Here is a 72,089-nt window from a genome sequence, read left to right on the forward strand (position 1 = left end):
GTCGTGTCCAACTCTGTGCGACCCCATAGACAGCAGCCCACCAGGCTCCCCCGTCCATGGGATTCTCCAGGCAAGAATACTGGAGTGGGGTGCCAATTCCTTCTCCAATGTATGAAAGTGAAATGTGAAAGCGAAGTTGCTCAGTCGTGTCTGACTCTTAGTGACCCCATGGACTGCAGTCCACCAGGCTCCTCCGTCCATGGGATTTTCCAGGCAAGACTACTGGAATGGGGTGCCATTGCCTTCTCCGAGAAAGTGTTCTAGTTTCATTCTTTTACAAGTGGTTGACCAATTTTTCCAGCACCACTTGTTATAGAGATTGTCTTTTCTCCATTGTATATTCTTGCCTCCTTTGTCAAAGATAAGGTGTCCATAGGTGCGTGGGTTTATCTCTGGGCTTTCTATTTGTTCCATTGACCTATATTTCTCTCTTTGTGCCAGTACCATACTGTCTTGATGACTGTGGCTTTGTATTAGAGCCTGGTTGATTCCTCCAGTTCCATTCTTCTTTCTCAAGATTGCTTTGGCTATTAGAGGTTTCTTGTATTTCCATACACATTGTGAAATTATTTGTTCTAGTTCTCTGAAAAATACCGTTGGTAGGTTGATAGGGATTGCATTGAATCTATAGATTTCTTTGGGTAGTATACTCATTTTCACTATATTGATTCTTCTGATCCATGAATACGGTATATTTCTCCATCTATTTGTGTCCTCTTTGATTTCTTTCACCAGTGTTTTATAGTTTTCTATATATACGTCTTTTGTTTCTTTAGGTAGATATATTCCCAAGTATTTTATTCTTTTTGTTGCAATGGTGAATGGAATTGTTTCCTTAATTTCTCTTTCTGTTTTCTCATTGTTAGTGTGTAGGAATGCAAGTGATTTGTGTGTGTTTTTATATCTTGAAACTTTACTATATTCATTGATTATCTCTAGTAATTTTCTGGTGGAGTCTTTAGGGTTTTCTATGCAGAGGCTTATGTCATCTGCAAACAGTGAGAGTTTTACTTCTTCTTTTCCAATCTGGATTCCTTTTATTTCTTTTTCTGTTCCGATTGCTGTGGCCAAAACTTCCAAAACTATGTTGAATAGTAGTGGTGAGAGTGGGCACCTTTGTCTTGTCCCTGACTTTAGGGGAAATGCTTTCAATTTTTCACCATTGAGGATAATGTTTGCTGTGGGTTTGTCATATATAGCTTTTATTATCGGAGAAGGCAATGGCAACCCATTACAGTACTCTTTCCTGGAAAATCCCGTGGATGGAGGAGCCTGGTGGGCTGCAGTCCATGGGGTCTCTAAGAGTCGGACACAACTGAGCAACTTCACTTTCACTTTTCACTTTCACGCATTGGAGAAGGAAATGGCAACCCACTCCATTGTTCTTGCCTGGAGAATATGTTGAGGTATGTTCCTTCTATTCCTGCTTTCTGGAGGGTTTTTTTTTTTTTTTTTTTATCATAAATGGATGTTGAATTTTGTCAAAGGCTTTCTCTGCATCTATTGAGATAATCATATGGCTTTTATTTTTCAATTTGTTGATGTGGTGTATTACGTTGATTGATTTGTGGATACTGAAGAATCTTGCATCCCTGGGATAAAGCCCACTTGGTCATGATGTATGATCTTTTTAATATGTTGTTGGATTCTGTTTGCTAGAATTTTGTCAAGGATTTTTGCATTTATGTTCATCAGTGATATTGGCCTGTAGTTTTCTTTTTTTGTGGCATCTTTGTCAGGTTTTGGTATTAGGGTGATGGTGGCCTCATAGAATGAGTTTAGTTTACCTTCCTCTGCAATTTTCTGGAAGAATTTGAGTAGGATAGGTGTTAGCTCTTCTCTAAACTTTTGGTAGAATTCAGCTGTGAAGCCGTCTGGTCCTGGGCTTTTGTTTCCTGGAAGATTTCTGATTACAGTTTCAATTTCTGTGCTTGTGATGGGTCTGTTAAGACTTTCTATTTCTTCCTTGTTCAGTTTTGGAAAGTTGTACTTTTCTAAGAAGTTGTCCATTTCTTCCAAGTTGTCCATTTTATTTGCATATAGTTGCTGATAATAGTCTCTTATGATCCTTTGTATTTCTGTGTTGTCTGTTGTGATCTCTCCATTTTCATTTCTAATTTTGTTGATTTGATTTTTATCCCTTTGTTTCTTGATGAGTCTGGCTAATGGTTTGTCAATTTTATTTATTCTCTCAAAGAACCAGCTTTTGGCTTGGTTGATTTTTGGTATGGTCTCTTTTGTTTCTTTTGTATTTATTTATGCCCTAATTTTTAAGATTTCTTTCCTTCTAGTAACCCTGGGGTTCTTCATTTCTTCCTTTTCTAGTTGCTTTAGGTGTAGAGTTAGGTTATTTATTTGACTTTTCTCTTGTTTCTTGAAGTAAGCCTGTATTGCTATGAACCTTCCCGTTAGCACTGCTTTTACAGTGTCCCATAGGTTTTGGTTGTTGTGTTTTCATTTTCATTCGTTTCTATGCATATTTTTATTTCTTTTTTTATTTTTTATGTGATTTGTCAGTTATTCAGCAGATTGTTGTTCAGCCTCCATATGTTGGAATTTTTAATAGTTTTTCTCCTGTAATTGACATCTAATCTTACTGCATTGTGATCAGAAAAGATGCTTGGAATGATTTCAATTTTTTGAATTTACCAAGGCTAGGTTTGTGGCCCAGGATGTGATCTATCCTGGAGAAGGTTCCGTGTGCACTTGAGAAAAAGCTGAAATTCATTGTTTTGGGATGAAATGTCCTATAGATCTCAATTAGGTCTAACTGGTCTATTGTATCATTTAAAGTTTGTGTTTCCTTGTTAATTTTCTGTTTAGTTGATCTACCCATAGGTGTGAGTGGGGTATTAAAGTCTCCCACTATTATTGTGTTATTGTTAATTTCCCCTTTCATACTTGTTAGCATTTGTCTTACATATTTTGGTGCTCCTATGTTGGGTGCATATATATTTATAATTGTTTTATCTTCTTGGATTGATCCTTTGATCATTATGTAGTATCCATCTTTGTCTCTTTTCACAGCCTTTGTTTTAAAGTCTATTTTATCTGATATGAGTATTGCTACTCCTGCTTTCTTTTGGTCTCCATTTGCATGGAATATCTTTTTCCAGCCCTTCACTTTCAGTCTGTATGTGTCCCTTGTTTCAAGGTGGGTCTCTTGTAGACAATATATATAGGAGTCTTATTTTTGTATCCATTCAGCCAGTCTTTGTCTTTTGGTTGGGGCCTTCAACCCATTTACATTTAAGGTAATTATTGATAAGTATGATCCCGTTGCCATTTACTTTATTGTTTTGGGTTTGAGTTTATACACCCTTTCTGTGTTTCCTATCTAGAGAAGATCCTTTAGGATTTGTTGGAGAGCTGATTTGGTGGTGCTGAATTCTCTCAGCTTTTGCTTGTCTGTAAAGCTTTTGATTTCTCCTTCATATTTGAATGGGATCCTTGCTGGGTACAGTAATCTGGGCTGTAGGTTATTTTCTTTCATCCTGCCATTCCCTTCTGGCCTGAAGAGTTTCTATTGAAAGATCAGCTGTTATCCTTATGGGAATCCCCTTGTGTGTTATTTGTTGTTTTTCCCTTGCTACTTTTAATATTTGTTCTTTGTGTTTGATCTTTGTTAATTTGATAAATATGTGTCTTGGGGCGTTTCACCTTGGGTTTATCCTGTTTGGGACTCTCTGGGTTTCTTGGACTTGGGTGATTATTTCCTTCCCCATTTTAGGGAAGTTTTCAACTATTCAACTATTATCTCCTCAGGTATTTTCTCATGGTCTTTCTTTTTGTCTTCTTCTTTGGGACTCCTATGATTCGAATGTTGGGGTGCTTAATATTGTCCCAGAGGTTCTGAGGTTGTCCTAATTTCCTTTAATTCTTTTTTTCTTTTTTCCTGTTTCATTTATTTCTACTATTCTATCTTATACCTCACTTATCCTATCTTCTGCCTCCCTTATTCTACTGTTGGTTCCCTCCAGAGTGTTTTTGATCTCATTTATTGCATTACTCATTATATGTTGACTCTTTTTTATTTCTTCTAGGTCCTTGTTAAACCTTTCTTGCATCTTCTTGATCCTTGTCTCCAGGCTATTTATCTGTAACTCCAATTTGTTTTCAAGATTTTGGATCATTTTCATTATTATTATTTGGAATTCTTTATCAGGTAAATTCCCTATATCTTCCTCTTTTGTTTGGTTTGGTGGGCATTATCCTGTTCCTTTACCTGCTGTGTATTTCTCTGCCTTTTCATCTTGTTTATATTGCTATGTTTGGGGTGGTCTTTCTGTATTTTGGAAGTTTGTGGTTCTTCTTTATTGTGGAGGTTCCTCACTTTGGGTGGGGTTGGACAGTTGGTTTGTCAAGGTTTCCTGGTTAGGGAAGCTTGTGTTGGTGTTCTGGTGGGTGGAGCTGGATTTCTCTCTGGAGTGCAATGAAGTGTCCAGTAATGAGTTTTGAGATGTCAGTGGGTTTGGTGTGACTTTGTGCAGCCTGTATATTGAAGCTCAGGGCTATGTTCCTGTGTTGCTGGAGAATTTGTATGGTATGTCTTGCTCTGGAATTTGTTGGCCCTTGGGTGGTGCTTGGTTTCAGTGTAGGTATGGAGGCATTTGATGAGCTCCTATCAATTAATGTTCCCTGGATTCAGTTCTCTGGTGTTCTCAGGATTTGGACTTAAGCCTCCTGCCTCTGGTTTTCAGTCTTATTCTTACAGCAGCCTCAAGATTTCTCCATCTCTACAGCACCGATGATAAAACATCTAGGTTAGTGATTAAAAGTTTCTCCACAGTGAGGGACACTCGGAGAGGTACACAGAGTTACATGGAGAAGAGAAGAGGGAGGAGGGAGATAGAGGTGAGCAGGAGAAGAAGAGGGGGAATCAAAAGGGGAAAGAGCAAGCTAGCCAGTAATCACTTCCCTATGTGCTCTCCACAGTCTGGATCCCTCAGAGATGTCCATGGAGTTACACAGAGAAGAGAAGAGGGAGGAAGGAGACAGAGGTGGCCAGGAGGATAAAAGGGGGAAACAAAAGGAGAGAGATAGATCCAGCCAGTAATCAGTTCCCTAAGTGTTCTCCATAGCCCGGAACACATAAAGAGATTGACAGAGTTGGGTAGAGAAGAAAAGGGGAGGAGGGAGATAGAGGAGACCTGGTGGAGAAAAAGGAGAGTCAAAAAGGGGAGAGAGCAATCAGGCCAGTGATCTTGCTCCCAAGTAAAAATGGGTACTGAAGACGGGGTTCTTAAAGGTACAAAGTTGGTAACAAATACCAAAAAGAAAGATTAAAAATCTAGAGTAGACGTTAGATTCTCAAAAATACAATATTAAAAAAAGAAAAAGAAAACAAAGTCACAAAATTATAATATATAATATGAATTTTGCTTTAAAAATAGGGTCTTTTTTTGCAAGGTAATAGCGGGTTATAAAAATGAAAATTAAAGGAGTAATAAGGGACTTAAAAATTTAAAAAAAATTTTTAATTTAAAAAATGATAACAGTAAAAATATATCTAGGACTTTCTCTGGAGCTGTTGCGGACAGTGTGGGGTCAGTTCATTTTCCGATAGTTCCTTGGTCCAGGTTATACTTCTCAAGGTCTATAGGCCCCTTCCTATGTAGTTGGTGCTAACTACAGGGTTTTAATCTATTGTACCTGTCACTTCCAAAGTGGTTCCCTCTGTTTATTTTAGCTTCTTCTGTTTGCTGGTCTCTTCAGTGTCTAATTTCTGCCCTGACACAAGGGGGGCAGTGGTGGTCACTTTTTTTTTAGGCTCACTTGTTCAGTCGTGCTGTGGGGAGGGAGGAAAACTGCATACATATATCACTGGCATGTGTGGGGAGCGCTCACAGTGTTTCAGCCACACTGGGTTTGCCTCCCCCCTCGCCCTCCTCTGCCCCCCCCCCCCCCCCCTCCCCCCTGGCTCATGGCATGTGTGCTTTCCCAGTCTACACTGCTCAGGCTCTAGGTTGCTCTGCCGGGAACTGTCTGATGCAGGCCCTGTGTTGCATGCACTCCCCAGGTTTAAGCCGCTCAGGTTCAGGTTCTCGGGTACTCCACAAAGGCGCAGACTTGGTTGGGCCTGTGTTTTGTGCCTGCCCCAGGTCCGAGCAGCTCAGGTGACCAGGTGCTTTGCAAGCACAGTTGCCCCCAGTTGAAGGCTGCAACTTATCACCTCCCCCATCCCAGCGGCTCAGTTTTCTGGGTGTACAGTGGGCGGGCCTTCTCATGTGTGCCATGTGTCTCTTCTGGGGAGCTGATCTCTGGCTGCGACCCTCCCAGCAGATGTTGACCATCCAGAACCCCAAGACGTCTTGGTTAGCAACGAAGTCTGCTTGCAGTTTGGTATAGAATGCCTCTCTAGGCCTGTGATTGCCTCCTTCCGGCTCTGGCTGCCCTCGCCTGCCTGTCTCCAGTGGGAGATAGGCCGGTCCGCAGCCAGCTAGCTCTGCTTAGTCCTTTGTTCTGTGAGTGAGCCTGGCAGTGTCTTAGGTTAGGACTTTTTGCAGGATAGCTATCCCACAGTCTGGGTTGCTACCACAAGCTAGTTTCCTCAGATTGCCCTCGGGGCATTCAGGCTGAATCCTTACCCTAAGCCATGCAGCCTGCACCTCCCTGTCCAGTCCCTGCTTGCTAGTGGGCGATGCAAGCGTCTGGGCTGCTGCTCTGCTGGGAGTTGCTGTTAGGCACGTAATCTGTGGGTTTTAATTATTTACTTATTTTTCCTCCCGGTTATTTTGCCCTCTGAGATTCCAAGGCTCACCACAGACCGGCTGGAAAGAGTGTTTCCTGGTGTTTGGAAACTTCTCTCTTTTTAAAGACTCCCTTCCCAAGACAGATCTCTGTCCCTACCTCTTTTGTCTCTTTTTATCTTTTATATTTTGTCGTACCTCCTTTCAAAGACAATGGGCTGCCTTTCTGGGTGCCTGATGTCCTCTGCCAGCATTCAGAAGTTGTTCCGTAAAATTTGCTCAGTATTCAAATGTTCTTTCGATGAATTTATGGGGGAGAAAGTGGTGTCCCCGTCCTATTCCTCCACCATGTTCCAAATATTTTTTATTGAACTGCATTTGACATATAACATTATTACTTCATACATTTATATACTCTACTATAATTGACATTGTAACAACAATTAAGATCTCTATGTTGTTACATATTTATTATTTCTTTCTAGTGATTAGAATTATTAAGTTCTAGTCTCTTAGCAAGTTTGAAAGTGAAAGTGTTAGTCTCTCAGTCATGTCTAACTCTTTGTGACCCTTTGGACTCCTCTGTCCGTGGAATTGTCCAGGCAAGAATACTGAAGTGGGTACCCATTTCCTTCTCCAGGGGGTCTTTCTGACCCAGGGATTGAACCTGGGTCTCCTGCATTGCAGGCAGATTCTTTACTGTCTGAGCCACCAGGAAAGCCAGGCAAGTTTAATGCTTACAATACAATATTGTTGTTTGTATTCACTATATTGTGCATTAGACGTCTAAGGCTTGTTTGCTACTTGTTGCAATTGTACCCTTAAACAACATTTGTCCTAATATAAATATTTCTGAGGGCATTCTTCACCATAGATGAGAGACTGTCTTGCTAATAAGGGAAAAATAATAATAGCAAGTATGTGTGCATGCTCAGTCATGTCTGACTCTTTGCAACCCCATGGGCTGTAGCTCTCCAGACTCCTCTGTCTATGGAATTTTCCAAGCAAGAATTTTGGAGTGGGTTGCCATTTCCTCCTCCAGGGGATCTTCCTGACCCAGGGATCGAACTCCTGTCTTCTCCATCTCCTGCCTTCACAGGGGGACTCTACCATGGAGCCATCTGGTAAGCACAATAGCAAGTATATCCATTTGTAATGTATTAATAAGTTATTTTACATACATTATTTAATCCTCACAATATTGTGAAATAGTTATGGGAAACATAATTACCTCAATTTTATGCATGAGAGGAAAGAAAGAAGAAGAGGAATCAGTAGGGATTACAAAGAATATCCACCATCCATTTATACATCACTAGTGAATAACCACATGTGCCTATCTCTGGGAGTATATAGCAACAGACCAAATCTTTACAAAACCTATAACTTTATGAAAGTGACTGACAATTGATTTAATAACAATAAAATAATGTAAGTGCTGTGATATGGATCTCTGAGATCAAAGAACAGGTAGCCCTACTTTAAAAGTTGCAAAAGACCTCCTTAAATAATTTGCATTTTAGCAGATGTATAAGGGATGAGGAGTTAGCTTGATGAAAGGGAAGTAGGGTTGAGTACTCTTGTGGGACAGAATATCACGTCCCAAGAAACAGAATTAAGTGAAGACAAATTGCACTTATCAAGGAACCAAGAAAAAAAATTTTTGGCATGATTGTGTAAAATGTAAGCTGGGAAAGAGATAAGGCTAGAGAGTTAGACAAAGGACCAAAGTCATATCAGACCTTGTAGTTTATTTTAAGGACAATGATAAGACAAAAATTAGGGCAGCATGAAAAACTAGGATAGTAAAATATTTTGAAGGGATAATTTTAGGAATATAGTCAATCACAATAGCCCTACAAAGGAGTCAAAGAGTAAGAGGTCATTTGAGATATTATAGATGATGGAAACATTTCAGTTTGATGGTAGAGGTGTAACAAAAGCCCTATGTATGATTAAATGACAAGTAAATAGAGGCAAAGTGTATGTATATGGTTTGAAAAGTTAACCCTCTCTTACTAGAGTTGATAGAAGGGTCAAAGGAAGTTTTTTCAAGATAGAAAACTTTAAATATGTTTGAAGACATAGGGGAAAGACTGTATATAAAGGTAGAACTTAAAGATATGATGAACTCATTAAAGATTAAGGAGTAGTAATATACAGCATGGTGACTACAGTTAATAATATTGTATTCCATATTTGAAAGTTGCTAAGAGAGTGGACCTTCAAAGTTCTCATCACAGAAAACTGTTATGTTAAGTAGACTTCTTGTGGTAATCATTTTGTACTATATACAAATATCAAATCATTATGCTGTAGGCCTGAAATGAATATAATGTTATATGTATATTATATCTTAATTTTTAAAAATTAAGGAAGTAAGATATACAAGAAGAGTTATAATGAAATGCTTAGCTAAGCAAGAAGGCTCAGAAAAAAGATCTGTGTGCATATTTTTACAGCCCAAGTACCAAAGCCAATCCTACTCTTTGCCCTTCCCTGGCTAGTTAACCTAATAATAACATTCCTGGAAAGTTTTGTCTTTTTATCACTTGGTCTATCTGTAGTGGGACACTTTTCTGTTGGAAATTCACTTACTTGCATCTTTGAGATGATGTTAAGATAATATAAGAATTGCCAAGTCACATATCCTTAGCACATGAAAAGATAACATCAAAAATGAATTTTGGCTAATGGCTAATTTTCCATTCTCCTGATAAGAGGAAGTGCTCATATGCAATAAATGGGTATGGAAAGGTCTCCAGAATTTGAAGTGAGATGAGTCAGATCATTTTCATCATCACTGCAGCAACCAAAATGGAAAATTGTCAGATCATCATCTTCTACTAGGACATCATCAACCTTTCATCAAAAAGTAGAGGCTTCTTACAAGCACTGGCAAGAAAATGAAGCCACTTAATACTCCTTTCCCATGCCATCAACCTAACAAAAATGGGGTGATGGGGCTTTTCTTAGACACTTCAAGGGATTTGCTGTTCAGTTGCTAAGTTGAGTCTAACTCTTTGCAATCCCATGAACTGCAGCAAGCCAGGCTTCCCTGTCCTTCACTATCTCCCAGAGTTAGGTTAAACTCATGTCCATTGAATTCGTGATGCCATCCAACCATCTCATCCTCTGTTGTCCCCTTCTCCTCTAGCCCTCAATCAATCCTCCCTAGCATCAGGATCTTTTCCAAAGAGTTGCCTCTTTGTATCTGGCACAAAAGTATTGGAGCTTCAATATCAGTCCTTCCAGTGAATATTAAGGATTTATTTCCTTTAGGATTGACTGGTTGGATCTTCTTCTGTCCAAAGGACTCTCAAGAGTCTTCTCCAACATCACAGTTTGAAAAGTATCAATTCTTCAGTGTTCAACCTTCTTTATGGTCCAATTCTCACATCCATAACATGACTACTGTAAAATCCATAGCTTTAACTATATGGACCTTTGTTGGCAAAGTGATGTCTGCTTTTTAATATACTGTCTAGGTTTGTCATAGTTTTTCTTCCAAGGAGCAAGCATCTTTTAATTTCATGGCTGCAGTCACTGTCAGCAGTGATTTTGGAGCCCAAGAAAAGAAAATCTGTCACTGCTTTCCACTTTTCCCTCTTCTATTGCCATGAAATGATGGGACCAGATGCCATGGTCTTAGTTTTTAGAATGTTGAGTTTTAAGCCAGTGTGTTCACTCTCCTCTTTCACTTTCATCAAGAGGCTCTTTAGTTCCTCTTCACTTTCTTCCATTAAGTTAGTATCATCTGCATATCTGAGGTTTATATTTCTCCCAGCAATCTTGATTCCAGATTGTGATTCATCCAGCCTGGCATTTCACATGATGTACTCTGCATGTAAGTTAAATAAGCAGGATGACAATATACAGCCTTGTTGTACTCCTTTCCCAATTTTGAACAAGTCTGTAGTTCCATGTCTAACTGTTGCTTCTTGCCCTGAATACAGGCTTCTCAAGAAGCAGGTAAGAAGGTCTGGTATTCCCATCTCTTTAAGAAGTTTTCACAGTTTGTTGTGATCCACATAGTCAAAGGCTTTAGCATAGTCAATAAAGCAGAAGTGGATTTTTTTTTTTAATTCCCTTGCTTTTTTATGATCCAACTAGTGGTGGTTTAGTTGCTAAGTTGTGTTGGACTCTTGAGACCCCATGGACTGTAGCCTGCCATGTTCCTCTGTCCATGGGATTCTCCAGGCAAAAATACTGGAATGGGTTGCCATTTCCTTCTCCAGGGGATCTTCCCGACCCAGGATCAGACCTGAGTCTCCTGCATTGCAGGCAGATTCTTTACCAACTGAGCTACAAGGGAAGCCCATGATCCAACAAATGTTGGTGATTTGATCTCTGGTTCCTCTGCCTTTTTATATCCAGCTGAACCTATGGAAGTTCTCTGTTTATGTACTGCTGAAGACTACCTTGAATGATTTTGAGCATATCTTGCTAGCATGTGAAATGAGTGCAAATGTACAATAAGTTGAACATTCTTTGGCATTGCCTTTCTTTGGGATTAGAATGAAAACGGACCTTTTCCAGTCCTGTGGTCATTGCTGAGTTTTCCAAATTTGCTGGCATATTGAGTGCAGCACTTTCACACCAGCATCTTTTAGGATTTGAAATAGTCCAGCTGGAATTCCATTACCTCCCAAATCTTTGTTCATAGTAATGCTTCCTAAGGCCCACTTGAACTCACACTCCAGGATGTTTGGCTCTAGGTGAATGGCCACACCATCATTGTTATCCAGGTTATTAAGATCTTTTTTGTCCAGTTCTTCTGTGTATTCTTGCTACCACTTCTTTATCTCTTCTGCTTCTTTTAAGTCCTTGCTATTTCTGTCCTTTATGGTGCCCATCTTTGCATGAAATATTCCCTTGGTATTTGATTTTCTTGAAGTGATTTCTAGTTTTTCCCATTCTATTGTTTTCCTCCATTTCTTTGTATTGTTCACTTAAGAAATCTTTCTATTTCTCCTTGCTTATCTCCTAAACTGCATTTAATTTGGTATATATTTCCCTTTCTTCTTTGCATTTTGCTTCTATTTGTAAGGCTCCTCCAACAACCTCTTTGCCTGCTTACATTTCTTTTTTGGGGGGATGGTTTTGGTCATCACCTCCTGTATAGTATTACAATGTTAAGTGTTACAATGTTCAAGGAATTATGGAGTCAGATACCCTGGAAGATGCCATCTCAAAGTATTTCAGGACCTCCTACATCTTTAGATATAGATTCTTCTAGTCCTGCAATGGAAAAGTAGAGATTAAATCTGTGCCTTTAGCAGGCCACGAAAAAAGATATTGGAAAGAAAACTGGTTGTAGATACTGCAAATCTGGGCAGTAGACCTCATCCAGAAACTTCATTCAATACTCTAAATATCCTCAACATTCTCAAGCACTGGGCCAAGACCAACAGTGTGAAATTTAACAGGTACCGAGATTAATTCCTCAGAGTAGGGATTAATAGGTACAAACTACAATGTATAAGATAAATAAGCTTTAAGAATATTTTATACAGCCCGGGGAACATAGCCAAAATTTTCTAATAACTCTAAGTGGAGTAATATGTAAAAATATTGAATTAGTATGTTGTACAGCTGAAACTTATATAATAAATATTATGAATCAACTATACTTAAACTTTTTTGAGAAAGATTAATTCTTTCATCTAGGTTAAATACTATGAGTGCACATGAAAAAAAAACAGACATGAAGATCTGGGTTTTTTTAACTGACTGTGACTTTAAGATGAGCCAGCACAGCTAATAATGACATCTAATGCCACTTTAGGCATGATTAAGGAGAAGAGTGTTTTCACTGAGAGTAAATTATATCTTTTTACTTTTTACAGATCAACCCCAATTCTGAAGTGCTTTATTCCAGTGTAAGGATAACTACTCAACTGTGAGCAAGTAGAGGCATCCATGATCAGATTTACATACAAATTTACAATGTGCAAGTCTTTGTCACACACTATAATACTGAGTTTGATCCCCATAATCATCCTATGAGATAAATATTGTTATACCAGTCTTAATAGATTACAGTGCTGAAATTGAGTGGCATTAAGTGCCTTGATCAAGGTAGCATGGTTACTAAGTGGTAGAGCCAGGTCATTGACTCCTAGACCTCCATTCTTTCATCTGTATCATCCTATAATAAACCATGATGTTTGACTGAGGGAGATAAGACTTGGTGGTTCTTGTTAATACTCTTCAAACATTGGAAGCTATTGAGAAAGCTATTAGACTATATTTTAAAAAAAATTTTTTTTATTGAAGTATAGTTGATTTAAAATGTTGTATTAGTTTTAGGTGTACAGTAAAGTTAGTTCAGTCAGTTCAGTTGCTCAGTCATGTCCAACTCCTTGCGACTTCATGGACTGCAGCATGCCAGGCTTCCCTGTCCATCACCAACTCCCAGAGCTTGCTCAAACTCATGTCCATTGAGTCAGTAATGCCATCCAACCAACTCATCCTCTGTTGTTCCCTTCTCCTCCTGCCTTCAATCTTTCCCAGCATCAGGGTCTTTTCCAATGAGTCAGTTCTTTGCATCAGATGGCAAAAGTATTGGAATTTCAGCTTCAGCATCAGTCTTTATAATGAACATTCAGGATTAAGATATCCTTTGGGATTGACTGGTTGGATCTCCTTGCAGTCCAAGGGACTCTCAAGAGTCTTCTCCAACACCATAGTTCAAAAACATCAATTCTTCAGTGCTCAGCTTTCTTTATGGTCCAACTCTCACATCCATACATGACTACTGAGAAAACCATAGCTTTGACTAGATGGACCTTTGTTGGCAAAGCAATGTCTCTGCTGTTTAATATGCCATCTAGGCTGGTCATAGTTTTTCTTCCAAGGAGCAAGCATCTTTTAATTTCATGGCTGCAGTCACCATCTGCAGTGATTTTGGAGCCCAAGAAAATAGTCTGTCACTGTGTCCATTGTTTCCCCATCTATTTGCCATGAAATGATAGGACCAGATGCCATAATCTTCATCTTTTGAATGTTGAGTTTTAAGCCAACTTTTTAACTCTCCTCTTTCACTTTCATCAAGAGGCTCTTTAGTTCCTCCTCACTTTCTGCCATTAGAATGGTGTCATCTGCATATCTGAGGGTATTGATATTTCAAAGTATAGCAAAGTAATTCAGTTATATGTATATATATAGATACATAAGAATATAGGTAATAATTATATAGACATATATTTTTCATTATAGGTTATTATAAGATATTGAATATCATTTCCTGTGCTATACAGTAGGTCCTTTTGGGTTATCTTTTTTAAAAATTTTTATTGGGGTATAGTTGATTTACAATGCTGTGTTATTTTCAGGTGTACAGCCAAGTGAATCAGATATACATAAACATACATCCACTCTTTTTTCTAGATTCTTTTCCCATATAGACCACTACAGAGTATTGAGTAGATTCCCCCGTGAAGTATGCTGCTGCTGCTGCTGCTGCTGCTGCTACTAAGTCACTTCAGTCGTGTCCGACACTGTGCAACCCCATAGACGGCAACCCACCAGGCTCTGCCATCCCTGGCAGTAGAGCAGGTTCTTACTAGTCATCTTCTTTATATATAGCAGTGTGTATATGTTAATCCCAAACTTCTAATTCATCACTCCTCTACCCACTTTCCCCTTTGGTAACCTTAGTTTGTTTTCAAAGTCTGTGAGCCTGTTTTGTAAATAAGTTCATTTGTATCATTTTTTTCAGATTCCACATATGAGATATCATATGATACTTGTTGCCTGATTTCACATAGCATGATAATCTCTAGGTCCATCCATGCAGATTTAGTCTTGAATGAGACAGCAGATAGATGTTAAGAGAACCGAGTGTTAGCAAAGCCTAGGTGACTATTACTGAAGGAGTAGGAAGTTGATGGAGAATTTAAGACAAAGCTAATAGAGCTAAAAGGAGTCAGTAGAATAAATTGAATTTCCTAATAAATCTTGAGTTATTTATAGCCTTCAGTGAAAATTCCTGAATAAGAGTTTGTGCAAATGTTTCCTTTACTCTCATTTTTTAAATAAACCTCTATTTTTATTATGAAAGCAGAAGTGGAAAAATGAGAAGGAGGATGCATTAACAATGACTCTGGAAAAGGAACCACTGATATGCCATCTGCCTAAAACTGTAGTATCGCATCCGCAAAGCCTTTTATGGGACATCCCAATCATTCCAAATCCATGTGAATAATGACAGAGAGTGAAGGATGAAAGGCTAACCTTTTATAGGATAACATTTGGATCTAGTGGTGCTATATCCATCCACACTCTTCAAATACTTTCTAATTCTTCAAAATATGTAAAATACCAAGTCAGTATGCCCTCTCTACCTAGCTCCAAACAGGCAATCAGAAACTTGGCTTCTAATTTCAGTTCTGCTGGGTACTTTCTTATTGGCCTTGGGCGAGCTTGCACTCAGGTTTATGTTAGTGTGACTCTTCAGGCCTGTGGCACCTCATGTAGAATTTATGAGCATATACTATGTAAAAGGATTAAGTGTACATGCCTGTTTAGCATCAGATAGACCTGATTTTCAGCAGTTCCCTGCCACTTAGAAGTCCCTCTAACTTCAGTTCCTTCATATGCTAAGTTTATGGATATGAAAATGCATGTGATATAATTATGTAAATTACCAATGAAGAGGGGATTCCCTGGTGGCTCAGATGGTAAAGAATCTGCCTGCAATGCAGGAGACCTGGGTTCAATCCCTGGGTTGGGAAGATCCCCTGGAGGAGGGCAGGGCCATCCACTCCAGTATTCTTGGCCTAGAGAATCCCCATGCACAGAGGCTGGCAGAAAACAGTCCATGGGGTCGCAAAGAGTTGGACATGACTGAGTGTCTAAGCACACACACCAGTGAAGTAGGTCACTGGTCGTAATCTATATTTTGGAGAAGGCAGATTTCAAAAAACTTTAAACAAAGTTAGATGGAATGTAATGGAGTACAATTGGAAGGAGGACAGGGAGTGGATCAGTAAAGATGGGAAGCTATGGAAAAGACCTTGACACTGCAGTAGCATATCACTCAGATGAGTAAAGAAAGAAAGGCATATAGATGGATGTATGTGACTATACAAATAGTCTTTCTAATGGGCTCAGACCTAGAAGTGTATGAATAAAAGATGAGAGATGGGGCACATAACCAAGACAGTTTAGCTTATTTTTGACCATGCCATGAGACCTGTGGGATCGTAGGTCCCCAAAAAGGGATCAAACACAGGCCCATGGCAGTGAAAGCACTTAATCCTAACCACTGAACAAGCAGGGAATCCCCCCCCCACCCTTTTTTTTTTTTTTCAAGACAATTTTAAAACAGTGGCCTAAACCTCCCAGAATAGAGTCAGGAAATCTGTAGCCTGGAATGAGCTAAAGTATATGGGAAAAAAAGAAAAAAAATCTGAAACAAGAAAAAGACTGTGCTTTGGGGTTTTGTTTGTTTAAAGAAGACTAAGAAGGAAAGTATAAGAGCCTGATTTGGGGGGGATAAAAGTGTCATGATGAATTTTATGGGAGAAACCTGAGTTTCTTAGGACCTCTTATGGAACACTTGTACCAAACGTTGAGCCTTTCATAGTTAAGGAGATATAACCTCATCTATGGAGATTTTGACTGTCCAGTAGGAAATAGGCATGCAAATAAATAAATTTAAAGTGTAAATATTTTTATTTATGTAAAAAATAAAATAAATGCAAAATATACTAAAATAACTATATTAATAGAGGCAGGTACAAAACCCAGGTGAAATATAAACCAAAAAAATAAAAATCTGCCTGGCTAGAGGAGGATTCCCAGAAAGAATGGCATTTAGACTGAGGCATCTCAGTCAATGAAATGCTGTACAAACTGAAAAAGATAACACAGATGTAAGATAATAAGTAGTCAAACTTCCTGTCATTCTGAATGAGTTTAGCCTCATTGACCCTGGTGAAGCCTTTCAGTTTGCTACAAAACGTTTACTAAGGTTTCATAGTACCTGGCAAATTTTAGAGAACCAAAGAAATTGCAGAAGACTGAAAATTGATAAATATTATTTAGATTTTCAGTTTTAAGAGGAAAGATTCAATGGCAGACAGTGTTGTGGATTATTTGAAAGAACAGGCTGTGAATTTAGATTGCTAAGAGATTCTGGCTTTGCTCCTTACCTTGGTCAAGATTGTGTGACCTTAACCAAGCTATCGAGCAACTCTGTCCTTCAGTTTCCTCATCTATAAAATGTGAGACTAAGAGGTTATACTCAAAGAAATAGTAGTGAGCATTACAGGGAAAATGGTTGGAAGAATACCTAGCAGATGGTAAGTTCTCCATATTAGGAGCTGTTTTATAATAATACAAACTAGACCAAACTGGTAGGCCTTCAGATCAGATCAGATCAGTCGCTCAGTCGTTTCCGACTCTTTGCGACCCCATGAAGCGCAGCACGCCAGGCCTCCCTGTCCATCACCAACTCCCAGAGTTCACTGAGACTCACATCCATCGAGTCAGTGATGCCATTCGGCCATCTCATCCTCTGTCGTCCCCTTCTCCTCTTGCCCCCAATCCTTCCCAGCATCAGAGTCTTCTCCAATGAGTCAACTCTTCACATGAGGTGGCTAAGTACTGGAGTTTCAGCTTTAGCATCATTCCTTCCAAAGAAATCCCAGGGCTGATCTCCTTCAGAATGGACTGGTTGTATCTCCTTGCAGTCCAAGGGACTCTCAAGAGTCTTCTCCAACACCACAGTTCAAAAGCATCAATTCTTCGGCGCTCAGCCTTCTTCACAGTCTAACTCTCACATCCATACATGACCACAGGAAAAACCATAGCCTTGACTAGACGGGTCTCTGCTTTTGAATATGCTATCTAGGTTGGTCATAACTTTCCTTCCAAGGAGTAAGCGTCTTTTAATTTCATGGCTGCAGTCACCATCTGTAGTGATTTTGGAGCCCAGAAAAATAAAGTCTGACACTGTGTCCACTGTTTCCCAATCTATTTCCCATGAAGTCATGGGACCGGATGCCATGATCTTTGTTTTCTGAATGTTGAGCTTTAAGCCAACTTTTTCTCTCTCCACTTTCACTTTCATCAAGAGGCTCTTTAGTTCCTCTTCACTTTCTGCCATAAGGGTGGTGTCATATGCATATCTAAGATTATTGATATTTCTCCAGGCAATCTTGATTCCAGCTTGTGCTTCTTCCAGCCCAGCGTTTCTCATGATGTACTCTGCATATAAGTTAAATAAACAGGGTGACAATATACAGCCTTGACGAACTCCTTTTCCTATTTGGAACCAGTCTGTTGTTCCATGTCCAGTTCTAACTGTTGCTTCCTGACCTGCATACAAATTTCTCAAGAGGCAGATCAGGTGGTCTGGTATTCCCATCTTTTTCAGAATTTTCCACAGTTTATTGTGATCCACACAGTCAAAGGCTATGGCACAGTCAATAAAGCAGAAATAGATGCTTTTCTGGAACTCTCTGGCTTTTTCCATGATCCAGTGGATGTTGGCAATTTGATCCAGCAGATGTTGGCAATTTGATCTCTGGTTCCTCTTGAACATCAGGAAGTTCACAGTTTACATATTGCTGAAGCCTGGCTTGGAGAATTTTGAGCATTACTTTACTAGCATGTGAGATGAGTGCAATTGTGTGGTAGTTTCAGCATTCTTTGGCATTGCCTTTCTTAGGGATTGGAATGAAAACTGACCTTTTCCAGTCCTGTGGCCACTGCTGAGTTTTCCAAATTTGCTGGCGTATTGAGTGCAGCACTTTCACAGCATCATCTTTCAGGATTTGGAATAGCTCAACTGGAATTCCATAACCTCCACTAGCTTTGTTCATAGTGATGCTTTCTAAGGCCCACTTGACTTCACATTCCAGGATGTCTGGCTCCAGGTCAGTGATCACACCATCGTGATTATCTGGGTCGTGAAGATCCTTTTTGTACAGTTCTTCTGTGTATTCTTGCCACCTCTTCTTAATATCTTCTGCTTCTTTTAGGTCCATACCATTTCTGTCCTTTATCAAGCCCATCTTTGCTTGAAATGTTCCCTTGGTATCTCTGATTTTCTTGAAGAGATCCCTAGTCTTTCCCATTCTGTTGTTTTCCTCTATTTCTTTGCATTGATCGCTGAAGAAGGCTTTTTATCTCTTCTTGCTATTCTTTGGAACTCTGCACTCAGATGTTTATATCTTTCCTTTTCTCCTTTGCTTTTCACTTCTCTTCTTTTCACAGCTATTTGTAAGGCCTCCCCAGACAGCCATTTTGCTTTTTTGCATTTCTTTTCCATGGGGATAGTCTTGATCCCTGTCTCCTGTACAATGTCACGAACCTCATTCCATAGTTCATGAGGCCCTCTATCATATCTAGGCCCTTAAATCTATTTCTCACTTCCACTGTATAATCATGAGGGATTTGATTTAGGTCATACCTGCATGGTCTAGTGGTTTTCCCTACTTTCTTCAATTTAAGTCTGAATTTGGCAATAAGGAGTTCATGGTCTGAGCCACAGTCAGCTCCTGGTCTTGTTTTTGCTGACTGTATAGAGCTTCTCCATCTTTGGCTGCAAAGAATATAATCAATCTGATTTCGATGTTGACCATCTGGTGATGTCCATGTATAGTCTTCTCTTGTGTTGTTGGAAGAGGGTGTTTGTTATGTATGACCAGTGCATTTTCTTGGCAAAACTCTATTAGTCTTTGCCCTGCTTCATTCCGTATTCCAATGCCAATTTTGCCTGTTACTCCAGGTGTTTCTTGACTTCCTACTTTTGCATTCCAGTCCCCTATAATGAAAAGGACATCTTTTTTGGGTGTTAGTTCTAAAAGGTCTTGTAGGTCTTCATAGAACCGTTCAACTTCAGCTTCTTCAGTGTTACTGGTTGGGGCATAGACTTGGATTACTGTGATATTGAATGGTTTGCCTTGGAAACGAACAGAGATCATTCTGTCATTTTTGAGATTGCATCCAAGTACTGCATTTCGGACTCTTTTGTTGACCATGATGGCTACTCCATTTCTTCTGAAGGATTCCTGCCCACAGTAGTTGATATAATGGCCATCTGAGCTAAATTCACCCATTCCAGTCCATTTCAGTTCGCTGATTCCTAGAATGTCGATATTCACTCTTGCCATCTCTTGTTTGACCACTTCCAATTTGCCTTGATTCATGGACCTGACATTCCAGGTTCCTATGCAATATTGCTCTTTACAGCATCAGACATTGCTTCTATCACCAGTCACATCCACAGCTGGGTATTGTTTTTGCTTTGGCTCCATCCCTTCATTCTTTCTGGAGTTATTTCTCTACTGATCTCCAGTAGCATATGGGCACCTACTGACCTAGGGAGTTTCTCTTTCAGTATCCTATCATTTTGCCTTTTCATACTGTTCAAGGCAAGAATACTGAAGTGGTTTGCCATTCCCTTCTCCAGTGGACCACATTCTGTCAGATCTCTCCACCATGACCCACCCATCTTGGGTTGCCCCACGGGCATGGCTTAGTTTCATTGAGTTAGACAAGGCTGTGGTCCTAGTGTGATTAGATTGACTAGTTTTCTGTGAGTATAGTTTCAGTGTGTTTGCCCTCTGATGCCCTCTTGCAACACCTACCGTCTTACTAGGGTTTCTCTTACCTTGGGCGTGGGGTATCTCTTCACGGCTGCTCCAGCAAAATGCAGCCATTGCTCCTTACCTTGGACGAGGGGTATCTCCTCACCACCGCCCTTCCTGACCTTCAATGTGGGATAGCTCCTCTAGGCCCTCCTTCGACATGGGTGTGGGGTTGGTCCTCCCGGCCACTGCCCCTGGCTTCGGGCGTGGGTTGCTCCTCCTGGCCGCAGCCCTTGGCCTTGGGCGTGGGGGCGTAGGGGCGTGGGGTATCTCCTCCCAGCCGCCCACCCTGACCTCGGACTAAGGTAGGCCTTAGTCACATCAAAGATTCCAAAGTAGAATGCTTAAAAGACTCATCATTGAAAAAGAAGTGGTGATATTTTGGGACCAGGGTGGGTTCACTGATAATATGTTCCTTAGGACCCCCACACATTTCCTGTTTTGGCATATGTGTTTTGCTGACAAGGGAAAGGGACTTTGTAGACCTAGGACGTGGATTTTACCAAGGAATTTTGCCATCTTTGTAAAAAAAGGTGGGAAAATGCAGACAGGGATACTGATTGATCTTCTGATTAGGCATGTGTTGATTAAAGGACTTTAATCCTTTAATCCACAACTAAGTGTTGATTAAAGAACTTTACCAATTACCAGGAAAGGAGATACACACAGAAGGCTTTGGTATACTCATGGAGGAGGAATTATGTGAGACACTGGGGAAGCAAGAAAAGTATATTCCTATTTTCAAGGAGGTTATAGTAGATTAGGGAAAATAAATACTTACACAAATACTGTAACAGCATATATATACTATACAATACTATAATATACAATGTGTCTGTATATACTATGCATATACTTTAATAACAGCATATACATACTTATATACACACTAAAATAACAAATATATATCCAGTACTATATTGCTTAGGGATTGTGGAAGGCAAAGAGGTCCCAGTGAAGCAGATACTTGAACTAGTTTTGAAGGCTGGTTTTTTTACCTCGCTAAATGATTTTGAAGAAATACTTTAAGAATATTTTTTTAATTGAAGCATGGTTGTTTTAAAGCTTTGTGTTAGTTCTTCGTATATAGAGTAGTGATTATATATCCTTTTTCATATTTTTTTCCGTTACGGTTCATTACAGGGTATTGAATATAGTTTCCTTTGCTATACAGTAGGACCTTGCTGTTTATCTACTTTATATACATACACACACACACACACACACACACACACACACACACACACATATATATATATATATATATAGCAGTTTGTATCCACTAATCCCAAACCACTAATTTATTCCTCCCCTACTTTCCCCTTTGGTAACTGTAAGTTTGTTTTCTATGTCTGTGAGTCTATTTGTTTTGTAAATAAGTCCATTTGTATCATATTTTAGATTCCCCATGTAAGTGATATGGTTGGTATGTGTCTCTTTCTGACTTACTTCATTTAGTATGATAATCTCTAGGTCCATATATGGTTCTGCAAATAGCATTATTTCTTTTTTACGGATGAGTAGTAGTCCATTGTATTTATATACCACATATTTATTCTTTCATCTGTTGATGGAAGTTTAAGTTGTTTTCATATTTTGGCCATTGTAAATATTGCTGCAGTGAACATTGGGTGCATGTAGCTTTTCAAATTTGAGTTTTTCCCAGTTACATGCCCAGGAGAGGGATTGCTGGGTCATATGGCAACCCTAGCTTTTTAATGAACCTCCATACTGTTTTTCAGAGTAGCTATTCCAATTTACATTCCCAACATCAGCATAGAAGTGTTCTCTTTTCTCTACACCCTCTCCAACATTTGTTATTTGTGGACTTTTTAATGATGGCCATTTTGACTGGTGTGAGGTGATACCTCATTGTAGTTTTGATTTGCATTTCTCTAATAACTAGTGATGCTGAACATGTTTTCATGTGCTTATTAGCCATACAAATGTCTTCTTTGGAAAAATGCCTACTTAGGTCTTCTGCCTACTTTATGATTTTTTTTTTAATTGTTATTGAGTTGTATGAGCAGTGTGTATATTTTGGAAATTAAGCTCTTGTCATTTACATGGTTTGCAAACATTTTCTCCCAGACCATAGGTTGTCTTTTCATTTTGTTTATGGCTTCCTTTGCTATGCAAAAGTTTGACTAGGTCTCATTTATTTAGTTTAGCTTTTATTTCTATTTCCTGGGACGGTTGATCCAAGAAAACATTGCTATGAATTATGTCAGAGAATGTTCTATCTTCTCTTCTAGGACTTTTATAGTGTCATGTCTTATACTTAAGTCTTAAAGCTGTTTTGAGCTTATTTTTGTGTATGGTGTGATGGTATGTTCCAACTTCATTGGTTTACATGTAGCTGTCCAGCTTTCGCAACACCACTTCCCAACCCACTTCCTAAAATATCACCTCTTCTTTTCCAATGTTGAGTCTTTTAAGCATTCTACTTTGGAATATTTGGTGTGACTAAGGCCTACCAGTTTGGTCTAGTTTGTAGAATTATAAAACAGCTCCTAATATGGAGAACTTACCATCTGCTAGGTATTCTTCCAACCATTTTCCCTGTAATGCTCACTACTATTTCTTTGAGTATAACCTCTTAGTCTCACATTTTATAGATGAGGAAACTGAAGGACAGAGTTGCTCGATAGCTTGGTTAAGGTCACACAATCTTGACCAAGGTAAGGAGCAAAGCCAGAATCTCTTAGCAATCTAAATTCACAGCCTGTTCTTTCAAATAATCCACAACACTGTCTGCCATTGAATCTTTCCTCTTAAAACTGAAAATCTAAATAATATTTATCAATTTTCAGTCTTCTGCAATTTCTTTGGTTCTCTAAAATTTGCCAGGTACTATGAAACCTTAGTAAACGTTTTTTAGCAAACTGAAAGGCTTCACCAGGGTCAATGAGGCTAAACTCATTCAGAATGACAGGAAGTTTGACTACTTATTATCTTACATCTGTGTTATCTTTTTCAGTTTGTACAGCATTTCATTGACTGAGATGCCTCAGTCTAAATGCCATTCTTTCTGGGAATCTTTCTCTAGCCAGGCAGATTTTTATTTTTTTGGTTTATATTTCACTTGGGTTTTGTACTCACCTCTAAATTATTTTAGTATATTTTACATTTATTTTATTTTTTACATAAATAGCCTCCAGCTTTGTTCTTTTCCTTCAGGATTGCTTTGGCAATTCTAGGTCTTTTATGTGTTGTTTACTAGTTGTGTCCGACCTGCAACCCCGTGGACTGTAGCCCACCAGGCTCTTCTCCATGGGATTCTCCAGGCAAGAATATGCGAGAGGATTGCCATTCTTCAGGGGATCTTCCTGACCCAGGGATTGAACCTGGGTCTCCTGCATTGCAGGCAGATTCTTTGCCATCTGAGGCACCAGGGAAAATCAGGGAAGGGTCTTTTATAGTTCCATGTAAATTTTAGGTTATTTGTTCTGGTTCTGTGAAAAATGTCATGGGTAATTTGATAGGGATCACATTAAATCTGTATGTTGTGTGAGTAGTATTAATTCTTTCAATCCAAGAATATGGGATATCTTTCCATTTCTTTGAATCATCTTTAATTATCAATGTTTTATAGTTCTCAGTGTATATGTCTTTTACCTCCTTGGTCAGGTTTATTCCTAGGTTTTTAAATATAATTTTAAGAGGGATTTTTTTTTTTTTTTTTTACTTTCCCTTTCTGATATCTCATTGTTACTGTAAAGAAATGCAAAGATTTCTGCGTGCTAATCTTATGTCCTGTTACCTTACTGAATTTGTTATTTTTAGTTCTAGTACTTTTTGAGCAGAGCCTTTAGTGTTTTCCATATACAGTATCTTATTTTTCTGCATATAATAACAATTTTACCTCTTCCCTTCTAATTTGCATATATTTCTTGTCTGATTGCTGTGGTTAGGACTTCCAATATTATGTTTAATAGAAGAGCATCCTTCTCTTAATTGAGCATCCTTCTCTTGCTCCAGATTTTAGTTGGGAGGCTTGAAACACTTTGTTATTTAAACTGCCAAAATTTCAAGACACATTTGATTATACTAATGAAAAAATTCTGTCCATTTATTGCTAAACAAAACTGTTTAAAATACTGAGACAGTTGTTTCAGTTAGCACTAAAATCATCCTTACAACCATGTCTTCTTGTCCAAGATCCCTATTTTATTACTACTGCTTCTCTGTCTGAGCTCCTCCCCTCTCTGATGCTGCTGTCTCTTACAGACCGCTCCTCACCTGGGCTGTCTCAGTAGCCTTTCAGGTGGTCTTGCTCTGCCTCTCCAACACGTCCTTCACCATGGTACCTGAGCTACCATCTCTGAAAAAGGTCTCATCAAGCCAAAAACTTCTAAAATAAAAAACAAAAAGCCCATAAATAGTAAAGCAAAGATTCCTTGAGCTAACACTCTAGCTGTTTGGGATTTGATTTCCTTTGCATTCCGTGTCAGTTCCCAACTCATATCTCCATCTATGACCTTCACTGAGCAAGGGGCTCACACATGCTCTCTTTCACACACCATGCCTTTACTTACACTTCGTCTCTGCTTAGAGACCTTCAACCCTTTCATCATATGAGAATTCAAATATTTCCCCCTTCTTTGATTTGGCTAGAATGTGTTATCCCTTATGCTTATTCATAGCACTTGTTTCATTGTATTGGATGATCTAGTGGAAAAAAAAAAAAAAAAACTTGGCTAGGATTTGGATAATCTAGATTCTAATTCTTGAATATCTTCTTAACTTCACTGTGTCTATTTTCCAATTGCAACTGACGGGGCATTGATCATCTTTGTATAAGATACCTTTTAGCTCTATAACTCCTCAGAACTATATATTTGTGATTTGAATCCATCTATCTTCTACTAGGTGTAGTTTCTTAAATCACAATGTCTTATAAATCTTCACATTGATTGTAGCACCTGACTGCATTTTGTACCTAAAAAACCTTGGTGTAGATTAGTGGAATAAATGAGTGAATTAGTGAATGAATGATTAAATGTTTATATAATACAAATTGAGTCACTATTATGTTAGTAATTTAAATAAGATGTATTTAAATAAAGTATACTCTCCATTTGACGATGTTTATAGAGAAGATCTAAGATCACAGCCTTGTCTAACTCAATGAAACTATGAGCCATGTCGTGTAGAGCCACCTAAGATGAATGGATCATGGTGGAGATTTTTTGACAAAATGTGGTCCATTGGAGAAGGGAATGGCAAACCACTTCAGTATTCTTGCCTTGAGAACCCCATGAACAGTATGAAAAGGCAAAAAGATAGGACACTGAAAGATGAACTCCCCAAGTCAGTAGGTGCCCAATATGCTATGGGAGAATAGTGGAGAAATAACTCCAGAAAGAATGAAGAGACAGAGCCAAAGTAAAAACAACACCCAGTTGAGGGTGTGACTGGTGATGGAAGTAGAGTCCGATACTGTAAAGAGCAATATTGCATAGGAACCTGGAATGTTAGGTCCATGAATCAAGGCAAATTAGAAGTGGTCAAACAGGAGATGGCAAGAGTCAATATCGACATTTTAGGAATCAGGAACTAAAATGGACTGGAATAGGTGAATTTAACTCAGATGACCATTATATCTATCACTGTGGGAAGAAATCCCTTAGAAAAAATGGAGTAGCCATCATAGCCAACAAAAGAGTCCAAAATGCAGTACTTGGATGCATTCTCAAAAATGGCAGAATGATCTCTGTTCATTTCTAAGGCAAACCATTCAATATCACAGTAATCCAAGTCTATGACCCTACCTGTAATGCTGAAGAAGCTGAAGTTGAGTGGTTCTATGAAGACCTACAAGACCTTTTAGAACTAACACCCCAAAAAGATGTCCTTTTCATTATAGGGGACCAGAATGCAAAAGTAGGAAGTCAAGAAACACCTGGAGTAACAGGCAAATTTGGCCTTGGAGTACAGAATGAAGCAGGCCAAAGGCTAATAGAGTTTTTCCAAGAGAACATACTGGTCATAGCAAACACTCTCTTCTAACAACAGAAGAGTCTACACATGGACATCACCAGATGGTCAACACTGAAATCAGCTTGATTATATTCTTTGCAGCCAAAAATGGAGAAGCTCTACACAGTCAGCAAAAACAAAACCAGGAGCTGACTGTGGCTCAGATCATGAACTCCTTATTGAAAAATTCAGACTTAAATTGGTGGAAGTAGGGAAAACCACTAGACCATTCAGGTATGACCCAAATCAAATCCCTTACAATTATACAGTGGCAGTGACAAATAGATTCAAGGAATTAGATCTGATAGACAGAGTGCCTGAAGAACTATGGACAGAGGTTCGTGACATTATACAGGAGGCAGTGATCAAGACCATCCCAAGAAAAAGAAATGCAAAGAGGCAAATATTTGTCTGAGGAGGCCTTACAAATAGCTAAGAAAAGAAGAGAAGCAAAAGGCAAAGGAGAAAAGGAAAGATATACCCATTTGAATGCAGAGTTCCAAAGAATAGCAAGGAGAGATAAGAAAGCCTTCCTCAGTGATCAATGCAAAGACATAGAGGAAAACAACAGAATAGGAAAAACTAGAGACCACTTCAAGAAAATTAGAGATACCAAGGGAACATTTCATGCAAAGATGGGCACAATAAAGGACAGAAATGGTATGGACCTAACAGAAGCAGAAGATATTAAGAAGAGGTGGCAAGAATACACAGAAGAACCATACAAAAAAGACCTTCATGGCCCAGGTAACCATGATGATGTGATCACTCACCTAGAGCCAGACATCCTTAAATGCAGAGTCAAGTGGGCCTTAGGAAACATCACTACAAACAAAGTTAGTGAAATGGCATTCCAGTTGAACTATTTCAAATCCTAAAAGATGCTGCGGTGAAAGTGCTGCACTCAATATGCCAGCAAATCTGGAAAACATGGCAGTGGCACAGGCCTGGAAAAGATCAGTTTTCATCCCAATCCCAAAGAAAGGCAATGCCAAAGAATACTCAAACTACCACACAATTGCACTCATCTCACACGCTAGCAAAGTAATGCTCAAAATTCTCCAAGCCAGGCTTCAACAGTATGTGAACCATGAACTTCCAGATGTTCAAGCTCGATTTAGAAAAGACAGAGGAAACAGAAGTCAAATTGCCAACATCCGCTGGATCATCAAAAAAGCAAGAGTTCCAGAAAAACACATACTTCTGCTTTATTGACTGTGCAAAAGCCTTTAACTGTGTGGATCACAATAAACTATGGAAAATTCTGAAAGAGATGGGAATACCAGACCACCTTCCCTGCCTCCTGAGACACCTGTATGCAGGTCAGGAAGCAACAGTTAGAACTGGACATGAAACAACAGACTAGTTCCAAATCGAGAAAGGAGTGTGTCAAGGCTGTATATTGTCACCCTGCTTATTTAACTTATATGCAGAGTATATCATGAGAAACGTTGGGCTGGATGAAGCACAAACTGGAATCAAGATTGCTGGGAGAAACATCAAGAACCTCTGATCTGCAGATGATACCACACTTATGGCACAAAGTGAAGAAGAACTAAAGAGCCTCTTGACGAAAGTGAAAAGGGGAGAGTGAAAAAGTTGGCCTAAAACTCAACATTCAGGAAACTAAGATCATGGCATCTGGTTCGTTCACTTCATGGCAAATAGATGGGGAAACAGTGTCAGACTTTATTTTGGGGGGCTCCAAAATCACTGCAGATGGTTAGTGCAGCCATGAAATTAAAAGACATTTGCTCCTTGGAAGAAAAATTATGACCAACCTAGATAGCATATTAAAGAGCAGAGACATTACTTTGCCGACAAAGGTCCGTCTAGTCAAGGCTATGGTTTTTCCAGTAGTTGTATGGATGTGAGAGTTGGACTATAAAGAAAGCTGAGTGCCAAAGAATTGATGCTTTTGAAATCTGTGGTGTTGGAGAAGACTCTTGAGAGTCCCTTGGACTGCAAGGAATTCCAATCAGTATATCTTAAAGGAAATCAGTCCTGAAGATTCATTGGAAGGACTGATGCTGAAGCTGAAACTCCAATACTTTGGCCACGTGATGCAAACTGACTTATTTAAAAAAGACCCTGATACTGAGAAAGATTTAAGGTGGGAGAAGAAGGGGACAATAGAGGATAAGATGGTAGGATTGCATCACCAACTCAATGGACATGAGTTTGAGTAAACCCCAGGTCTTGGTATGGACAGGGAGGCCTGGCATGCTGCAGTTCATGGGATCACAAAGAGTCAGACATGACTGAACGGTTGAACTAAAGAGTCATTTTTGGAGAAGACATACATTACTTTTTCTAATACATATATTTAATAAACGCCAAAGCACAAGCTTACTTTTAAGGATGTGGTGAAAGCATTACTATGGTAAAGGAAGCTATTGTGCCCTAGGGTATTGTTTCTTGGGGAAATAGGATAATGAAATGACTTTCCTGATAGTGGTATGTGATAGTAGCCAACTTTCATGAAGCACTTGTTATATATGTACTTAGAATTTTGCATGGCTTATTTTACTTAAGTTTTTAAAAATGGAGAAGAATGGATATTAGATTATTTTGAGAGGTTGTTTGCAACATATGTATCTTTTATCTTGCTAATCATTCTAACCAAGAGCTAGGTACCATCTTTTTTGTTCATTCATTTCAATTTGTTGAGTTCTTTTAATGTTCCAAGAACAGTTTTAGGTGCTAGGTGCTGGAGATATAGCATTGAATAAATAAAATGCTTTTGTCTTGGGGCTTACCTTTTTGGAGAGGAAAGATAATAAGATAGATGTTAGATAAACAGGTTAAAATTTTAGGAATAAATCTAGCTCTTAAAATCAATGGCAGCCACCCTTCTAGTATCACTATGTATCATGAACATTTCATATATTAATTAGTATTGTAAACATTAATTTATTTTTGATTCAACAAATATTAAATTCCAACTATATATCAGACATTGGATAAATGACAGTGAACAAACAAGAAACTGAGTCTCAGAAAAGACAGAAATTTGTCCAAAATCCAAGTAATTGGTAAATGGCAAAACTGGGATTTTGAAAAAAGTATGTGAAGCTAGTGAAATAATCTTGGTCCACAGACAAGAGCCATAGCAGAAAAGAGGTCAGATTCTTTTTGAAAGTAAAGATTCTTTTTGAAGGTAAAGATTCATTTTGGTAAACTTGAATTTGAGATATTATACCCGCAACATGAGACTGTCAAGTAGACAAGTGAATTTACAAGTCTGAAATAAAGGAGAACAACTTGTGCTAGAGATAAATATTTGAGAGCTGACAGCATACAAGTAGATAATGTAATATTGATTGTGGCAAAGCTTGTATGCTATAGATTGCCAGCATTCAATTGGCAAAGTTGTCACTAGGTTATAAAAAGTGAAGATCTTGACCTTTTCTCAGACTCAGAGGATAGAAGTTCAGGTGATTTTGTGATGAGAAATGGATTATGGTAAGCCTCATGGGCAACAAAACTTAGGGTTTTTTTGTTTGTTTGTTTTACTTTCTAAATTGTATTTATTTAGAAGCTTTGACTGTCTTTAAATACTTGGAGAAATATTCAGCTGAGATGCAAAGTTGTATGCCATAAAGCAGTGGTTCTTATGTACCTTAGCAAATGTGCATAAGAAAAACCAATGGATCAGAGCTAGTTAAAAATTTGATTCCTAGGGCTCATTCCTAGAAACATTTATTCAGTGGAATATGAATGGGGACTAAGGATTTTTTTAAGCTTACTGGATAAATCTGATGTAAAGTTTATAGACCTGACTTTGAAAAATTCTGCTATTGCTCACTGAACAAATTGTTCTGTCTTAGTATTGTAAAGATAGCTGCTCTTGGTGCATCTGCCCAGCAATCATTAAACCAAATAGGAATTTTTCCAGTTCTGGTGATGTGAGACAGGTAGCTTATTGACCCTTGACCCTTAGTGCAAGTTAATTAACAAGGTTCTTTTATTTCCTCAATTACTTTAACAATGTTCCTAAGAACAGGTTGATAGCGAAGGGCAGCATTTAAGAACAGTAGGTGATGAAATGGAAGACAATAAATAAAGGGAGCCTAAAGGCTTTGCCCACTGGAGTCTGTCATCCAAAGTACACATGATAATGCTAAATTCACACCAACACTCAAATTTGTGATTCATTTGTTCATTCAGCAGACAGTAAGAACTATGGCCCAGGCACTGCGGCGGACCTTGGACTCTAGTCACTGGATTCCTCTCAGAGACCAGCCCATTGGATAAGAGGAACAGTCCAAAAGTAGGTAGGGAAGATTTCCATTCTAAACCCACCGGTACACCACAGTCTGATTCTGTGTTGAGGCCCATTGTGAACAACATCTCCGTTCCACCACCACCCCACCACCCCCCTGCGCATGGTGGTGGTGGTTTAGTTACTAAGCCATGTCCGATATCCCTGGACAATACCAAAGCTGGGTAGAAACAATCACCCTGGATGCTGAAATCTGAGATTTCCACATGCAACTGAAGAAATGAGAAGGCTGGTTTATTCTAATGGGGCCTGTTTGTTGAATTTTCATTTTTCTATTGTCCAACACTTCCTGAATTCCTTGAAGCAGATCCCATAAACCCTCAAGCCTGCTTCTCCAAGCAATGTAATGGGATTCACTAATACTGCTGTATTTCAGAGTAATAGCTCATCCAAAGTGTGTTGAACTCCTTAAAGTTGTTAATTGCTAACAGAAATCAGATTAAGATAAAATGAATGGAAGAGTCTGCATTTTACTATCTTGAGCATTTGTTTTAGAACTGTAGATAGAGCCTGCTTAGAGCTCAGCACTGTTTTTTTTTTTTTTTTTTCTATAAAAGTTGAACTATTTCCATCACACTTCTCTAATTTTTCTTGACTATGTTCATTTCTAACAGTTTTCTTAAGTCTAACTTCTCTGAGCAGTGATTTTCCTCATCATCTGCCTTTTTATTCAACTCTTATTGCTCTTTGTGATGATGTTGGGACTTTTTGTATTTCTGTGTTTTATTAAAGTTTTCCTAGATCCCTTTTTGACACACGAGAGTATAACTGGATGGTAATATGATTGGTACTTGAATATCAAAGTGAGACAATATTAAAGTGAGACAATATCAAATTGTCACTGCAAATATGCAGAATTTATAAAAGGAATGAAGGTAAGCTCCCTGTGCCACTCTTAGACACTTTAGGAAGATCAAGGATGTAAATGAGGTCAGAGTCAGGAGGAGAGATTATGATAAAATTTATAAAGAGGGAGTAATAAAAATAGCTATCATCGAAAGACCACAAATAACAAACGTTGGCAAGGATGTGGAGCAAAAAGAACCTTCCTACACTGTTGGTGGGAATGTAAATTGGTGCAGGCACTATGGTGAACAGTATGGGGTTCCTCAAAAACCTAAACATAGAACTACAGTATGATCCAGCAATCCCTCTCCTATGTATACATCTAAAGAATCAAAAGCACTGATTTGGAGTGCATGTATCATTTCAATGTTCATAGCGGCATTATTTACAACAGCCAAGACATGGAAGTGACTCAAATGCCCACCAATGGATAAACGGATAAAGCTGTGGTTTATATATAGTGAAATATTACTCAGATGTCAAAAAGAATAAAATAATACCATTTGAAATAACATAACCATTATCCTTAGTGAAATAAGTCAGAAAGACAAATACTGTATGTTATCATTTATATATAAAATCTTTATAAAAAGCAAATGAATAAACAGAAATAGACTCGCAAATATGGAGAACAAACTAGTGGTTACCTGTGAGAAGAGGGAAGGAGGGGCAAGACAGAAGTACCAGATTAGCAAGTACAAATTACTATGTATAAAATAAATAAGCTAACAGGATACATTGTACAGCACAGGGAATTTAGCCAATATAATATCTTTCAGTGGACTATAATCTATAAAAATTTTGAATCACTATGTTGTTCACCTAAAAGTAACACAGTAAATCAAACTGTATCTCAAGTAGAAAACTTTTAAAAAATAAGTGTTTCATATGGGCAACAATATCTTTGATGTATAGTTACATTCTCTAGATCACAAACACTAGCCTGATAACCCACAGATATGTCAGTTATAGCCTGCTTACCAACATATACTTTATTATAGGTATAAAATTTAAACAACTATTTGAAGAAACAAGGAAACAGAGTATACATTGAAAAAAAAAAAAAAAACAACCCTGAAATCACAACACTAGGGAAATTTAAAGGTCATCTGTTGGTAGCTTTTGGTTGCAACTGTGGAGACCTCTGCTTGCCCTGAGAAATAACTAATAGGTGGGGCTATTTGTAAGGACTATGACAATTTCACTTTCTCCCTTGCCTATCCTGATTGTTCCAAGAACAAGGCAGGAACTGAGAGGCTTTATTGAGGAGAGTTTTACAAGCAGTGGTGTGCTGGTGAATAGACTTTCCAAAAAGAAAAGCCCTGATTGCCAATTCCCATGGTATAAATAGTCCCACCATAGCCAATTTCAAGGATGACTGTATTTCATAGCCAGAATGTGCAATTTTTGAAAATATAACAATCAGTTCTTAGGAGCAGGGATTCCCTAGTGGCTCATATGGTAAAGAGTCTGTCTGCAGTGCGGGAGACCTGAGTCAGATCCCTGGGTCAGGAAGATCCCCTGGAGAAGGAAATGGCAACCTACTCCAGTATTCTTTCCTGGAAAATCCCATGGATAGAGGAGTCTAGTGGGCTACAGTCCATAGGGTCACCAAGAGTTGGACATGACTGAGCAACTTCACTTTCTTATGAGCTAGTGCTGGCCCACTCCTGCACACTGCTGCTTATAACTCAACAATGATTAACACCGGCAAGTTTCCATAAATATATGTCGTATAACTTTAATTTCCTGAGAAAATACACAAATGCAAGAGGAACCAGGCATCCAAGTCTTTGGCCCAACAGATTGCATTAAAAAAAAAAAACAACAACAAAAAAAGAAATACTAAGAAGCACCTTGGCCTCAGGCTTAGTTTGCTCCTAAGCAGACAATACAAATATTTTTAAATTAGCTTTATACGGTGATATTATTAACACACTGTAGCTTTTTACAAATATCCATAAATATCTTAAATTGGGTTATCATGTAATCATATTACATACCTTTCAATAAGAACCCATAAGCAGCTAGTTAATTTTGTAGAGTCCAAAACTTTAGCAGACCATTATTGAGTTGAGTGCTATTCATTATTTTTGGAACTTAATACATTTGACCAAGACAGTCTCTACAAAGTGAGGAAGGGAGTTCAGTTGAAGTCAGTCCTGAACAATAGCCCATGCTCCCTGGTCCAGGTAAGGAAAGGAAAAGAAGTCTTTGAGAAAGGAAGGCATTGGTGTAGCTTCCCTCTATCTGCCAAGAGAATATATACCCCCTGAAGATCTAATCTGCTAAACTTTATAGACATCCACATGAGAGCAGAAATACCAACCCTAAAGCTAAAATAGTGTGATACAGTGGGAAGCCCATGGCCCCTTGTTAATCATTTGTTCTGTGGGGTGAAGCAAGTTACCTATGTTCCACCTGCCTCCATATTCTCAGTGTTATAATTGTGCCAAAATACCTGCCCCGTTAACTTTCTAGAGTTGCCATGTGATATATGAAAATACTTTGCAAACTGCCTAGCCAGCTAAAAATACGGAATCATGACATGAAAAAATACAGTACTGGTAATATAAATTTCTGTGGTTAAATCTTATGATTAGTAATGATTACTCTTTCTTTACCATCGGCCATGTTTAGGCACATAGACAAACAAGTTCTCATGAAGCCCTATGTAAAGGTTCAGAATGACCCTTTTGACCAGCTGGTTTTATAAAGCACCAAGCATCCTGAGTGTGATTAAATTAAGAAAAATTCCAGAATAAAGTGCATCCCACACCAATGCCACCTGTGTCTCTGTCCCCTCATGCCATCAAATGTAAAGTGGGGTAATGCTTGCATAGCAGTGGCCACCCTCCAAGTCTGACTACTTTTTTATTAGGAGGGTCTCAGAAGATAGGAATATGGGAAGAATGAAGTCAAGCAGTCCACAGTCCAGGTATATGAGAACAAGGGCAGACTACTGCCCTGGATCTTTTCTGCATACAAGATAAGACTCCTGTGGGAATAAGACTTCATTTTTCCACCCAGAGATTCAAGGGTTAAACAAAGACACTTGGAGAAGATTCTGTCCTCTAGCTACCCATATTCATTTCATGAACTAACAAAACTGTCTTTGCTGATCTAACATCAAGGGTTACCAAATGCCTTTTGTCCTTCTTCTGAGTCTCATTCAGACAGGCATGAGAAAAGAAAATTCACATGCAAGGAGTTCTGTTTCTGTTGATTTGTATACTCAGATGAACTGCAGAGATTGAAAATCTTCCTTGTCCAGCCTATGCACTGATGTCTCTGCAAGTGCTGAAGAGGATGAGGAGACCGAATCAAGTCTCTAGGAGATGAATTGGGGATTTGTAAGTAAAAAGATCCCCCAGTATGTCTTATTTTTCAGAACCTGATGCTCAGCATTGAATATCAAGTCTATTACATCTCCAGCGTGGAATTCGTAAGCCCCTCCTACATTCTGGATCATAGAGTTGTTGGTTAGAGCTTGTATGGGGTCTTCATTCTTACGCAGCTGCACCTCGAAAGGAGCTCGTCCCTTGTAGGCTGTATTGGGAGCCACTTGGCCATAAATTAAGTACAAACCATTCTGAAGTATCTTCAGCCTCCAGTCAGCTGTCTTATTCACACAAGAAGGCTCAGGAGAAGGCATTTGCCATTTTGAAGGTAATGGTCCTACAAGATATTTATAAGGGGGGAATAGGGGGAGAAACAAAAAGAAAAGCATAGTTATTTAATTATTTCATCATCTTCTTGATAATAGTTTCTTTCCTATTTATAGGAAAGGTCTATACTAGTTCTCTCCAACCACAATTTTAAGTATCTACCACTCCCTACTTTGAAGAAATTGCCTAAGTTTATCTCTTGCTTGGGGGGCTCTAAGAAAATAAGTTTGGAATAGGGAAATGGGTTAGGGAATAGGGAAATAGCACTGTATCATTTGTCAATCAGTATTTGTGAAATAAAAAGAAGAAAGGAATGGCACACTAGGATGGTGATGACAAGAGTTGGCAGTCCAGAAATGTATATTCATGTTTTTCTGTAGCAATACTATTTATTATGTATCACTTTATCAATGAGGCCTGCTCATCAATCTGTTTAAAATAGTGCTCTCCTGTCACTCTCTCTCTTTATCTTGTTTTAGTTTTCTTCATAGAAGTTGTCACCATCTAGCCTATTATAATTTAAGTTGTTTATTTATCAATCTTATACCTACTTGAATATAACATTTGAGGACAAAGGAAAAGTGAAGTTGCTCAGTCGTGTCCAACTCTTTGTGACCCCATGGGCTATAGCCTGCCATGCTCCTCCATCCATGGGATTTTCCAGGCAAGAGTACTGGAGTGGGTTGCCATTTCCTTCTCCAGAGGATCTTCCCCACCCGGCGATCAAACTCGGGTCTCCTGCATTGTAGGCAGACGCTTTACCGTCGGAGCCACCAGGGAAATCAAATATTCCTTTATTTTGTCCATAGCTGTATCTTCAACACCAAAAAGACTTCCTACTACCCAGTATATGCTGAATTAGGTGTACTGTGTCTAAATAATGGTGCTTCAGCTTATAGGTATGTGTCATTCAAGATTCACTTGAGATACTATTATCTAAATCCTTAGCAAATAGCTACTGGTAAATTAACTAGTTAATACATGGAAATTATTTGACTGTTTAAATAGAAGTATCCCTAGGTTATTGCTGTCATGGGGGATGTGAAAAGGATCAAGACTTTGATTTTTATGGAATTTACACATTTTCCTAATGTTCATTGTTTTTACACAAAGATGTAATTTCAGAATCCCAGAATGTGCAATAATTATCTGGTGTGTTCTCTAATGCTCCATAATTTTTGTTATGGGGGCAAAGCCTTTGTCAAATAATTAGAAAGAAACCTCGATTAAAAATATACTAAAAGAGATAACACATTGACTTAAATTCTTCTTTATATATAAATAACTGATATAAGGCTCTGAAGGAGAATGAAGGAGAGATCATCAAAGCAGAAAGCAAAGTCTCCCTGTTTCTCCATTGAATCCAGAGCCCAGTAAATTTCTTCCTGCTTAACCATGCTATAGATAATAGGCAAGTCACCAGGAAGAAGTATCACTGGTTTTCATGTTTAATTCTGTGATGGCGGGAGCCTCAACCTTAAAGTTGAGGTTCTCAACTTTTACCACATCAAGAGGGTATTTCAAACATATCATGAGGAGTTTCACTCCATTTACTAGAAAAAACAACAAATCAAAAAGGCAGAGACAAGTAAAATGAGATTCCCTATCCTCTCAAGTCAAGGAAGCCTGGCTATTTGTGCTGTACAGTAAAACGGCATTTGAAGTTGACTCTAGAAGTAGTCTGCTCTCAGCGGAAAATGGGTGTTTGATCTTAAACCAGTAAACAACCCCAAATGTATTCATTTTTAATTTTGTATGTATTCTAAAAAAATACCCAAAGGCTCAACTGTAAACCTTACTGTGTCTTCTAAGCAAGTACCAGGTCACTATAAAGGAAAGTGACTCAGGAGCTAAGAGGAGAGGTGAAAGGAGCAGAGAAGGGACCACTCCCCTCTCGTTTCTCATCTTTACACTTGTAAACAAAAATTGCACCCTACACTCACTCTAGTGGACACTAGCAATATGGGAAATGTGAGAAGGTCTCTGAGTCTGTCCCAGGGAAAAGTCGTAGAAATCTGAAACTTGTGCTTATTAAAACAATTAAAAACAGAGCTGAAGCCTCAGCTCCTAGACAACTATATGATTAACAGTTAAAAACAGTAGTTGTAGGATAACTAAAATAGAATGCATCCTTTCTTAGCGCTGGAGCTTGCCTTTTGCAGCAAATAGTAAGAAAAGTAAAAAGGAGGCCTATAAGACAGTTCAGTCCAGTCAGTCATTCAGTCGTATCTGACTCTATGCGACCCCATGGACTGCAGCATGCCAGGCCTCCCTGTCCATCACCAACTCCCAGAATTTACTCAAACTCATGTCTAAAACTCATGAGTCGGTGATGCCATCCAACCATCTCATCCTCTGTGAGACAGGTTACTCACCAAACTTCGCTACACAGGGTCCTTGGGCAGTCTGTAGGGGAAGAAGAGGAATTGGTCAGGATGGTGACAGTGTCACAGTTTTCTTGATTATTTAGAGGCTCAGATTCCTGAAGCAGACTTCTCTGCCCTAACCACATTAAAAAAAAAAAAAAAAAATCCCTCCCTCCACCCTGTTTTGGATCTCTCTGCTTTCCTTTACAGATGACTGGCTCCTTCCTCTACCTTTCACTACACAGCTACCTTTTGGGTCTTCTAGGAGGAAGTTAAGAACTCCTTCTATCCACCTAATCTCCACCTACAGGACACCTATTTGATCTTGGATGCTCCTTCTCTTGGGCTATAGAAATTTTCTATATGTCTCTGCACCCCAGTGACTGCATAAGATGATCCACTGGCACGTGAGAAGAAACTAACAATTCCCATTTATATTTATTTTAAATAGAAAATTAAGCTATAGAAATATTTATTAATGTATCAGAGTGATAAAGTCTCCCCTATTTAATATTTAGATAATCATGCATCACACATAGTAATTGAGATAACCCTGAGGAGATCTCAGTTTCAAAATCTTGCAACACAAATTACATGCCACAGAAAGCTATCAGTGTGGTTGATTTTATAAGTACAGATATTTAAATACTAAAGGCTTTACGATACTTGGTAGTAAGATAAGGTATATCCACAAACATTTTTTGCAGGGGCCATGTAACAGTGCATTGGTTTTCTTGCAGCAAACTGTTTAAGAGACTTTTTGAGCTTAAACAGGATGCCAATTTTTTAATAGGATTTCTCTGGCTGCTATGCTAAATACATTAAAGAGTGGCAAGAGTTACAAGGTAAGAGATCAGTGTAAGCATCTAGGCAAGAAAGCATGGTGCCTCTGACCAAGGTACCAGCTGTGGAGATGGTGACAAGTGATTGGAAATTGAGTAAACAGGAGTTCCTGACATGGATATGGATAAGAAAATGAGACAAAGATGACACCAAAATCTGAGCAATTAGAAAGATAACACTGTTAATGACTGAAATGAGCAAGATTTAAGAGGAGTAAATTGGGGGAAAAGAATCATGAGTTCATTTTTTGGACATGTCAGATTTGTGATGAGTATTAGATACCCAGGTAGGAGTGTCAAGAAGGCGACTGGATCTATAAGGATGGAATTTAAGGAGTTCTAAAAAAAAAAAAAATTAATTTAGGAGCCTTCAGCATCTGCATGGTGAGTTAAGATATGAATCTATATAAGAGCATCAAATCAGTGATTATAGATAGGAAAGAGTATTGAGATATTGCAGTGTGTAGGGGTCAGGGAATAAGAAAGAACCCACAGAGGAGGCTCAGAAGGAAAGGCCACCTTGGTAAGGATTTTAATTATGAACTATGGAATTTAAGTTGTCTAAGGAAGGGAAAAAAATCATGAATGGAGTGAGGGACTATTAAGTTCTTTAAAAAGGAACTTTGCACTATTGAATGATGGAATTTTATTTAAATTTTATTTAAATAAATTTTATTTATTTATTTAAATTTAAATTAAATAAATAAAATTTATTTAAATTTTATTTAAAATTTATTAAAGTTTATTAAATTTTAGTGTCATAACATGGTAAGCGTACTCAAAGACGCAGTCTTCCATTTTGATCTATATGTGTTCAGGAGGTGATTTTTCAGTTATGACAGTCAAGACCATGAATCAAGGTAAATTAGACAATAACTTTCAATTTCTTGTATTAAAATGTGTTAAACTAAGATTAAGAAAATAAAAGAAACATTTATCAAATTACTAAAATACTATTTCAATTGTTTTATAAGTGTTTATATTATATAATTGCATATTATACAAATACAATATTTTGGTAAAAGCAAAATGTTTTTGCACTGTGAATAAACCACATTAAGCATATCACTTGGTTTATCCTTATAAACTTATATTGCATATCTTTTTAATATACAAAATATTATAATTTGTATAAGACTTAGCAGTTAGCATATATATTGGGATTGTAGTCAAGAATATTTTGTTGATAGAGTTTCTTAGAAGAGATGCTGAAATTCCATTTTGTTTAACCCATGTGATAGGGACTCCCTTAACTTCAATTTTCTCATTTATAAAATGGGGCAATCGCAGCACCTAGTCCATTTAGGTTGTTCATGTGCTTAAATGAGTTAAGTCTCATAAAGGATTTTGCCCAGATATTCTGTCTTGTCCTGCTTATTAAGTATTAGTGTTTTGATAATGATGTTGATTATAATGAAGAATGAAACAAACTTTATGTACCTATATATTATACTAGCATTGTAGGCAAGAGAAACTAATGTCATCTATGGTCATTGCTTCTTAAGAAGTTTATCACCTTTCTAGAAAGACACAAATCAACACATGAAGCAACTGAGTAACAATCTAAATATAAAAGCATGCCAAAAAATGTGCCATTGATAACATCTATGTTGTCTTCTGTCATGTATAAAGAGTGTGTGAAGAAACCTAAGGCCACAGAAAAATTAATTGGAGAAATCTTGGATGTTGCATGGTGGGCAGCTTTAATGTCCATTTAGAACTACAGAAACCAACGTTGTGATATTCTGTCATTATTGTCACAAGTGAAAATCTGTCTAATCACTAAAATCCTGTATTTGGCAGTGAGACACACTCTTTGGTTGAGGAAGTAGAATAGATAAGCAAGGAATACCCATTTTGTTAAGTCTTTATCTTCATTGTAAAGTCATTAATAATAATGGTATAAATATGAATCACTACTATCTACTAAGAGTCTACTATGGGTCAGGATTGTACTGTCTCTTAATTCTTACCACAACTCTATGAGATAACATTTTCATTTGCAGAAGAGGAAATGAGAAGTAGGAGGATTATGTAACTAGCCCAAGGTCACGCAGCTGAAAAAAGGCCAGGCTGAGATCCAAACAGCCTGTCTGAGTCAAAAGTCTCACCCCTACGGCTCCAGAGCAGTTTGTATTTCTAATCCTGGTGATGTTTGGAAGGAGTAAATATCCACTTATAAAGCAGTATATGAGTCCTGTTTAGTTAATTCATCTTTGCTTAGAAGGATCAGTGGCTCTTGTAACCCCATTTTGATTTAAGCTCAGATTTATGTAATTGGGTTAATAATTAAACTTAATAATTATTTCTCCAAACCAACTCTAATCAAATCATCATTTGGAAATAGAATCTACTATGCTTATAAATACATGCAAAACTTCCCCTTTTGAAAGTATCCTTCGTTTCACTGAAGCAGGGGACTCTCCTGAATATTTGGTTTCTTCTTTTTTTGTTTTTTGCTATGAAGGTATTTTTTATTTTTTAAATTATTTATTTTAATTGGAGGCTAATTACTTTACAATATTATAGTAGTTTTTGCCATACATTGACATGAATCAGCCATGAGTGTACATGTGTTCCCCATCCTGAATCCCCCTCCCACCTCCCTCCCCATCCCATCCCTCAGGGCCATCCCAGTGCACCAGCCCTGAGCACCCTGTCTCATCCATCGAACCTGGATGGGTGAACATTAGGTTTCTTAAGAGATAATTTCTGTAAGGTTATTTTCATGTAGGGGGTGGGGGACCATCTCCTTGGGCTCATAACTGATTCTTTCAGTGAGATGTCTTCTGAAAGAGAGGGAAGAAAGAAAAAAAGAATCCTCCCACGGAAGTTTTTGTTGGTTTAAAAAGATCTGAGTCTTCCTGTCTAACACTTTTTGAATTAGTGCCTAGAGAGGTTGGAAAGTGGGATTTTGTATACAATAACCAGAGTGGAGATGAAAACAATGTAAACTCCAAGGTCATAGAGCATTATAAGGAGGTGGAAGTGGCTACCTAGTAATGACTCATCACCCACAGTCATTCAGTCGTCTTTTCCAAAAATACTAACCTGTGGCCTATAGGGAAAGAGAAGTGCGGGAAAGTGGAATGTGGAAGCTAATATCATTGTACCATCAGCCAGTCATTGGCTTTTCCCATGGGAACAAAGCTTCCATGGCACCCTGTCAGGACAATATCCTGAAAACTTTTCAAAATTCCCCAAATTTGGAACAAACTCTGGGCTGTTTCTTTAGAAGCAGAACCTTTCACTGGGTAGCTGCATGTTGTCTAGAAGAGGGAATCCCAGAATAAGAGCTCAGACACAGGGGCCTCATCAAGTTCAACGTTGGCAAGAGGTGTCCTAAATGCCTCTGGGAGTATGAGACCTCCTCCTTCCCTTTGCAAGAGCAGCTGTGTGCCTCTGAGAAAGACACTTCTCTTCTCTCCCAGGCAGAGTCCCCAGTCACATGCAGGAACTGATGACACGGAAAACCTACCCTATGTTTTTCAATGTCATCAGGCTAATAGCATGTGGAGTGGTTTTGAGAAGGAAAAGGCACTTCCAAATTTAAGTTGTTGCTATTCTCACCCTTCCCTTTCTTCAGAAATTGAAACAAAGAATTCCTAATGACTTTTCTTCCGGCTGCTCAAAGCTTCACTGTCCAGAGAGTTCAGAGGTCTGCTTGAAACATTCCTTGAGACACTGGGGGATGTGGTCACAAATTCCTTTCTTGTACACCATTGTGTACAGTTACAAAATACAAATTAATGGGCTACTGTGTAAAAACTTGGCCAAAGCTCTGCTTGCCCTAGGTTAACATCAGCATCTTCTCTGTACTGTTTCCTCCTGTATCTTTTCTCAGTTGCTTTCAAATATCTTTAGTAGTAGAACCATATCTTTGAAATCTTAACTGGTCAATCTGTCCCTTAGAAAAATGTTTCTGCAGTCACTGTTTTCAGATGTACCCAGGAATTGGCTAAATCCTAAATTAAATAAGGCATTTATGTTCTTTCTGATCAACACTATGTAAACAACAGTCAGAAAAAAACTTTTACTAAGAATCTAATGGATCTCCATTCTCTCCCCTAGACCCATAATTTGGAGTAGAGCTCAGTGGGAAATTCCCGATAAGCATCAGGGGCTTCCCAAAAAAGAAAGTACTTCCTCCTTCCTCTGTGAAGCCTTCCCTGATCAACCTAGCCCGAAGTCATTGCCCCCCTCTTGACTCCCTTTATGTTCTATACCACACTTAGATAAAGTATTAATCACTGTATTTTATGGCTAGAAGGGACATGATGATGAACAAATCCATTTCCCTACCACCACTTTTCAGATGAAGAAGCTGAGAACCAGAAAGATTAAATGTCTTTCAAATGCATACAGCTAGTTATTGAGAGACCTAAACCCAGAATTCGTATCTTCTTACTCCTAGTTCAGTGCATTTCTCTTCTCAAAGATAGACGACACCATCTATTACTTACCTTACTTGTCTCTTTCTTTCAAAGCTCTAACAATATTGAGTGACAATGCTAACAACTAGACTTAACAAAAGAAAAGAGGAGTACAATAAATTGTAACCTTAGATTCTGTTGTCTCCTTACCTTGAGTGGAAGAAAAGTAAAGATTAGTGCACTGAAGGAGCAAAGTAATAGCACAATAATTACTGTTGAGTAGAAGAGCCATTGTTTCCAGGATGGTCTCTGTGCTCCTTGAAGACTTGAATGGCTTAAAGGCATATTCTCCATGTGGCTCAAACTCATTGTCTGCAGGAATGAGAGCTGTGGAAAGCAGAAATTCACGAGTGAGGAGCACATGGTGCAACTAGTCAGTTTTGTAGAATAGTATGCTAATTAGTAGTGGGTGTGAGAGGCGGGGTTTTCCTCCTGATTCTGTGTGTTGGAAAATGATACTTCTAGGCTAAGTGCTGACTCGCACTTGGCACTAGGCCCAATGCACAGGGCTAAAAGCCAATACAAACACAGAGGATTAAAAGAAGAAAACAAGGGAAGTTAAAAAGGGAAAAAACTATTTCCTAAAACAAGAACAACTACGGAACTGGGCAGTATTACAAATTATTTCCAGATAATTACTTTTTGTAAGGAAAAAATAAAGTTCAAGATTAAGCCCTATTATACTCCAAATGTGTATGTGTGAGGCAGTAGATTAGGGAGACTGGGATGCAAGGTTTGGAAAAAATAGTTTCATGGATTTCTAGGGCATAAAATGTGTTCATTCGAAGATAATCTCTAGAAAACACCAAGTGTATTACTAGAATTTAATTTTTAAAATGTCAACACAACAAGCTTAATTCTTTTATATCTCACCATTTTGAAACTCTGAAAATTCAATGCTGGCATCAAATAGAAATAAAATTATCATAAAAAGATATTTTATTGCACCCTGTCCTCCAGTCTGAGCTTACACTCTATTCCAAAAACCTGAAGTTTTCATCCTGGAATCAAAAATACTGATTTATTGCAAAATTGAGGAAGTCTCCTGGTTCGCTGTACTCAATCTTTCCATCTGTTAAATGGAATACCTGCCTTCTCCACTCACCTCTTCCCCTGCCGCCCCACACATAATATTAGAATTATGTGCTAGAAGGAATAAGCGTTTTTAAATCAGACAGACCTGAGAGAGGCAGTTCTTATCTGCTCAGTGGCCATCAGCATATTCTTCATTTCCTTCGTGGTAAAATTAGAGAAAATTTCCACTTCATAATGCTTTTCTGAGAATGAAAGAGATGTAAAGTTTTGGCTAAGAAGTGTTCCATAAGTGCTTCTCTCTTCACCCTTCTGAGAGAGGTTGTCAAGACTAAATCAATTATGAAATCCTAGAAAAGAATGATTTTTAAAATATTTACCATAGGGTGTAATTCATCTGATGTTCTTTCAAATAAAAATAGGTAAAGTATTTTGAAGAAAAAATTTCTAAGAATCAAAGTTTTTTTTTTTTTTTTTTTAATTAGGGGAAAAGCCTATCGAACATCCTCATTTCTGAAAGAAGATGCTAAGGATAAGAGAACTTGAGGACTTCCCTGGTCATACAGTGGATAAGGGAGAAGGAAATGACAACCCACTCCAGTATTCTTGCTTGGAAAATCACATGGATGGAGGAGCCTAGCAGCCTACACCCCATGGAGTTGCAAAGAGCCGGACACGACTGAGCAACTAACACATACAGTGGATAAGAACCCACCTGCCGATGCAGGGGACATGGGTTTAATCCCTGGTCTGGGAAGATTCCACATGCTGCAGAGCAACCAAATCCTCTGTACTCCAGCTACTGTGCTCCACACTGTAGAGCCTGGGAGCAACAACTACTGAAGCCTGTGTGCCTAGAGCCTAGCTCCACAATAAGAGAAACCACTGCAATGGGAAAACTGTGTAACACAGAGAGTAGCCCCTGGTCACCACAACTAGAGAAAACCCACATTTAGCAACAAAGACCCAGAACAACCAAAAACTAAATAAATTTAAAAAGGAAAAAAAAAACCTTTGAAAGGTGTATCACACCATTAATGACTGGTGACAGTGGAGTGGGGACCTGGGCCTAGAGATACTGTCTTATAACCCATTTTTTTTTTACTACCACACTAATTGCAGCAATATTTCTCACTGAGTTATCAAATTTAACTTGGCCCAGATATCTCTGAAGAAGAGTCACTGAGTCACATGGGAATAATTTTTCAATACTGCAATGTTTTGTGGCTCTGTCTAGGATGCTGTGATTCAGAGAAGAATAATAAACTGACTCTAGAAGATATTGATTCATTCTACCCATAACTCTTCTCTTTATCATGTCTGAAAGGCATAAACACCAGCACAGAATTTAAAATTGACTACTGAAAAGGCAGACTATTTCCTTCCTGCTTCTCTGATTTGTTCCTTCTCCTGATTCCTCTCCAACTTTTAATTGGAATTGCCTCTGCTTACTCAATTCAGTAAATATTTCCTTAAATGAGGAACTGTTCCAAATATAATCCAGCTCCTCCTTCTGCCTTTAACCAAGGTTAGGCTCTCAAATATCCTGACTATTTCAACCTTCTAAACATATCTTTAAAGTATGACATGCTTATCTCAAGAAGAATATATTCCAAGCACTAGGAACTATACTCAATATCTTGTAATAAACTATAATGGAAGAGAGAATGTTTAAAAAATGGAATATAAATATTTGTATATATATGTGTAACTGAATGACTTTATTGTATAGCTGAAACCAACACAGCATTGTAAATCAACTATATTTCAATGCAATTTTTTAAATAAAGAAATTAAACTTGGAACCAAGAAAAGAGCAAGAGACATATTAAAAGAAGAGAGCTATAAAGAACTACCCAGTATGGGTAGTTCGGTCAACTAATTCCACAGAGGAGAAAATGAGGTCCCGAGAAAGAAGGAGACATACACAAGGTCACAGAACAAAACAGTGACAGAAGTAAAGTAGAATCCAGTTTGTTCCTTCCAAAAGAAAAAATAAAAGAATACATTCCAGGACTTCTTTCCACGAAACAGTTTCCAAAATGAATACCTTTCAGGTTAGGACAAGTGGCAGTAGGGAAGACTTTCAGAACTCTAAATTAATGAGTCATCATTGGTATCTTTTGGCTACACACTCTCAGAATTGACATGTCAGGATCCTACAAGAAGGATATGAACACTGAACACATGAAGCTTCTGTATTTATGGCCTGACACTGGCTCAGATACTTGGAATGAATTTTTTAAATTAAGTTCAATTAGCAAATCTATGCTGAATATTTACTCTCAGCCAACTACTGTGCTAAGGGCTTTGAGAGGTATTTAAAAAAAGGCACAGCTGTCAAATAATTTGCTGCCCAACTGGATTTAAACCGTACATATAGGGAGACAGAAACCCAAGTGAATGCTAGAATACAGAGCATCAGCAGACACAGATCTAAAGGAGCTAAAATAGTTGAGAAGACAGGTTGGAAATTATTGTTTGACCAGAGAAAAGAGGGAATTCTTTCTTGAGAGAGTGGTAAAAGTTGAGGTATGAGCATTACATAAATGTTAGAAATTTTTAAATGTGAACAAGTGACAGCAGACCAAACTTTTGAATGGATCTGGTAGTCTGATTCAAGAGCTGACAAATGAGGAATTTCAGAAAAACAAGTAAAAAAATGTTTTCTATATTTTTCAGATCAGAAACAGCATACAAGTTACGACTGATTAAGCAACTTTGTATTCACAGTTCTTTTGAATTCAGAATGAATTAGATACATAGAAACTTGGCTATGGTTCAGTCATTGACTGAATCACACTAAAACAAATTGGGCACCTAGGATGTGCCTTCTCTGTGCACAGTTACATTAGAATAACAAGCAGCCCTGTGTTGACATCACCATATATACAAATAATGACACTGACATTCGAGAGCATGAATCATTTGCCCACACTGGTAGAACAGGGATTGAATCCCCAGGTATTGGACTCCAAAACACTTTTTCCACTCTTGGTGCTGAAATTTATCCAGTAGTTGCTGTGTAAACCGCGTGGGATGCATATTGAAATCTGTGAGAGAGTATTATATGGACATCAGATTTCTCCAAAATCCTGTATTACTGAGGTCTGCACTCCCTACCACATGCCCTCTATACACCAAGCCATGCTTAGTTACTCATTCATGTCTGACTCTTTGCAACCCCATGGACTGTAGCCCACCAGGCTCCTCTGTCCACGGGAATTCTCCAGGCAAGAATACTGGAGTGGGTTGCCATGTCCTCCTCCAGGGGATCTTCCCAACCCAGGGACTGAACCCAGGTCTCCCGCACTGCAGGTGAATTCTTTACCATTTGAGCCACCAGGGAAGCCAATACACTCTTTGCCATGGCTTTTATGCTTGTGATAATGTATGGTGTAGCATATTTAATCAGAAATATTCCATGTGCCAGAATTCACAACTGCACAACTGATTTTGTCTACTGTGGATTTCAGAGTATTTACTGTTATGACAAATAAGGCCCAGTTGACTTGAAGATACTACATAAATAGATGACTGAATTGTTATTTAGTTGCTAAATTGTGTCATATTCTTTTCAATCCCATGAACTGTTGTCCACCAGGCACTTCTGTCCATGGGATTTCCCAGGCAAGAATACTGGAGTGAGTTGCCATTTCCTTCTCCACATAGATGATATATGATAGAAAATAAACAGACATGATACATAAATATGGTTTTAAACTTGGAATTTATGAAGACAAGTCTCTGTTAAGACTGGTAAATGTCTACTCTGTAAAGAATTCTGCACAGAAGACCTTGGTGCTGGGAAAGATTGAAGGCAAAAGAAGAAAGGGGTGGCAGAGGATGATATGGTTGGATGGTATCACCGACTCAATGGACATGAATCTGAGCAAACTTCAGGAGATGGTGAAGGACATGGGAGCTTGGCATGCTGCAATCTATGGAGTCACAAAGAGTAGGACACAACTGAGCAACTCAACAGCAACAACACTATACATAAGTAAATACATATGTACATATAGAAATACATGTTTACATATATATACAAATTTACATATTATATGTACAATAAATTCTACAAGATACATGTCAATCTCCAGATCATAAGAGTATGATCTCTTATGGAACTAATAAATAATTAGTTCCTCTCTAAGGAACTAATAACAACTCTAACCAGGGTGGCCTAGGAAACAATTTTAATTAAAGCTATGTTTTTCTTCCATGACTTGGGGACCCTCTTCTATACCCCATATTATCTTGTTCTGTGCTGTTTTACATGTTGATTTTTTTGGAGTCCTTACCAAATTCTTCATTGTTTGTCTATGTTTTACTGACTCAAGTGCAGCCTTTAAGCAGCGAGTCTATTGATCAATTTCCATGGAAGCCTTCCTGTGCTAGTTTCCTGCCTAAGCACTAATCTTTAAGAAAGGCTGTGTCAGGTAGTAGGTGCCTGTCTAGCCTGAGTCTTTTATGTGAGTGGTTTGTTGTTGTCTCATGTGTGTGTGTGTGTGTGTGTGTGTGTGTGTGTGTGTGTGTAAGGGGCGGGGGGCAGTTCTCTCTAGGCTAACCAGTATTGTGTCAGTATCTTGGCCATAAGAGAAGCATCTTAAGCACATTTTGATGGGAAGGATTACTTCCTGCTTGGCAACTAGACCAAAATAAATTTTCCATTATGTAGTATGGCATGATACTTCCTACTTAAAACCATTAACCACCACCCCAGAAGCCATAATGGAAGGGATTTGGTATTAAAGCCTATATTGCTCAATATCAAATGGATCACCAGAGAACTCTATTTCACCTATCAACCTAATTGAAATAAAAGGGTCTTAATATTCCTGAGACTAAGCATCACCAAATCTCCTGGATTTCTTGGGCAGCTCTGGCAGAGGAGGGAGTGAGGAGGTATTTTTCCCTTTACAATTCAACTTATTTTCTTCATTTGACAAGCTACCACATACACACTCCACCAGTGAAGAACAATCAGCACATTCACTGCACTCAACACCTAACTGTAACGTGTTCATACAGAAATCAATGAGATACTTCCTCTTCCGGTTTCCCATTTTTAATCCTGGTCTTACACCATCCAATTCAGATTCTCTGGCTCAAGGCTTGGTTTGTTGGTTTTCGCACTGAGAACCTACATGAGTAAAGGCAGGTTTTGACTTTTATATATGAAATGAATCCAAAATACAGCAAAAGGATGTTATCCTCCTCACTCATTTAGAAAACATCATTGACTGCCTTCTATGTACCAAGTATGTTAAGAACTTAGTACTGATAGAAAAGGGCCAGTCCTTATCTTCAAATTTCTTGCTTCTTTTTGGTTTGGTTTGGTTTTCACAGGTAGCTAGAGAAAGAGACAATATACAGAGCAACATGGGGAGAAGTATGTAGGAGGATAAGAACCAAATACCCGACCTCACTCAGGTTAAGGGCAAGTTTATAAAGGAGTCAGTGCCTAGGCTGGTACATCTAAAGAGACATTACCAGATGAAAAAACCTCATAATATCCCCTTCCCCTAAGCTAAGTAAATTTGTATTAATTTACTAATATGTTATATACTGATAATTTGCTATATTTAATATAGTATAATAGATACGTATATATTATGTATGCTATATAGTACAATGTATAAGTATTGATTTTGTGTGCATATGTGTCTGTGTAGTTTGACAGCGTTTCAGGCACTTTACTTGGCAATGGAGAAATCAGAAAGAATATGATAAGACCTCCGATCTTAAAAAATTCATTGTCTGATAATTGCTGGTTTTTTAACATTTGAGTCTCCATGGAAAACAGGTTTCAATTTCAAGACAAGTTTCACTTACTGCTTTTTCAGAGAATGATTTTATATAACTTTCCCAATCTCCTAAGTGAGAATTTCCAAGGCATCTGGAGTTGCTCAGGCCAAGAAACTCATCCATCTTGTTTGATGACTCGAGCCCTGACTGAATACAGTAGGATGTCCCACTATAAAGAGGAAAGCTCAGGCTGATACACCAATGGAAAAAAACCTGAATCATAGACAATGCTGTGGAATGCTGTTTGATGAAATGGTGCCAGCTGAGGTAGCAAGCAGTTTCCATTTGCTAAATAAAGAGTAAACATCCCTGAAGAGTTAGCTATGAGCATTAGGAAAGATAAGGCTTAAATTATTTCAGATCTTTCATCATCCAGCAAGCCTCAGGGAAATCTCTTTGGCTGAAAGTAGGGATGTTCTCCACCCAACACGTACACAGCCTCTTACATCCTCTCCTGGTTCCTCATCTCATGAATTCCTAGATTATGTCATGAATCAGCTGCTCGAGTGTTGGTTTCTAATGTAAACCATAAAAAAGAAAAGTATAAAGAACAAAACCAAGCGAAACCAAAACAATCACAAAACTACTAAAATTCAAATCCGAATCTAATTCTAAAACCTATTTTTTTCATTCTGTCTTGATGCATCAATAAGTACCTGAACTTGGCTTTAGTAGTGGGAGGATTTCACAGTGAGAAACGATTTACAATGTTAAGGATTCTTATGTGCTTCATTTCTGAATATGATATCTACTAATACATCTTTTGAAGAAAAAGCTCTTACTGAATTGTCTTATCTTTTTCAAACAGGCACAATTTTTTGCTTTGTCTTCGATTTCAAATTCTTTCTTTTTATTCCTTCTTAGTCTCAAAATGACTCAGGTTTCCAGATGGAGCAGGAGTTGAAATGAAATTTTAAATTAGGATAAAAATAGAACTTGCTATTTCCACACTATTTCCAGCCAAAAATTTCCTTAAGCAAATTTTCTTAGCAAAAAGAGAAAAAGAAGCCCTTTATACTTCAATACAAATATATACACACACACACACACATATATATAGCATACATTTATTTTTAATTTTATCCTTTGTATTAACGAAGGATGAGAGTAATAATAGAGTGAGATAGAATATTAATTAAAAGAGAAATTTAGAGCCAAGTCACGTTGTGAGAACCCAAGGATGGGATAGCTGAGTTTCTATGTAGAAAATAGAAGTCCCAGAAGGCTTAAAGAGAAGATAGATAGGACAGTAATTGTGGTACAGGTGACAGATGATTTCAACAACTATTAGAATCATTAATGAATATGCTGAAAACACAAAGACTGGTGTGCATATTCTCCTGGTAGTAACAATGTTGACAGCAAGCACAGCATCAAGAACAGCTGCCTTTGATTGAGCACCTTCTCTCTTTTAAGTAGGAATTGATCAGTTCAGTTCAGTTCAGTCACTCAGTGGTGTCCAGCTCTTTGCAACCCCATGAATCTCAGCACGCCAGGCCTCCCTGTCCATCACCAACTCCCAGAGTCTACCCAAACTCATGTCCATAGAGTCGGTGATGCCATCCAGCCAGCTCATCCTCTGTCGTCCCCTTCTCCTCCTGCCCCCAATCCTTCAGAGCATTATGGTTTTTTCCAATGAGTCAACTCTTCGCATGAGGTGGCCAAAGTATTGGAGTTTCAGCTTCAACATCAGTCCTTCCAATGAACACCCAGGACTGATCTCCTTTAGGGTGGACTGGTTGTATCTCCTTGCAGTCCAAGGGACTCTCAAGAGTCTTCTCCAACACCACAGTTCAAAAGCATCAATTTTTCAGCGCTCAGCTTTCTTCACCATCCTACTCTCACATCCATACATAACCACGGGAAAAACCATAGCCTTGACTAGACGGACCTTTCTTGGCAAAGTAATGTCTCTGGTTTTAAATATGCTATCTAGGTTGGTCATAACTTTCTCTCCAAGGAGTAGCGTCTTTTAATTTCATGGCTGCAATCACCATCTGCAGTGATTTTGGAGCCCAAAAAAATAAAGCCTGACACTGTTTCCATTGTTTCCACATTTCCCATGAAGTGATGGTACCAGATGCCATGATCTTAATTTTCTGAATGTTGAGCTTTAAGCCAACTTTTTCACTCTCCTCCTTCACTTTCATCAAGAGGCTTTTTAGGTCCTCTTCACTTTCTGCCATAAGGGTGGTGTCATCAGCATATCTGAGGTTATTGATATTTCTCCCGGCAACATTGATTCCAGCTTATGCTTCTTCCAGCCCAGCGTTTCTCATGATATACTCTGCATATAAGTTAAATAAGCAGGGTGACAATATACAGCCTTGACGAAATCCTTTTCCTATTTGGAACCAGTCTGTTGTTCCATGTTCACTTCTAACTGTTGCTTCCTGACCTGGATACAGGTTTCTCAAAAGACAGGTCAGATGGTCTGGTATTCCCATCTCTTTCAGAATTTTCCACAGTTTATTGTGACCCACACAGTCAAAGGCTTTGACATAGTCAATAAAGCAGAAATAGATGTTTTTCTGGAACTCTCTTGCTTTTTCCACGATCCAGCGGATGTTGGGAATTTGATCTATGGTTCCTCCGCCTTTTCTAAAACCAGCTTGAACATCTGGAAGTTCATGGTTCATGTACTGTCAAAGCCTGGCTTGGAGAATTTTGAGCATTACTTTACTAGCATGTGAGATGAGTGCAAATGTGCGGTAGTTTGAGCATTCTTTGGCATTGCCTTTCTTTGTGATTGGAATGTAAACTGACCTTTTCCAGTCCTGTGGCCACTGCTGAGTTTTCCAAATTTGCTGGCATATTGAATGCAGCACTTTTATAGCATCATCTTTCAGGATTTGAAATAGCTCCACTGGAATTCGATCACCTCCACTAGCTTTGTTCATAGTGATGCTTCCTAAGGCCCACTTGACTTCACATTCCAGGATGTCTGGCTCTTGGTAAGTGATCGCACCATCGTGATTATCTGGGTCGTGAAGATCTTTTTTGTACAGTTCTTCTGTGTTTTCTTGCCACCTCTTCCTAATATCTTCTGCTTCTGTTAGGTCCATACCATTTCTTTATCAAGCCCATCTTTGCATGAAATGTTCCCTTGGTATCTCTGATTTTCTTGAAGAGATCTCTAGTCTTTCCCATTCTGTTGTTTTTCTCTATTTCTTTGCATTGATCACTGAGGAAGGCTTTTTTATCTCTCCTTCATATTCTTTGGAACTCTGCATTCAGATGGGAATATCTTTCCTTTTCTCCAAGGAGTGGCGGCTGCCTGGGCACAGGAGGGCTAAGAGGAGCTACTCCACGTTCAAGGTCAGCAGGGGCAACTGTAAGGAGATACCCCTCACTCAAGGTAAGGAGCAGCGGCTGTGCTTTGCTGGAGCAGCCATGGAGAGATATCCCGCATCCAAGATAAGAGAAACCCAAGTAAGACAGTAGGTGTTGTGAGAGGGCATCAGTGGGTAAACACACTGAAACCATAATCACAGAAAACTACCCAGTCTGATCACACAGACCACAGCCTTGTCTAACTCAATGAAACTCAGCCATGCCATATGGGGCTCCTCAAGACGAACGGGTCATGGTGGAGAGGTCTGACAGAATGTGGTCCACTGGACAAGAGAATGGCAAACCACTTCAGTATTCTTTCCTTGAGAACCCCATGAACAGTATGAAAAGGCAAAACGATAGGATACTGAAAGAGAAACTCCCCAGGTCAGTAGGTGCCCAATATGCTACTGGAGATCAGTGGAGAAATAACTCCAGAAAGAATGAAGGGATGGAGCCAAAGCAAAAACAATATCCATTCGTGGATGTGACTGGTGATAGAAGCAAGGTCCAATGCTGTAAAGAGCAATATTGCATAGGAACCTGGAATGTTAGGTCCATGAATCAAGGCAAATTGGAAGTGGTCAAACAGGAGATGGCAAGAGTGAACGTCGACATTCTAGGAATCAGCAAACTAAAATGGACTGGAATGGGTGAATTTAACTCAGATGACCATTATATCTACTACTGTGGGCAGGAATCCCTTAGAAGAAATGGAGTAGCCATCTTGGTCAACAAGAGTCTGAAATGCAGTACTTGGATGCAATCTCAAAGACGACAGAATGATCTCTGTTAGTTTCCAAGGCAAACCATTCAGTATCACAGTAATCCAAGCCTATGCCCCAACCAGTAATGCTGAAGAAGCTGAAGTTGAATGGTACTATGAAGACCTACAAGACCTTTTAGAACTAACACCCAAAAAAGATGTCCTTTTCATTATTAGGGGACTGGAACGCAAAAGTAGGTAGTCAGGAAACACCTGGAGTAACAGGCAAATTTGGCCTTGGAGTACAAAATGAAGCAGGCCAACGGCTAATAGAATTTTGCCAAGAGAACACACTGGTCATAGTAAACACTCTCTTCCAACAACACAAGAGAAGATTCTACACATGGACATCACCATCTGGTCAACACTGAAATCAGATTGATTATATTCTCTGCAGCCAAAGATGGAGAAGCTCTATACAGTCAGCAAAAACAAGACTGGGAGCTGACTGTGGCTCAGATCGTGAACTCCTTATTGCCAAATTCAGACTTAAATTGAAGAAAGTAGGGAAAACCACTAGACCATTAAGGTATGACCAAAATCAAATCCCTTATGATTATACAGTGGAAGTGAGAAATAGATTTAAGTGACTAGATCTGATAGACAGAGTGCCTGATGAACTATATAGATGGAGGTTCGTGACATTGTACAGGAGATGGGGATTAAGACCATCCCCTGGAAAAGAAATGCAAAAAAGCAAAATTGCTTCTAAGGAGGCCTTACAAATATGTGTGAAAAGAACAGAAGCGAAAAGCAAAGGAGAAAAGGAGTTGATCAGCCCATAATAACTACTTGACCATCCTGATTTGAAGTCAACCAAGGTGAACGACACTTTTTAGGTTCAGAGTGGGAAACATCATCAAAATTGTATTTATTTGAACACATAAAGCTTGTGGTTTGCAAGTGAATGGAGGAACAAGAAAACTAACATGGCATGGGCTTCTGAAATCAGTGAGCTAAGGAAAGGAGAAATGGTTACTGTCTTTCCAAGTCCAGCCTGCCTTTGTTTACCTCAGTCTCATACAATGACTTAAAGCTAGTGGACAGGGAGAGGCAAAAACTTCGCAGCTTATACTTCCCTGCAACATTTTGAGGTAGGAAAAAGCTTCAGGAGAGCACCTTGGTGAGACAGAAAGAGCTCAGCCAAGCTGTCAAGGCTTCCAGATTCTGGGTTTGGTTCTTTTCACTTAGCTACCATATGTGATATAGAACATATGGAGAAAAAAAAAAAAAAAAAAGACCTCTTTGGGCATTAGTTCATCTGTTAAAAAAATGTAAAGTGCATTTCAAACTCTAAAACCCTATAAAAATGTGACATACTTGGTAAGCTTTCATGCCTTTGCTACTCCATACTTTACGACTTATTTTTTCTGTTAGTTTCATGTGTGTTTCTGCACAGAATCCAACCCCATCACACACAGATACACACACGCACACTATAGTTCTATTCATTTCCCACCACATAATAAAGTAGCCAAAATTCTTAAGTACTTATTTAGTTGCTATGTTCACACACAATGAAAATGGCAGAAAATTTGGACACTTTTGAATCTGAAGTTGAAACCAAGCATAACCCTATTCCTCCAGCGCTCGGCGCTGACACCACCTAGTATAATGTAAAGGCCCTTTTGTGTCCCCTGCCTCTCCTTTGTAGAAAAGTTAAAATCTTCCAGGCATCCTTGAGTCACAAAGGAGCAGGTTCAAGCAGTTAATTTGTAAAGGAGCTCTATTTAACTGGCTTAAAGAAATGTAAGTGCTTACAAATCAACAAATTCTAAATACAAGAGAAACTAAGCTAAATAAATTTCAGGTTCATGTGAACTGGGAAATATTGAATATGACTGTGTAAGTTTGTTAATCTAATTAGTATAGACATACCTTAGAATCATCAACCTTAAGTATAACACATCTTATTATGCCAAGGTTTAATATAAGCTAAATAAAATCTTGTTTTATCTGCTACAAATTTGTCAGCAAGGGAAAGTAACTTGATATGAAGAAATTTTAAGGAAAAAAATACAAATAAGAGCTTTAGGTGAACTTTTTGGGAAGTCTAGGAATGTCTTGGAGAAGGTGATGGCACCCCACTCCAGTACTCTTGCCTGGGAAATCCCATGGATGGAGGAGCCTGGTAAGCTGTAGTCCATGGTGTCTCGAAGAGTCGGACACGACTGAGTGACTTCACTTTCACTTTTCACTTTCATGCATTGGAGAAGGAAATGGCAACCCACTCCAGTGTTCTTGCCTGGAGAATCCCAGGGAAGGTGGAGCCTGGTGGGCTGCAAGAGTCAGACAGGATTGAAGCGACTTAGCAGCAGCAGCAGGAATGTCTACTTAAGAATAATCTCTTCAAGTATTTAACAACTTAAAATTTAGAGCTGTGCTAAATAAATTTACATGAAGGAAGTTTATTGAAAAATGAGACAATTGCTAAATAAGATACTGAAACATTAATTACTGGACACTGGCTTCCTTTTACAAAGAAACAAAAACACATTAATAAATGTGGCTGGTGCCACACTATTTTCTGTAAGAAGAACATTTTTTAAGAAATTATTATTTGGGTTTATGTTTACCAATTTATTATATGCTGCTGCTGCTAAGTTGCTTCAGTCGTGTCTGACTCTGTGCGACCCCATAGACGGCAGCCCACCAGGCTCCCCCGTCCCTGGGATTCTCCAGGCAAGAACACTGGAGTGGGTTGCCATTTCCTTCTCCAATGCATGAAAGTGAAAAGTGAAAGTGAAGTCGCTCAGTCTTAGCGACCCCATGGACTGCAGCCTACCAGGCTCCTCTGTCCATGGGATTTTCCAGGCAAGAGTACTGGAGTGGGGTGCCATTGCCTTCTCTGAAGTGATGGTATAGAAAGTGATAAAAATGTTTGTAGAAAAGGGACCCTAAGAGTTTTGTGCATGGCCAGGATAGGCAAAGTTTAAAATAAGTTTAATTGAGAAAATAAATTTTGAAAAATAAGGTGGTACAAAACTTGAATTTGGGCTTTTACCTCCATTAAGAGGACAAGATTTTTTAAAATATTGAACTGCCTTTGATAACAGATTTTAAGTTCTTTACCTTTTAAGTAATCTGCTCTGTATTTGCCTTTTAAATCTTGTATTGTTACTTTACCTCAATGGATAGCTGTCTCACAGTGACCTGTGATCCTATCTGACTGACTGTTCTAAACCCTTTTAGTTATTTTTATGATAAAACTTCTCAAGTCAAATCGTAATGAAGCTTCTTTGACATTTAGCTTACTTTGGGATGCTTCAGAGGGTCCCTGAAACACCACAAAGGGAAATATTAAATTCAATAGATTGGCAGGTTAAATTACATGTTGTTATTGTTCTTCAGTCACTAAGTCATATCTGACTCTGAGACCCCATCAACTGCAGCACACCAGGCTTCCCTACCTTCATTATCACTAGTCATGGCAAACACCCTCTTCCAACAACGCAAGAGAAAACTCGACACATGGACATCACCAGATGGTCAATACTAAAATCAGATTGATTATATTCTTTGCAGCCAAAGATGGAGATGCTCTATACAGTCAGCAAAAACAAGACCTGGAGCTGACTATAGCTCGGATCATCATCTCCTTATTGTAAAACTCAGATTTAAATTGAAGACAGTAGGGAAAACCAATAGGCCATTCAGGTATAGCCTAAATCAAAACCCTTATGTTTACACATGGAGGTGACAAATAGATTCAAGGGATTAGATCTGGTAGACAGAGTGTCTGAAGAACTATGGACAGAGTTTTGTAACATTTTACAGGGGGTGGTGATCAAAAGCTGCTGCTGCTGCTGCTGCTGCTAAGTCGCTTCAGTCGTGTCTGACTCTGTGCGACCTGACTCTGTGCGACCCCATAGACGGCAGCCCACCAGGATCCCCTGTCCCTGGGATTCTCCAGGCAAGAACACTGGAGTGGGTTGCCATTTCCTTCTCCAATGCATGAAAGTGAAAAGTGAAAGTGAAGTCGCTCAGTCGTGTCTGACTCTTCACGACCCCATGGACTGTAGCCTACCAGGCTCCTCTGTCCATGGGATTTTCCAGGCAAGAGTACTGGAGTGGGGTGCCTTCACCTTCTCCGTGATCAAAAGCATCCCCAAGAAAAAGAAATGCAAGAAGGCAAAGTTATTGTCTGAGGAGGCCTTACAAATAGCTGAGAAAAGAGAAGTGAAAGGCAAAAGAGAAAGGGAAAGATATAACCAACTGAATGCAGAGTTCCAGAGAAAAGCAAGGAAAACAAAACAAAGAAACAGAGAAAATGATAGAATGGGAAAGACTAGCGATCTAGTCAAGAAAATTGGAGATGCCAAGGGAATATTTCATGCAAAGATGGGCACAATAAAAGACAGAAATGGCAAAGGCCTAACAGAAGCAGAAGAGATGGAAAGAATATACAGAAGAACTATAAAATGGTCTTAATGACCCGGATAACCACGATGGCATGACTACTCACCTAGAGTTAGACATCCTGCAATATGAAGTCAAGTGGGCCTCAGGAAGCATTAACAACACAAACAAAGCTAGGGAAGGTAAAGGAATTCCAGTTGAGCTATTTCAAACCCTAAACGATGATGCGGTGAAAGTGCTGCACTCAATATGCCAGGAAATTTGGAAAACTCATCAATGACAACAGGACTGGAAAAGGTCAGTTTTCAATCTAATCACAAAGAAATTAAATGCCAAAGAATATTAGAGACTACCATATAATTGCACTCAACTCACATGCTAGCAAGATTATGCCCAAAATCCTTTAAGTTAGGCTTCAGCAGTACATGAACCAAGAACTTCCAGATGTACAAGCTGGATTTAGAAATGGCAGAGGAACCAAAGATCAAATTGCCAACATTTGTTGGTTCATAGAAAAAGCAAGGGAAGTAAAAAAAAAAAATCTACTTCTGCTTGATTGACTACACTAAAGCCTTTGTGTGAATCATAATAAACTGTGTAAATTACATGGGAAGTATCAAATGAGTAATAAATCTTCTAAGGTTATGTCATATGGTAAATATTATTACTAAAATAGATTCTCTAAAAATTATATGGAACTCCTAACATTCTTGTATGTCCTGCTAAAATGTCAATCATAATTCTAGTTATTATCTTCAAGTGTTTTATATCACAGCAATAACCAAGTTACTTTGTCAATTGCATTGTAATCAGATTTTAAACATGCCTTAAACTTTTTGTCATTATAGAACACTCATGTGAAAGTGAAGTTGCTCAGTCATGTCCGACTCTTTGTGACCCCATGTACTGTAGCCTACCAGGCTACTCTGTCCATGGGATTTTCCAGGCAAGACTACTGGAGTGGATTGCCATTTCCTTCTCCAGGGGATCTTCCCGACTCAGGGATAGAACCTGGGTCTCCCACATTGTAGACAGACACTTAACCACCTGAGCCACCAGGGAAGTCATAGAACACTCATGCTTTCACTCTAATGCCTTTGAAAAATGCTTCCTCTTCAAGAAGATTTAAAGAAGGGCTTTTAGCTAAATACAAGTATCTGACCTTCAGATTATAATGCTGAACTGGGTAAGATATCAGAGAATTCTAGTAGAAAACGTGATGATTTCATAAGATATAAACAAAAGGATTGAATGAACTGATGAATAAGGTTATCATTTTATGGTTTCTGCAAGAATACAGAAGAACTGCACAAAAAAGATCTTAATGACCCAGATAACCATGATGGTGTGGTCACTCACCCAGAACCAGACATTCTGGAGTATGAAGTCAAGTGGGCCTTAGGAAGCACTGCTGCCAATAAAGCTAGTGGAGTGATGGAATTCCAGCAGAACTATCCTAAAAAATGATGCAATTGAAGTGCTTCACTCAATATATTAGTAAATTTGGAAAACCAAGCAGTAGCCACAGGACTGGAAAAGGTCAGTCTTCATTCCAATTCCAGAAGGGCAGTACTACAGAACGTTCAAACCACCAGACAGTTGCACTCATCTCCCACGCTAGTAAGGTTATACGCTAAATCCTTCATGCTAGGCTTCAGCATTACTTGAACCAAGAACTTCCAGATGCTCAAGCTGGGTTTAGAAAGGGCCAGAGGAACCAGAATTGCCAACATTCACTGAATCATAGAGAAAGCAAGGGAACTCCAGAAAAACATCTACCTCTGTTTTCACTGATTACGCTAAAGCTTTTGACTGTGTGGATCATAATAAACCGTGGAAAACTCTTAAAGAAATGGGAATAACAGACCATCTTACCTGTTTCCTGAGAAACCTGCCTGCAGGTCAAGAAGCAACAGTTAGAACAAAGTATGGAACAACTGACTGGTTCAGGATTGAGAAAGGAGTACAAGGCTCTTTATTGTCACCCTGTTTATTTTAAATGCAGAGCACATAATGCAAAATGCTGGGCTGGGAGAGCAAGATTGCTGGGAGAAATATCAACAACCTCAGATATGCAGATGATACCACTCTAATGGCAGAAATCAAAGAGAAACTGAAGAACCTCTAAGTGAGGGTGAAGAAGGAGAGTGAAAAAGCTGACTTAAAACTCAATATTAAGAAAACTAAGATCATAGCATCCAGTCCCATCACTTCATGGCAAATAGAAGGGGAAAAGGTGGAAGCAGTGACATATTTCCTCTTCTTGGGCTCTAAGATCACAGCAGATAGTGACTGCAGTAATAAAATTAGAAGATGATCACTTTTTGGCAGGAAAGCTATGACAAAATTAGTGTGTTAAAAAAGCAAAGACATCACTTTGCTGACAAAGGTCCATATAGTTAAGGCTATATGGTCTTTCCAGTAGTCAAGTATGGATGTGAGACTTGGACTATAAAGAAAGCTGAGCACTGAAGAATTGATGCTTTTGAACTATGGTGTTGGAGAAGATTCTTGAGAGTCCCTTGGACTGCAAGGACATCCAGCCAGTCCATCCTAAAGGAAATGAGTCCTGAACATTCATTGGAAAGGACTGATGTTGAAGCTGAAACTCCAATACTTTGGCCACCTGATGCGAAGAACTGACTCATTTGAAAAGACTCTGATGCTGAGAAAGATTGAAGGCAGGAGGAGAAAAGGATGACAGAGGATGAGATGGTTGGATGGCATCACCAATTCAATGGACTTGAACTTGGGCAAACTCTGGGAAATGGTGAGGGACAGGAAGCCTGGTGTGCTGCAGTCCATGGGATCACAAAGAGTGACTAGTGACTGAAAAACATCAACATCTGAAAAATTACTGATTTAAATTTGTGTTTTCCAACTGTATCAGAAATCTTCCCCCCAAAGTAACTATACAGTAATTTGGAAAATTATATATTTGTAAGCAAAACTGAAACATTTCTCTTTTCCTCTCTGTCTGTTCTTTCTAGAGACAGGGACTGCTTAGGTTCCCAACAGCTTATCAGGTAAATTGGGAAGGCTATCTCACTTACAAGTACCTAAAATTTCAAGGTACTTTAGGGACCTTAAAAAGGGAGGAATTCACCTAGATCTGGAAAGCAAAATCTATTACAAGCCCTTGGTGTGGCTTTCCCAGACCTAAGAGTTCTTTTAAAAGTTCAATTTGAGACTCCTTATTAAAGTTTCAGCAAGAGCCTATATAATCAGTTGTGTGTGTGTGTGCTTCGTTGTGTCCGACTCTTTGCCACCCCATGAACCTTAGACTGCCAGGTTTCTCTGTCCATTGAATTTTCCAGGCAAGAATACTGGAGTGGGTTGACATTTCCTCTTCCGGGGGATCTTCCTAACACAGGGATCTAACCTGAGTCTGCTGCATCTCTTGCATTGCCATGCAGATTATTTACCACTGTGCTACCTGGGAAGCCACAAGATCAATTACAGTTATATAAACCTTCAGGCCAAGTTCATTGAAACCAGATGGAAATTTGGTTCTCTCTCTTTGTTAAGAGAACACAGTTTTCTTGGAAGGCTGCTTTTAATAACAGACTATGCAAATTTCTTTGCCTTTATGATTTATATTTGTTGTTAAAATTCTCTGCTATTTTGGTAAAGTAGACAAGTATTATTTCAAAATGACCAATGAAGTTTATCACACATGTAGATAAAGCTCATTCTACTTCCACAAAGATTAACCCCCTATGGCTTCCCTAGTGGCTCAGTGGTAAAGAATCCCTCTGCCATGCCAGAGATGCTGAAGACTCAGGTTTGATCCCTGGGTCAGGAAGATCTCATACAGAAGCATATGGCAAAATAAGCCAAATAAGCCCATTCAGCACAACTGTTGAACTTGTGCTCTAGGGGTTGGAGCTTCAACTACTGAACCTAAAAACCAAAAATACTGAGGCCTGAACACCCTACAGCCTGTGCTCTGAAATAACAGAAGCCACCACAATGAAGAGCCCATGTCCTAGAGCTAGAAAGTGGCCCCCACTCTGTGCAACTAGAGAAAAACCCATGCAGGAATGAAGAACAGCAAAGACAAATTTTTTTTAAAAAAGTCAAAATAGAGTAGCTGTGGTTCAGACATCCAAGGAAATAATTAGGTGACAATAGGATCTTTGTCAAATCCTTGTATTGTTAAGAACTTGAGTTTTCTGAGCTCTGTCAGATTTGGGATGCCAAAAGCCATTCTCAAAACAATGGCTCCTAGCACCTGGTGACAACAACCTTATTTTTAAAGGTCTCCTCTTATAACTCTGCTCAGTTGGTAAAGAATCTGCCTGCAATGCAGGAGACACCAGTTCAATTCCTGGGTCAGGAAGATCTGCTGGAGCAGGGATAGACTCCCCACTCCAGTATTCTTGGGCTTTCCTTGTGGCTCAACTGGTAAAGAATCTGCCTGCAATGGCGGAGACCTGGGTTCGATCCATGGGTTGGGAAGATCCCCTGGAGAAGAGAAGGGCAGCCCACTCCAGTATTCTGGCCTGGAGAATTCCATGGACTATATATCCACGGAGTCACACAGAGTCCGACATGTCTGAGTGACTTTCACTTTCACTTTTCTTATAACTCTTATATGTTTAGACAATGAAATTGCTAAAACTGTATGTTAATAAAGAGAGAAAACCCTTGTGTAACAACCAGTAGCCACATTAATGAGTAAAACCTACATGGATAGGCCGAGACAATTGACTACTGGGGTACAGGTCACCCAAGAGTATCAAGTCTACATTAGGATACACGCTTATTTTTCTAACAAGTGTGATCTCCCTGGTCTATTTGGATTCAGGTTGTCACTACAGCAACTACTTCTATTAATAACTGAGTCAAGATGGACTCATTACACTGAACAGGATAACCCAGCAACTGACCCTATATTGTCACATCAAAATTGTATCCAACAAACTTGGTTCTTATTCCTGCTTCAACATCTAGTTACAGAAATTCTCATACTGATCTTTGCATGATATGTAGTTCTATATGGGATCAGTGATGAAAATGGTGCAACTCTAGATATGGGAAGAAGCAAAAGATGGAATACTTCCCTGAACTATGAGAATTTAATAAAGACAGGTAATCCAGAGAATTTTGGATACTGTTTTATGACCAGGTCCAGTAACAGCACATTGAGTGGCCCATCAACAAAAGTCTTCACCACATCTGGGAATGAGCATCCCCAGCACCAAGGAACACAGAGTCATGAAAAGCCCTGAAACCATGGCCAATGTTCTGACCCTGAAGGGCTCCCACCAACTGAAAATTAGCACTTGCCATGTACCTCTACAAAGATTAAATCATGGCCACTACAACTGTGCACTATCCACACACTCTGATAGGTGTTCAGGTTAGACATCAAGAATGAGGCACTCTGTGCTCTGGAAATCTGACAGAGCAGGCCTTCAGGTATGTAGACACTTTCAGGAGAAGACTTTATGAGCCCAGATTCTCGCATTTTCTCAGACCTAGAGAAACCCTAACATCATTGACAGTGACATTTGTTTTGGCTATGAAGGGGAAAATTACAATCGAGAGTGAAAATAGAGTAGCTGTGGTTCAGACATCCAAGGAAATAACTAGGTGACAGTAGAGTGCGATTTCAGAAAAGTCCTTGAATTATAAAGAAATTGACGTCTCTAAGACGCGTCAGCTTGGGATGCCAACAGCCATTCTCAAAACAGTGGCTCCAAGCACCTGGTGACTACAACCTTATGTTTAAAGGTCTCCTCTTGTAACTGTTACAAGTTTAGACAATGAAATTGCTTTAAATCATATGATAAGAGAGAAAACACTTGTGTAATGACCACTAGCCAAATTAAAGGTTATAAACTACTTGGATAAGCCTAGAGAACTGAGTTTCTGGGTACAAATCTTCAGAAAGTGTTAAGTCTATATTAGGATACATGCGTAGTTCTGTAAGAAGGACTACTAAGACCTCCCCTGTCTATTAGTATTCAGGTGGTCTCTTTGCCAACTACTTCTGACTGAGGCCAAAAGGCTCCCTTCCTTTACCCAGAATAACACAAGTACTAACCCTATTTGGATCACAATAAAACTAGATACCAAACATAAGTTGGTTCTTACTCCTGCTTTGACCTCAGTTATAATAAATCTTTTACTGCTCTTTGGATGATATGTAGTTCCATATGAGATCAATGAGAGTCACAGTGTAACTCTAGATATGGGAAGAAGAAATAAGATGTAATACTTCCCTGGACCACAAGATATTAATAAAGACATGTAGTCCAGAGAATTTTGGATATTGTTTTATGGCCGAATCTAGAAACAGCACACTGTGTAGCCTGTCAACAAAAATCTTCATCTGTGGCATTGAATGATCCCCACACTGATGGAAAAATGGGCATGAGAAGCTCCCAAACTATGGCAAGTTGATGACCCTGAAGGGCCTCTGCCAGCTGAAAATTGGCACTTGCCATTTACCTCTACAAACATTTAATCATGACCAATGCAGCTGCTCACTTTCAACATCGCCCAAAAGGGGTTCAGACTGGAATTCAGGAATGAGGCTCTCTGTGCCCTAAAAATCAGATGGAGCATGCCTTCAGATAGGTAGACAAGAAGACATTATGACCCCTAATTCTTACATCTTCTCACACCTTGAAAAACACTAATTTCATTGACACTGACACTTGATTTTACTATGGGAAAATTACAATCAAGAGTCAAAAAGGCCTTCCCTGGTGGCTCAGTAGTAAAATAATCCACTTGCCAATGCAGGAGACACTCGTTCTTTGTCTGATCCTGGAAGATCCCACATTCCCTGGAGCAAAATAAGCCCGTTCACCACAACTGTTGAGTGTGTGCTCAATGGCTCAGAGCTTCAACTTCTGAGGCCAAATGCCACAAATACTGAAGCCTGAATGCCCTACAGTCTGTGCTCCACAGTGACAGAAGCCACCTCAATGACAAGCCTGGGCACTGGAACCAGAAAGTAGCCCCCACTCGCTACAACTACAGAAAAACTCATGGAGAAATGAACAATTCAGCCAAAAAAAAAAAAAAATTAATAAAATTTAATAAAAGAGTCATAATAGAGTAGCTGTGGTTCTGACATCCAAAGAAATAACTAGGCAACAACAGGGATGTGAGCTCTGACTACTCCTTGTATTGTTAACAACTTCAGCTTTCTGAACTCTGTCAGATATGATATGCCGAAGCGATTCACAAAACAATGGATGCTAGTACCTGGTGAAGCAACTTTATTTTTAAAAGTCTCCTCTTCCAAGGATTATATATTTAGATGATGAAATTGCTAAAACCATATGTAAATAAAGAAAAAAACACTTGTATAATGACAAATAGGCACATTACTTGTTAAGACCTACTTGGATGAGCCAAGACAATTTAGTACAGGGTATGAGATGCCTGAGAGTGTCAAGTCTACATGAGGATACATGCTTATTTTTCTAACAAGGCTGATCTCCCTTGTCTATTAACATTCAACTAGTCACTCGGCAACTGCTTCTATCAATAACTGAGTTCAGATGGCCTCATTCCATTGGACAGGAACACTCAGGCACTGACCCTTCGATAATAATCGAAATTATTATCCACTGTAACTTGGTTCTTATTCTGCTTTGAGCCCTAGTCACAGTAACTCTCTTACTGATCTTGTAGCATGATATGTAGTTCTGTATGAGATCAGTGATGGTAACAGTGTGACTGTAGAGAAGAAGCAGCAAGATGGAATACTTCCCTGGACCTCTAGAGTTTAATAAAGATGGATGGTCCAGAGGATTTTGGATACAGTTTCATGGTCATGTCCAAGAGCATCCCATGAGTGACCTGTCAATGGAATTCTTCCCCAAACCTGGGAATGAGCATTCCCAGAACTGAAGGACAAAATGGTCATGAAAAGCCTTCAAACCATAGCTAAATAAGTGACCCTGCAGGGGCTCTGCCAACTGAAAAATGGCAATTGCCATCTACCTCTGCTAAGTCGCTTCAGTTGTGTCCGACTGTATGCGACCCCATAGACGGCAGCCCACCAGGCTCCCCTGTCCCTGGGATTCTCCAGGCAAGAACACTGGAGTGGGTTGCCATTTCCTTCTGCAATGCATGAAAGTGAAAAGTGAAAGTGAAGCCACTCAGTTGTGTCCGACTCTCAGCGACCCCATGGACTACAGCTCACCATGCTCCTCCATCCATGGGATTTCCCAGGCAAGAGTACTGGAGTGGGGTGCCATTGCCTTCACTGCAGCTGCTTACCTTCAACACCCCCTGAGAGGAGTTCAGGGTGGATACAAAGGAGTGAAGAACTCTGTGATCTGGAATTCTGACAGAGCAGGCCAAGAGATAGACAATCTCAGGAGAAGATGTTCTGAGCCCTGATTCTTGCCTCTTCTCATACATAGAGAAACACTAATTTTGTTGAAGCAACACTTCTTTTGGCTATGAAGGGAAAATTACACTCAAGAGTCAAAATAGGCCTTCCCAGATGGCCCAGTGGTTAAAGAATCTGCTTGCCAATTCAGAAGACACGGGATCCATGGCTGATCTCGGAAGATCCCACATTCCGAGGAGCAAACTAAGCAGGATCACCACACTAGGGCTTGAAGCTTCCTCTGCTGAACCCAAGTCCCTCAAATACTGAAGCCTGAATGCCCTACAGCTTCTGTGCCACAACAAGAGGAGCCACCACAATGAGAAGCCTGCATACTGGAGCTAGAAAGCAGCTCCCACTTGCTGCAAATAGAGAAAAACATGTGCAGGAATGAAGAGCGGCTCAACCATAATAAATTAATAAATCTTCTTCAAAGAAGAGTCAAAATACAGTAGCTATGGTTCGGACATCGATGGAAATAACTAGGTGATAATAGGGGTGTGATCTCTGACAAGTCCTTATATTGTTAAGAACTTCAGTTTTTTAACAAGTGGTGTTGGGAAAACTGGTTAACCACCTCTAAAGAATGAACTAGAACAATTCCTAACACCATACACAAAAATAAACTCAAAATGGATTAAAGATCAAAATGTAAGACCAGAAGCTATAAAACTCTTGGAGGAAACTATAGGCAGAACACTCTCTGACATAAATCACAGCAAGATCCTCTATGACTCACCTCCCAGAGAAATGGAAATAAAAACAAAAATAAACAAATGGGACCTAATTAAACTGAAAAGTTTTTGGACAATGATGGAAACTATAAGCAAGGTGAAAAGGCAGCCCTCAGAATGGGAGAAAATAATAGCAAATGAAACAACTGACAAAGAATTAATCTCCAAAACACACAAGCAACTCATGCAACTCAAAACTAGAAAACCGAACAACCCAATCAAAAAGTGGGCATAAGAACTAAACAGACATTTGTCCAAAGAAGACATACAGATGGCTAATAAACACATGAAAAGATGTTCAACATCACTCATTATTAGAGAAATGCAAATCAAAACCACAATGAGGTATCATCTCACACCATCAGAATGGCCATCATCAAAAAGTCTACAAACAATAATGCTGGACAGAGTGTGGAGAAAAGGGAACTCTCTTACACTGTTGGTGGGAATGCAAACTGGTGCAACCACTATGGAGAACAGTGTGAAGATTCCTTAAAAAAACTAGGACTAGACCTGCCATATGACCCAGCAATCCCACTACTGGGCACACACCTCTTTCAATACACCAGAATTGAAAGAGACATATGTACCCCAATGTTCATTGCAGCACTGTTTGCAATAGCTAGGATATGGAAGCAACCTAGATATCCATTGGCAGACAAATGGATAAGGAAGTTGCGGTAGATATACACAACAGAATATTCAGTTCAGTTCAGTTCAGTTCAGTCGCTCAGTCGTGTCTGACTCTTTGAGACCCCATGAATCCCAGCACGCCAGGCCTCCCTGTCCATCACCAACTCCCGGAGTTCACTCAGACTCACGTCCATCGAGTCAGTGATGCCATCCAGCCATCTCATCCTCTGTTGTCCCCTTCTCCTCCTGCCCCCAATCCCTCCCAGCATCAGAGTCTTTTCCCATGAGTCAACTCTTCGCATGAGGTGGCCAAAGTATTGGAGTTTCAGCTTGAGCATCATTTCTTCCAAAGAAATCCCAGGGCTGATGTCCTTCAGAATGGACTGGTTGGATCTCCTTGCAGTCCAAGGGACTCTCAAGAGTCTTCTCCAACACCACAGTTCAAAAGCATCAATTCTTTGGCTCTCAGCCTTCTTCACAGTCCAACTCTCACATCCATACATGACCACTGGAAAAACCATAGCCTTGCCTAGACGGACCTTTGTTGGCAAAGTAATGTCTCTGCTTTTCAATATGCTATCTAGGTTGGCCTTAACTTTTCTTCCAAGGAGTAAACATCGTTTAATTTCATGGCTGCAGTCACCATCTGCAGTGATTTTGGAGCCCAAAAAAATAAAGTCTGACCCTATTTCCACTGTTTCCCCATCTATTTGCCATGAAGTGATGGGACCAGATGCCATGATCTTTGTTTTCTGAATGTTGAGCTTTAAGCCAACTTTTTCATTCTCCACTTTCACTTTCATCAAGAGGCTTTTGAGTTCCTCTTCACTTTCTGCCATAAGGGTGGTGTCATATGCATATCTGAGGTTCTTGATATTTCTCCAGGCAATCTTGATTCCAGCTTGTGCTTCTTCCAGCCCAGCATTTCTCATGATGTACTCTGCATATAAGTTAAATAAGCAGGGTGACAATATACAGCCTTGATGTACTCCTTTTCCTATTTGGAACCAGTCTGTTGTTCCATGTCCAGTTCTAACTGTTGCTTCCTGACCTGCATAAAGGTTTCTCAAGAGGCAGGTCAGGTGGTCTGCTATTCCCATCTCTTTCAGAATTGTCCACAGTTTATTGTGATCCACACAGTCAAAGGCTTTGGCATAGTCAATAAAGCAGAAATATATGTTTTTCTGGAACTCTCTTGCTTTTTCCATGATCCAGCAGATGTTGGCAATTTGATCTCTCAGCTATAAAAAGGAATACATTTGAGTCAGTCCTAATGAGGTGGATGAAAGTGGAGCCTGTTATACAAAATGAAGTAAGTCAGAAAGAAAAACACAAATACTGTATATTAACACATATATATGGAATTTAGAAAGACAGTAACGACCTTATATGCAAGGCAGCAAAACAGACACAGATGAAAAGAAGACTTTTGGACTCTGTGGGACAAGGCAAGGGTGGGATTATTTGAGAGAATAGCGTTGAAACATGTATATTACCATATGTAAAATAGATGACCAGTGCAAGTTTGATGTATGAAGCAGGGCACTCAATGCGGTGCTCTGGGAGAACCCAGAGAGATAGGGTAGGAGGGCAGTGGAAGGGGGTTTCACAGTGGGGGGACACATTGCACCAGTGGCTGATTCATGTCAATATATGGCAAAAATATCATCACAATATTATAATTATCCTCCAATTAAGATAAATTAATTTTTTTTAAAAACTTCAGTTTTCTGAGTTCTGTAGATTTGGGATGGCAAAAGGCATTAGAACAATGGCTATGGAAGAGAACAAGATGGTGGAGGAGTAGGTGGATGTGGAGTACATCTCTCTCCATGGATACATCAGCAATACACCTTCAGACACAGAAGTGCATGCAGAACACCAGCTGAGAGCGGACAGGAGGACCTGACCAGTGGAAAAGAATACATAGAACCACACAAAACTCAGTAGGATGAAGAAACTAGGGGGGAAAACAGGAGTATTAGTAGGACTGGACCTACCCTCAGCAGGTGGGGGAACTGAAGCAGGGGTCCGATCCCCACAGCTGGGCAATTGTCTGAGTCAGAGGAGAAACATTTAAGGCTGATAGTGAAACAGCTGACCTGTGGCAGCATAAATGGAATGAGAATCAGACGGTCCTTGCTACAGCCATACATATGCCAGGCAAGAACACAGGTCTCCTGGAAGGGGCAGTGGCTGGGAGCTGGAGTTTAGGGATTGTGGAACAATCCTAGTGCAAGGGCTGCTGTTGACTGCAGAGAGACAGATTGAGGGGATATGAGGGAGGAGATCGTGGTGGAAAATGCCTGTAGAAGAAAGGCCGGGCAGCCATGGAAGGAAGGCAGTACTGCTGAGTCATGCGTAGGGGGTGGAGCCATCACTATAGCCTCTCTCTCCCCACACACCAGCATTGGCAGGTGAACAATTGGAGAGGCTGGCCTGTCAAACACCTGACGCACTGAACTACAGAGTAGGACCCCACCCAGGGTGCTCCTTTAAGTGACTGATGCACCACACTACAGAGTAGGACTGCAGCCACGGGCCCCTCTATGTGCCTGACGCGCCAAACAACAGAGAAGGACCTCAGACAAGGGATCCCTCTAAGTGTCTGAACAGGCGGCGCTATGGAGAAAGACTGGCCAAAGAGGCCTTCTGATTGTCAGCTACAAGAGGCTCAAAAAAAGACTCTGATAAGGCCATAAGTCCTGCCGAGGAGGAAGTCTGTGTCCCTGCACACTTGGCACCACCAGGGTCCCCACAAGCCAAGTAGCTGCATCACCTTCACACTCACCTCTCACTGGGGCAGAGCTGCCACAGGCAAAAAAAAAAAATCTTGTGTTTATGCACGCAGGGTCACTTCAGTCCTGTCTGAGTCTTTGCCACCCTGTAGACTGTGGCCTGCCAGGCTTCTCTGTCAGAGAAGGGGTTCTCCAGGCAAGAATACTTGACTGTATTGACCAACACTGGTTGCCATACCCTTCTAGAACACATTTCCTGCTACCCTAGCCGCCAACCCCCATGAGTACCTGGTGCTGCCAGAACCCCTGCAATCCAAGCAGCTGCACCACCTCCACACCTGGCCCTTACAGGGGCAAACCCAAGCCCTCCAGGGCAGCCTCAGGAGCTAAACCCAGCGGACAACCCACATATAGAGATGGAAATAAAACCACAATTGAAACCCAGGGGCAGTGTGGCTAAGGAAGAAGACCCAAAAACTTCCCGCAAGCTGTACAAGCTGAAGATTAAATCCACATGATTAACTAGGCAGACTCTATGTCTATGAAATATATAAAAGGACTTTGAGAGCTCCCACAAAAGAAAATGCACTAGCTCTGATAGCTGTGGACACTGGAGGCAAGAACACAGTAGGGATAGGACCAGATTAGAATCTGAGCAGTTCCCACAGCAGGTCTAGAGATCAGTACAGTTTTGGAGAGCATCCTAGGGAGGTGAGGTGGACTGTGATTCCCAGCATAGGAAAGGACTCTGACACCAGAGACTCAAGAAAAACATTTATTATTCTTATTTTTTGACTTGTTCTGTAGATTCTTTTGGATTTTTTTTCTCTTTTTTTTTCCCTTTTTCCCCTCCTCTGTAGTAGTTGTTGATTTTATTGGCACTAAGAAATCCAATTAACATTTTCAGCTTTTTGTTGTTGTTGTTCTTTTTCTTCAGTTGGATTTTTTATTGTTGTCATAAACCTCTGGCTCCATGTTGGGCTTTTGTAGTTCTGTGGAGTTTTTTTTTTTTTTTAATTTTTAATTTTTTAAACATACTATTATTTTTCTACATTTATTCCTTTGTTTGCTTTTCCTATTGTTCTTTGCCCCTTGCAGTTAATCATTAACATATATAAATCTTCTTTATCTACCGCTATTTAACTTTGCATGTCTATTCTTTCTTTCCTTTCCTCTCAACATATTTGTTAGTTTTCTTTTCATTGCTTATTCCCCAATTGGAAACTTGCTTTAGTTTTGTTTTCCAGTTTGTGCTTTAATTAGTTTTGTTCTGGTAGATATAATTTTTGGTTTCCTTTCTGTGCTGGGTCAATCTATTGTACTTAATTTTAGTTTGACTGTTTTGATTTTGCTTATGGGTGTATATGTATATATGTATATTCAGTCACACTTTCTATTGTTATAAACCACTGCCTCTACATTAGGCTTTTGCAGTTCTGTGGAGTTTTCCTTCTTTTTCCCTTTTTTCTTTCTTCTTCTGTTTTCTTTCTCTTTTTTTATAATTTTAATTTTTTAAAACATTATATTTTTTCTAATTTATTCCTTCATTTGCCTTTCCTACTGCTCTTTTCCACTTGAAGTTAATCTTTAATGTATATAAATCTTC

The 72,089-nt window shown here is 39.2% G+C and overlaps 1 protein-coding gene and 1 long non-coding RNA gene across 3 annotated transcripts; one reads left to right on the forward strand and one right to left on the reverse strand.

Annotated features, from left to right (window-relative positions):
- Positions 1-7,564: 7,564 nt before the first annotated feature.
- Positions 7,565-32,478, forward strand: LOC139176380 (uncharacterized). Its single transcript, XR_011560793.1, has 2 exons — positions 7,565-7,813; positions 30,446-32,478. It is a non-coding gene; the product is annotated as an uncharacterized lncRNA (long non-coding RNA).
- TNFSF18 (TNF superfamily member 18) lies at positions 31,959-44,237 on the reverse strand. Of its 2 annotated transcripts, XM_070768186.1 has the most exons (4): positions 43,896-44,237; positions 42,866-43,042; positions 37,450-37,480; positions 31,959-35,084 (listed from the first exon to the last, which is right to left on the reverse strand). In XM_070768186.1, exons 2-4 carry the CDS (start codon positions 43,022-43,024, stop codon positions 34,738-34,740), a joined length of 537 nt encoding a protein of 178 aa, XP_070624287.1. In that variant the 5' UTR covers positions 43,025-43,042; positions 43,896-44,237; the 3' UTR covers positions 31,959-34,737. The 2 variants fall into 2 exon arrangements, with proteins under 2 accessions (XP_070624287.1, XP_070624286.1); XM_070768185.1 differs by lacking the exon at positions 43,896-44,237 and having other exon boundaries at positions 42,866-43,840.
- Positions 44,238-72,089: the final 27,852 nt, after the last annotated feature.

This window comes from Bos indicus, chromosome 16 (genome assembly GCF_029378745.1).
Source record: "Bos indicus isolate NIAB-ARS_2022 breed Sahiwal x Tharparkar chromosome 16, NIAB-ARS_B.indTharparkar_mat_pri_1.0, whole genome shotgun sequence".
NCBI lineage: Eukaryota > Metazoa > Chordata > Mammalia > Artiodactyla > Bovidae > Bos > Bos indicus.

Coding starts and splice junctions, on each gene's coding strand:
- TNFSF18 (XM_070768185.1), bottom strand. CDS start 43,078: ATGTGCTCCTCACTCGTGAATTTCTGCTTTCCACAGCTCTCATTCCTG. Junction 37,481..42,865: donor TTACTTTTCTTCCACTCAAG/GTAAGGAGACAA, acceptor CTTCCCCTACAG/ACTGCCCAAGGACCCTGTGT. Junction 35,085..37,449: donor ACCCTGTGTAGCGAAGTTTG/GTGAGTAACCTG, acceptor AATATCTTGTAG/GACCATTACCTTCAAAATGG.